The sequence below is a fragment of the Ursus arctos genome, unplaced genomic scaffold, assembly GCF_023065955.2.
Source record: "Ursus arctos isolate Adak ecotype North America unplaced genomic scaffold, UrsArc2.0 scaffold_8, whole genome shotgun sequence".
Taxonomy (NCBI): Eukaryota; Metazoa; Chordata; class Mammalia; order Carnivora; family Ursidae; genus Ursus; species Ursus arctos.
Window position 1 is genome coordinate 83,921,676 of NW_026623100.1, and position 72,089 is coordinate 83,993,764.

Consider the following 72,089-nt stretch of genomic DNA (forward strand, 5'->3'; position numbering starts at 1 on the left):
ATGTCAACAGGCCATGATCTGAAGGAGAGTAATTATACCCCTAAGATAAAAGCAAAGAGAAATCAAAGATGTGACAAAAGGAGCAATCACTTCGTGGAGGTTACGGAGGTTATGCTGTAAGTTCATCTTCTGGCAGGGGGTCAAAGCTTCAAGCATGAAGAGACGGGTCTTATTTATTCCAACGTCAAACTCACTGTAAGCATATAATGATGGTTTGTTGAGAGAATGAGTGGAGAATAAATCAAAAGTTCTGGCAACTGGGTTGTTTTTGGATGGGAGACCATCCAAGGTGAGAGTGTTCCCTTAGCTAAGGTATTACCATGCAACAGTGACCATATACTGCCTATATTCATACAAGTTTATTGCCAAAAATCACTAGAATATGCACCATTAATTTGAATGTGTGTGTCTGATATTGAGAATTCCTCTTGCTAATCATTCTTCCAAATTTACAGGGTACACATGCATACACATATTCTTCTATCCATCCACCTATGCACCCTTCCACCCATCCACACACCCTTCCACGCACCCATCAAACTATCCATCCACCCTTCCACCCATCCACACACCCTTCCACGCATCCATCAAACTATCCATCCACCCTTCCATCCACCCACACACCCTTCCACGCATCCATCCATCCATCCATCCATCCATCCATCCATCCATCCATCCATCCATCCAGTCCATCTACTGATCCATCAGTCTGTTCATTCATCTAGCCAGCCGGCCAGCCATCCACCCACCCATTCACCCTTCCTTTCCTCTCCTTCCTCCCTTCCTTCCTTCCACATATCCGTGCATCCATCCACCATCTACTCATCTATTCATAATCCATCTACTCATTCAATGTTTTTTGAGAGCCTACATGTGCCAAGCTATACAGTAGGTATAAGAGGACACAGCATGAAAAAGTAAGGATGATCCCGGCCCTCCAAAATTCACTTTGCAATTAAATAGACAGATGATGTGAGAAGACAATAATTTTACACATAGATTCTGTTTAGCAAGGAGGTAACTTTCCTGGAAATAGTAGTTGTAATAATCTACTCTAATATTGGCAATAACCTTTTCTTTCCTTCATATTTTTAAATATAAAAATTTCTGAGTCCATAGCTTTGTCTAGCTAGCATTAATTTGTATAATTGTTGGTCAATACTCCCAGGCTGAGAGATGTTTATGATGCTTTTCATACTATTAGAGCAATTTTACACATCCCTAATTGCTTACTGATTGCACAATCTTTCACTCTTAGATCATTTACTTGGAGACATCTCGAGTTATAAAGCTTGGATTTTATCATGCAGGTTAATCATCTTTCTTCATTTCATGTTGGCACTCAAAAAATTATTTGCACAGCCAACTGTTTTTTTCTTTTTCCATCATGGATCAAAAGTGTTCATCCTCTCACAAGATAAACGGTGGGAATGGAGAACAGTGGGACTGCAAGACACAGCCAACCTGTGACATCATTGGGAGTGTGGAGAAATGTGTGTATGTGCTGGAATGGCATGTATTTTGGCAACAATTCGCAGTTTATGGCTGCGTATGGCCATGAACGAAGCTCTGCGTATCTAGTCAGCTGAGGGCACGTTGGAAGGACACCATATGCAGCCTTCCTCATGGCGGCTCCCTGGAGGGGGTGAACGCCGTGCTGGGACATACAGAAGACAGAGGACCAGGACCTCAGTGTTATCTGACAGAGGTGGCATCCTCCTCAAGCGTCAGACACAGGCTTTCTGGGAAAGGACCAGAGAAGGAGCACTCTTGGGAAGAGTGTCGGTGGGGAGAAGTTGGCCACGAGCTATTGCGACAGAGCCCATCAGCCAAGCCCCTGGAGCCTGCAGTGGCCCTTCAGAGCTTGCTCTTGGAGGGACGGGAGCTGGGCCTTTAGAGCCCCGTGATGATGTCATTGATGAGGATGCCCCAGAAGGGGGGTGAGTTTGGATGAGGCAGCTCTCAGCTGGGGGCAGTGCCTGGAGAGGGACGCAGGTAAGAACCACCAGCTACCAGCACTCCTGGCAAGAGGGGTCATGAGTATGCAGCTCTTAGGTGGATGGATGGGTGAGGAGGAACTGGGGGGTTTCCACAACATCTGCTCCATCCAGTATCACCATTCTCAAAATCAGGTGTTCTCCTGTGGCCCACGCCCCCTGCAGCTCTCCTTCCGTCTTCTGCCCTCCTTCAAAGGCTTGCTTCTTGGGAGAGGACAGGGTGCCACCTTCTGTTTCCACTCCCTCCTCAGTGTGTTCCAGTCTGTCTTCTGCCCCCATCAGAAGTTGCTGCCAAAATAAACCATGACCTCCATCTCCCCAGTGCAGCGAAGAGCTCAGTCCTCAGCAGACAAAGCGGATCCCATTCTCTTATCTTCCGGGACCCCAGACTCCCGCCTCACCCCATAACATGGCTGTGCCTCCACAGTCCTCCTGGGCGCCCAGCCTCCTCTGTGGAACCCTTGTCGGGGCTCAGACCTGCGTCCCCATCTGGCCCCGCTCCGTACTCTCTGCTGAGCACACTGCCGCGTAGCGTTTCCTCCCTGCTTTGCTTCTCCAACCCTGAGCTCGTCCCCGTCGTCAGTAGTGTGTCTCAAGTGCACGGCCAGCTCTCCTGCCCACACCTCTTCCAGTGTCCTCTGCTCACTGCAGAGACTGTGGACCACCCACGTCTCCAAGCCAGAAAGCTGAGTCACTTTGCCAGCTTTCCCTTTATTACTTCTCAAATTCAGTTCGCCGCCAAGCTGTGCAGCTTAGGTCCCCCCGCCCCCTGGCCCCCCCGCGTCTCTGCAGCTTCCCGCCACTGCTCTGGCAAAGCCGCCTCACCGCTCGCCTGCACCACGGTTCGCCTGTGCCTCCCCGAGTCTGAGTGATGCACCGCCGGACTACGTAACGTCCTTCAGTGGGCTCCTCTCCCTTTCCCCACGCACACGATGCCCTCATTGTGCCCGTGGAGGCTCTACCTGGTCTGGCCTCCACCTGCTTCGCGGCACACAGAGAGACGACCTTGCTAGGATGCGGGGAGAAGACCGAGAGGGGCCCCCGGGGACCCCCCACGCTCCGTCACCTGGATCTCAGCCTCAGGCCTCCAGAGCTGTGAGAAGATAAGTCTCTGTTGTGTCAGCCCCACCCCCCATCCCATCTCTTGCGTTCTGCTACGCCAGCCTGAGCAGAGTCATACACGGGCCAAGGTGAAACCCGGCATTTGGTGTCAAGTAATTCTGGAGAAGAGATTTTTTAGTAAACAGGAGAGTAATCAATATTTTCACATTGCTAAAAGATTCAGTGAAAGAGGAACTGAAAATCTTCCGTTCAGTATGCCAACAGGGAGTCCATTGTTGTTGTGAGGGGATTTCCAGAGAACTCCTTGGGAAGAACAAACGGGACGTGGGAAAAGCAGATGCCGTGGGAAGTCCAAGTTCTCACGTGGTGAGAGAAGGCGAAGAGAAGGAACCGGGCAGCATGGCAGTGGGAAGTGACCATGGGCCTGAGGGGCTTTGGGGCAGGAGAGCAGGTGCACAGACGGCGCCAGAGAGGGATGGAGACGGAGGGAGCCCAGGAGGTCCCTGGGAGGCCGAGACCCCCGCGCCGGCACGGCTGGGGAGCCACATACAGCAAAAGACAGAGATGGGCAGAAGGAAGGGTGGGGGCCCAGGTAGTCCCTGAGCTTGGAGCTCGGAGACGGAGGGTCGTCTCGCAGAAGCTCCGTGTTTCTCTGCAAATCTGAGGGCTGCATTTGTTCATTCTGGGTGCTCCTAGGGACAGCAGTGTGGGTTTCGGTTCCAACAGGAGCACAGCTGCTTGTCACGATGGCAATAATAGCTAACTTTTACTGGGTCCTCATCCTGGACCAGACAAGACACTAAGCACTCGAACTGGACTCTCACATTCGATTCTCTCCGTAATCCGATGCATTCAGTATTAGGACTGCTATTTTGCAGATAAAACAAATTAAGATGCAGAAATGTGACTTCCTCTAGCGCACCTGACAGGCACGCAGAAAGGGAAAGCTTGACTGGCGGTTGGGTCCCCATCTCCTATGCTGTTTTTGCCTAAAACGTACGGTTGCTGCATAGATGGATAGAAGTGTCTTCTAAAAGTAGAAGATAAAGGGAAGTCTGGTCATTCTAGCCTCCAAGTTCTTAAACTAGCCACTTGTTAGGTATGCAAGAAAGAATAATTCAAGCAGTAGGATGGGATTATAGTAACCTGGCAGTTACACCGCCAGGCACCCCGGAAGCCCAGGCCCGTGAAGATTCTCCGGGCTTCCTCCCCGGCCGCCCCCCACCTCGCCCGATACAACTAGATCACCTGCATCGCCTCTGCTCCAGTGCATATTGGGGTCACATGGAACATTCCATGTAAAAAAAATTTCTATGGCTAAGAACATGGAAAAAAGCCATTGGAGTAAAAAAAAAATTCACTTCTGTTGTAGCCACAGGATTCTGTGGGAAGAATTTTCTGGTGGAAAGGGGTGTCATGGTGACTGGCACGACTGTCTTGTCTGTGCCACCTGGGTCCCTGTCTGCCCTTGAGTCCCCTCCTCTGGCTCCTAGCCAGATGCTCTCCTCCTCTGGGAAGGTCATTCGAGCTTCTCAACCTGGAGCTCCCATCTTAACCCTTGGTGCTCGTGGAGCCCTGCCCCCTCCACGAGTTTCTGACCTTGTGACGGGGAGGAAGGTCTGAGCTGGGGAAGCAGTGGCCGAGGGGAGACGCTGAGGCCGCAGGGCACAGACTGGCTCTGAGCAGCCCTCTCCACCTGGCCTCGCTGGGGTGCTCTCCCCTCCGTCCTGGGAGGATGAGAAGGCAGAAGCAGCAGACACGCTCTGTGCTCACACACAGCGCCTGACTTAGCTGTCCTGCCCATTCCCGCAGCGTCCCCGGGGAAGCAGGGGGCAGCAGGGGCCGTCTCTGCTACAGAGGCGCAGGGCAGGCAGACGCCTGGACGGGCACCTGCCTGTAGCCGGCACTCGGGCGGCTCTGCTCCCAGGGTGGGTCCCACAGAACCCCACACAGACTGGGATCTCACCTCCTCCCGTTCTCCATAACCTCCATTAAGTAGCACAAGAGATGAACACGTGGGAGCCATTAGGGAACTCAGCCGGGGGCACGGCTTCGGTGTTTCCTGCTTTCCAGCAGGGCCCGGACCCGCCATGCAGCTGAGGCCAGGCTCGCCTTGTCCTGGCTCTCCCGTTGTCAGGCACTTCGGGCAGCAAATGCCTGCTCAGACGTCCGCTGGTTTGCAGAGACCCCTTTCTTCACCCCTGCGTGCCTCTGTGCACACCAGGAAGGGAGACACTGGGATAGAAAAGAAGGACTGAATGCCATCTTCCCAAGGGGAAGCCAGCACTGGGGGGGCTGGGCCTGTAGCCTCCCCTCCATTTGGCATGCAGTCACAAAGCCTCCCGTCCCCCACCGGGAGTGGGGGTGATCAGGGGTCCCTGAGCTGGTGGGAGGGTCCGGAGGCTGACGACCAGCCGTCCGCGGAGGCTCTCCTGGGAGCGGTGTGTGAGGTGGGTATCCCCGTCTCCCTGTTTTAGGAGCCCCTCCCTGCTGTCCGCCACCCCCAGCAGTATCTGACTGAGCCAGGCCTGGGCCTTTGTTGTGACTACACTCCTGGCTGCTGTCTCTATCCTTTTTGACCCGCACCTGCCCCACCTGGGGGGGTGAGGTCGTCAGGACGAGGCCACGGCCGCTCACACTGCGGCTGCCGTTGGGAGCTCCTTCATGCACCTTTGTGGCGAAGGCCCCGTTAGACGATTTACAGAGCCTCTTTCCCCAGAATGATCGGGGGCCCTTGAGGGAATTTCTCATCAATGCATAACAGCAATAAAAATAAATAAGCTGTCGTTGGAAGGGGGAAACAGGAGAAGCAGAACACGGGATCTAATTATGAAGGGGAGAAACGGCCAGACTGCAGGGCTCCAGCTAAGGTTCTCAAGCCCTGTTGGGGGCCGCTGCTGGCGGGAAGGGCTCTTGGCGTCCGAAATGCGTGCACACGGGCCGGGTGAATCACACGCTGCTTACACCCGAGCAGACATTCGGGATGAGGGTAGGTGTAGCAGACAAGGAGTTGCCCATTGTTACCTTGTGAAACTCCCCTTCCTTCTCCCTGATCTCACCACTTCGAGGGAGCCCGCCCCCATGCTCCTCCCAGGCGTCCCCTCCCTGCGCTCTGCTGCAGCGTGGGTTTCTCCTCCTGGCCCTTCCGTGGCATCCCCTCTGGGAACACTGACCTGAGGACAGCCGTGGCGGACCCCGTCCACGGGATGAACATCGCTGCTGAGTCAGGAAGGGAGGGCGGAATGTGGGAGACCCGGCCCATCACAAAGAGCCAGTGCTGGGCGGGGCTGTGACCCGCAGAGGAGTCTTGCGGCCTCCCTGACCCACCACCACCGGGCGGCCCCCCACGTCCTGGTCGGTTTGCAGCCTGGCGCTGTGGTGGGGGCGGCAGTGGGAAGCACAGACCGCAGGAGAAAGGGGGTTCTGACACCGGCTCGGGCGGACCGGCCACCTCGGGTCCGCCGGCTGCGGTCCGCCTGCAGGGCTGGGGCGGCTCAGGGAGCAGCGCCTCGTCCTCCGTCTGCAGACCCCGTGCTGGTCAGCCCCGACGGCCCTGTGCGCCTGTGCGCCCCCGTGGGGGCTAGCGGGCCGCTGGGTGTGCGCCACACCCCAAGTCAGGCCTTCCCCGAGAAGAGGGAGCAGGGAGTTGAAGTGCAGCGTCGACATTTCCCCCGCACTTTGAATTAAATCCAGGCATCCCTTCCCAGGACCGCGAGGCAGACGCAGCTCCTCAGCACGCCTGCCCTGAAGTCACCGACCTCGGGATGCTGGATTCCTCTGAGGGCGAAAACGCTTAGTTTTATGTTAGAAGCACAGTTAACATTCAATCTAAATGGAACAAAAGCCAGATTTTTAAAGTTCGTTTCCAGTCAGTTATGGAACTCCAAAGCCATCCAAAGGGGCTCACCTGGCAGGAAGGACAAGGGGCGCCCAGCCGGCCCCGAGGCCCCACTGAGCCGGACACAGGAGCCTCCTGCAGAGCCCGCAGTCCCCTTTGTCAACCATCTCCCCGTGTGGGATCCCCACGCCTCCTCCCGACAGTCTTCAGCTTCCTTTAGGTTAAATCCCATCCTCTCCCAGCCCTGCAGATTTTCTCTTGACCCACACCACCTGCAGGGACTGGGGCCGGGGAGGCCAGGGCCCGGAGACCACCCTCACACCACCAGCCAGCCACGTAGGCGGGCGCACTCCTGAGCTGGCAGGAGGCACCTTCACTCCCTGCACTCTGCCCCCACCCCACCACCGGCCCCAGTGCCTCTTCCTTCCATGGCCTCTGACCTTTCTGCTAAAACCTGACTGCTTGTAAGGCCTGCGAGAGCTTCAAGGGTCACCCCCAGGGCCCAGCCCCTCCCCTTGAAAGAGCACTGTGGGAAAGACAATTATCATATGGTTTCACTCATTCATGGAATGTAAGAAGTAGGAAGATCGGTAGGATAAGAAGGGGAAGAAGAAAGGGGGAGTAAACAGAAGGGGGAATGAACCATTAGAGACTGTGGACTCTGGGAAACAAACTAAGGGCTTCAGAGGGGAGGGGGATGGGGGAATGGGATAGGCTGGTGATGGGTATTAAGGAGGGCACATATTGCATGGTGCACTGGGTATTATATGTAAATAATGAATCATGGAATATTGCATCAAAAACTGGGGATGTACTGTATGGTGACTAACATAATAAAAATTATTATTAAAATAAATAAAAAGAAAGAGCATTGTAGGTGGAATCACAGACGGCAGGCACAGGAGATGGGACCCTGGGGAAAGCTGTCTCCACGGGACTGTCGACTCCTCGCACTGTGTCTGTGTTTCCCCAGTCCTAACTCTGGACCCACATTCTCTGACTGCATTGCTGGCCTTTTGAAGCACCCAACAGTATCCCACAGTGGGGTAGAGACATTAGAATGAATAGAATACAGATTCATGCTGACACTACAGCTTGAGAAGGACCTCCAGGGTAGAGTAGAACAGTGTATCTGTGAAGTCTGTGTACCTGCTGAATCCCAGCTTTGCTGCTTCTTAGCTGAGGGGTGACTGGCGGGAACGACGTCCTTCTGAGCCTGTTCCCGCACCTCGAAATAGGAGGAATCCTACCCCACTCAAGGCTTGCTTGGAGACAATGTAAGTAAAGTACCAGCAAGGGCTGATTTCTGGAGCAGCTGAAATGCACAGCAGTTCTTACAGTTACCACGGCAAAGAGGCTTCCCTCAGCTTCCCGCCCCGGGAAATGGATGTGGATGTAGAGATCTGTGAGCAAAGCTCTGGGCTGTTCTCTGGAGATAGGAGGTGAATGTATCAGACTGGGGGTGGTGAGGGAAAGCACCCCTCGGGGTCGGAGTGAGGGGCGTGGGCTCACGCATCAGCTCTGTTCTTTGCTGGCTGGGGGATTGGGTGACTGGCCCAAGACTCTCAAGCCCACTTCCTCGCGAGCATGGTGGGGCAGTGGTCCCACTGGAGACGGTTGCTGGGAGGCGTTAACTGCCATAATGCGTGACTGGGTTATGTCTTCGTGGCCCTCAGGCGTCCAAGAGCCCGTGCCCCTCGTTCGCGTGAGCTCAGCTCAGGCTACGGTGCAGAAACCTGATGGGAACAGGACCGGCGTGGTCCTGTTGACCAAGGCTTACGGCCTGCGGGGGGACGGAGCGAGCGATTCTCACAGCTCCCATGCTTCCTGGGACTATAGACAAACTGACACTGACTTCTGGATGCGGCTCCACACCTAAGAATCTCCAACAGCAGACAGGTAGTGTGAACTAAAGGCCAGAGGAGGGGCTTTCGTGTCAGACAGACCAGTGGCATTTGGGCCAGTACATGTCTCTGTGCCTTGGTTTCTGCCTCCACAGAACTGAATTTTAAAAACTGACCTCACCGGCCTGTTTTGTGCCTTAGCGATAATGTCTGTATGGGACCTGGCTCCTGAAAGCACTAAGTAAAAAATGACCTATTATTATTGTAACCTGAACAAACCCGAGTCTCAGCTCCAGCCTTAGGGCTTGTCTGGAGCAGAAGGAAGTGGGCAAGTCCGAGAGGCAGAAAACCTGGACCACCCGCTTCCTGGAGGGAGCTGTGAAGGGGGGCGGGTCAGCGTGCAGGGCTCACAGGCTGCATCCCTGCCCCCTCAACCCCCGTTGTCCTCATAGCAGCCGCTCCCACTGTTCATAAAATGCTCCCTGCCCTCATCCCACGTCCCTCCTGTGTCGGTCCTTATAAAGCAGCGTGGTCACTCCCTCTGTCACTCTCCCCATCACTTACCACTCAGCACACCTAGGTTCTGACCGCCTGGGCAAACAACAGACCTCACGTCCTCAGAAGCTGGGAGGGGAGGGTTCGCTGTCCATGCCTGCATGTGTGTAGATGTGTGCACCTGCTTACCTGTGTGTGTACACGTGCACACACTGTATGTACATTTGTGTGTGCATGTGCACGTGTGTATGCTGGTGTGCACACGTTTGTGCATGCATTCACGTGAGCACGTGCATATATGTTTATGCAGGTCCCCTTGTCACATTATCTTTCCTTTGTATTTTCCACCTACTCCCCTGACCTCGACATTTGTCATCAGAATTCTGCATCTCCACCCCTCACTCCAGTATCACTCCCTCTGCTGCTGTTGGGCGCTGTCCTCCCGGCTCTGATGCCCTCCTGTTGTCGCTGCTGGTGCCCTGCTGCTCTTGTAGACGCAGCGCTCACAGCAGCAGATGCCACCGTCTGTCTGTCTGACTCCATGAGTACAGAGTGAGTTTCAAAGGCAGGGACCCGGTCTGAGCCAGTCCTGCGTCTATAGCAACTATTGCAATATCTGGGGCATCGTAGGCTCCCACGTAATGAGTAAAATAAGGAATAAATGAAGTTAATAAAATTAGTATATAAATAATAGATGGGAAAAAGAACATTACTGATAAACCACTAACTCAAGTGTATGTACGTAATTAACTCAAAGAAATAATTACTGTATGTTAGCACAAGATCTCACGTAAGCCGCAGAGCCATGCAGCCCCGTGTCAGATCGGGGTACTTCAGAATTCCTATCATATACGTGCCACAGAAAACGTGCGCTAGACTTGGCCCAGGATCATTGCCAAACATCTCTGGGATGTCGTTGACATAGAAAAAATAGTGAATGGTAAGTGCATAGCTTGGTGGACTTTTATAGATGTGTATACCCACGGAATCACCACCAGATGAGATACCCAACATATCTACCTCCCTACTCACGCCTCCCCCTCCCCCTGCCCCCCCCGCCCCCCCCCCCCCCCCCGCACACCTTGCCTCGTGCTTCTTCCCAAGAGATACCACACCAGAGTAACGTTTCTAGCAATCACGGGCCATGGTTGCAAAGGGAAGCTCCGGCACAGATGGGACCTGTGTGTGGTGCACCCGTCGGTACTCCACACTCATCACTGTGCCCTGAAGACCACACTAGCACCCTGCTATGGGCTGAATTGTTATATTGAAGTCCCACTCCCCAGTACTTGTGAATGTGACCTGATTTGAAAATAGGGTCTTCGCAGATGCAATCAAGCTAAGACGAGGTCCTCAGCATGGCCCTAATTTCAGCACGACTGGTGTCCTCACACAGGGAGAAACCCACGTGGTGATGGTGCAGAGGTCAGAGTGAAGCACCCACAAGCGGGGAATGTCAACAATCACCCCCATCACCAGATGTGTGGAGAGAGGCAGGGACTAGATTCTCTCTCGGAGCCCTCAGAAGGGACCGACCCTGCAGGCACCTCAATTTAAGACTCCAGACTGTGGGAGAATACATCTTTGTTGTGTTAAGTCACCCAATTTGTAGTGAAGGGAGCCCTAGGAGGCTCACATACGTCCATGATCCACACCCATGACAGCTAACATCTCTGCTACTTCTTGCGAAATGTCTCACCAACCTTTCCTTTGCTCAGGCTCATGAATAATGGGTAATTGTGGACACAACTTTGGATGATTGAGGATACAGTACAGTGAAGCTCTCAATACTCGTGGGGCTAAGAGACAAGGTTGCCCTTTTGTTGTCTCCCCAGGGCCTACGAGTTTGGACTCAGGGATGATATCTGTGATGATGATGATACATCATACCAAGTGTTTACTCATAACAAAAGTAATAAAATCATATCCTTTTTCTAGTTCTTAGGTATCTGAAGAAAAGGAGAGGGATGTGAAATTCATATCCCAGGGTCACCTTCTTAGGCCCCTGAGCACCTGTTGCTACAACATACTGTCCAGTTTGCTTCCACTGATCCTTCTCTTCCTCATTAAGCAGACTTGTTTCTCATCTTGAAGGCAGGTAGTCACATTTCAATCACTTTGCATGATCTAGTAACATCATTCATTCTCTCTCTAGGACACATTTGCTAGAGCTCTTTGCCTTAAGCATGAATATGGTTAATTCCTTATTTGATTTAGGAAATATTTACTGAACATCTATCAAGACCCTGGGACACTATTCAGGAGTGGAGAGAATATCAAGAAGTATCTATGACCCTTATTCTGAGAAAGCACATATTGTAGTTGGAATGGGATCAACTATAAAGCACATATGCAGAGAATTTTTAAACAACTATTCCAGAATTTTCTGTGAGTTTCAGAAGTTCATCCTTGAAATCCTCTTCAGATCTTACTGGTACTATTCAATTCATAATACGTTTTCTTCCTTGAAAAGAAATTTCTGCTGGAAAGTCCCATTACCTACTGGAAAGGGCATTTTATGGGGTTGGAATCAGTATCAGCTGAAGAACACAATTCAGGGGGTTGCATTTGGATTTCTTTGTCACCATGATGTGATTATAAACTTCAGGCAGATTTTCATACTTGCAAGGCTATACGTGGCTCTGTGACCATGAAAATGTTGAATCATACTGAGACTCTGAGAGCTTATCAGTCAAGGACAAACATTTATAGAATAGAATTTGCACAACCAGCAAAGCAACTCTTGTTCTTATCTTAACTGTCAAGAAGATCCAGAGCTGTGCCTGTGCCTCCTGGTCAGGCTTATGGTGGGCTCCGCTCTTGACCATTGCTGGCAGTCTTTTTCTCAAGTCAGCACTCTGTCCTTCTTAGGTCATCGAGGGGGCAGGACATGCTACCTCCAGCAGAAGACATTCTGAGTAGCAGAACTTTCCAAACCTTTTCTCCCATGGATCAAAGTCTCAGTTGTGCAGAATTCATAGCTGAGAGTTAAATTGAAAGATGTCAGGTGGGCTACCCTATGTCATGACTGTCTGAAGAATTCAAACTACTTGTAACTTACCTGATGGCAGATGATCTTATGGGGAGCTGAAGTCATTTTGGAAGAGAAGCATGTCACACTGCTCGCAGTACACTCAAGAACGCTAGAAATTATTGCTCTGAAAACACTGACTGGATGTTACGTCTACCTCTCTGGAATATTTTCTCATTTTTAAAAGGTTGCACCAATCAAGTTATTTAGTTTCGGCAATAAGGTTACATCCTTTTCTATGGGTAACCCAGAAAGACTTTAGAAATTATAGGACGTTTCCAAGGGAAGCAGGTGATATGGTTAAGCTTTTGCTCTGTTGTCCTCTCTGCTTGGAAAGACGTCCCTCTCCCCTCATGTCCTCACCGACACCAGATGATGGATTTCACTGACCCTCCTGACTGTCATGCCCTGATTCCTCTATGCTCTTTCCAGCCTACATTGTCTTCTATCCCAGCACCTGGTCATGCATATCTGTTCAGGCATCCATAGTTTTTCTCTGGTGCTCTAAACGCCTTTGCAGCTGGAACTGAGTCTTGGGGCACTGGCGGCTCTGGCATCCATGATGCTATCGGACTCACGGGAGGAGCACATACGTATCTTCTTGGCAAATGAACAAATGCATGAATGGACTGTACAGACTCCCAGAACTGTCTTGCAATGACCGCAGCAACAGCTGGCATTGTATGAATCTTCAAAACCCTTATGGGCTAATCCATCATGACCACCTACTGTGTGCCAGGCACGTGACTGACACTTCAAGGAGCGTGTCTGAACTGTCTTGTGTCTGACTTTAGGAAACAGCTGGGAAGAAAGGGTACTTCGGCTTGCACCTCCCTTCCGTCATTTTCACATAGGTTAATCTCCAGTTTTAATTAATTTGGGGTGTATTTTATACTGTCTCAAGCATCTCTACCTAGAATTAGATGGGGGCGCAGAGGACAGACAAGATTATTTGCTCTGCTTCTGTTCCCACTTACTCTCAAACAACCTCTTCCCTGAGGATGGGACACCGTGGAGAGGAGTTGAGGGAGTTCCTCCTGTGTGCTGTGTTTCTGTGACATGCAGGCCCAGGAGCAATGGGACTACTGCCGTCTCCATGTCAGCGAGCATGACGGGCACCCATTGGGGTGGCTTGAAAACAGCAGGTCTGCAGGAAGCAGATCTTCTGTCATTTTCAGTTACCCAGTGGTGGGATTTCTGCAGGACTACCTACGCACCAATCAGAACAATAGAAGGAAATCAGAAAGTGTTTCTTTTCTGGTTCCCAGGAATTGGTGAAGGGGGATAGCCTTGTATCTCTTGACTTACTAGGAAATCCAGAGAAAGCTGCTCCCCAAAGGATCCTCTTCTGTAGTTAAAGATGATCTTTGCCAAGCGGGAAGCACCCTGAGCTTATGAGCAGGTCCTCGGTCCCAGAGCTCTGGTGACTGATGGTGGAATTGCTCAGGACACCTGTCAGTGGTAAAATATTATCACGTGCAGACCATTCGGGCTCTTGTCTGCTTCTACAGCTACCACAGCTTGCCAAACAAATCCTACCGTCTAGAAATTTCAAATCGGTATACGTTCACAGTGTCTGAGCCAGACCAGACCAGAATTGATACCTCATTAACTTTCTGTCCTTCAGGGTAATAACAAGAACTGGAATGTTGAGGAAAATACTGGTTTTTAAAGTTTCAGGAAATTATGAAGGAAATCGTGTAGATAAAACTTCAGGATCATGACGCCTGACGTAAGCTCATCAATCATCTTTCCTGGGCATATTCTCTCACATTCAAAGCCAAAAGAAACTCAAAAAAAGAACAAAAGAAAGATACTTCATCTCATGTGTTTAGTAAGTGCAGGGCAATACTCCATCACATGCTAATCTTCTTTGAGATGACTATAAAGCTGACTGTTTTTTAAACAATAGGAATTAGGAGGCTTCTAAGCCTAGCAAGACTCTAGAAATGATTGGATTTGTTGCTGACATTAACTAATTATATTGACTCATCAAAATCATCGTAGGAAATTTCCCAGAGAGTCGAAGTCAATCTATCAACGCAGTTTTAATCCCCACCGTGTGCCTCCCACAGTCCGCTGCTGTGGGTGCTGAAGTCTCAGAGCCTCCCTTCCCAGAGGGGCTGCACCTGCCGAGAGAGACGAGGCGTGGAACTTCAATGACAGCTCAGTGCGTTACCGAGCTTTTAGGGGAGATCATTCTAGATTACAGCACCACATTGTCAGTTGTAAACTGTGCACCTACCACAAAATCAAACCAAAGATTTTCTTCCCCAAAAGCTGCCTTTTATTGATTTATTCAAGAAATGCTTGCTGAGTGACTACCACGATCTGAGCCCTGTGCCGGGTAGATGGCCATGAGAGCAGTAACCATGGAGCTGTGATCAGTTTGGGAAGGGCATCAGGACCAGGGTGCTCGGGTGCAGGGAGTGGGGTAGGAATGGGGACCAGAAGGACTTCTCCAGCCGGGGACAGCCTGAGCCAGGCTCTGCAGCCTATCAGGTGCTTGTGGGAAAGGCAGCGGGGACAGGGCAAGGCCCTGTGGCATCTGCAGGGACAAACACACAGTGTGGGTTGGCGGGCATGGGAGGTGCAGAGAGGAGACCTGGGTGAGGCGGCAGGGGAGGCCGCGTGGGGACCAGGCACACCGTGGCGCACACCAGCATTGAGGGGGAGGACGGGACACAGTTGCATGTGTATAGGCTGACTCAGGCTGATCCGTGGAAGACGGAGCTGAGAAAAGTGCGCAAGAGGAGCCACAGACAGGGATACCAATACGGGTCCAGATCCCTGGTGCCTGCAACTTTCAGCTCAAAAAGTTTAAGACTTTTTTAAGGGGGGAGGTGGGGGTGGAAAGAATTGAAAAAGACCAGAATGCCTGAAATTCAGAGTGTTAGGCTATAAAATGATAGAAAGCAAGAACAACTGGTGTGAGAAACATATACAGAAATATACATACCACATATATACAGTCTGTGTGTGTGTGTGTATATATATATATACACACACAAGCCCCTTAAATACAGTATATTTATGTATAAATGCATGTAAGTATTTCTATAAACTTATGTATTGTTAATGTGTAAATATAGGGTATTTATATACATGCATGCAAATAGAAATATACACAGATGCAGTCCTCTGATCCTTCTTAATATCTTAGGGATGTGTAAGACAGTATCTGTGCTTAAATAATGTTGTTTTTGGGGTGCCTGGGGGGGCTCAGTCGGTGAAGCATCTGCTTTCAGCTCAGGTCATGATCCCAGGGTCCTGGAATCAAGTCTGGCATTGGGCTCCTTGCTCAGCGGGAAGCCTGGTTCCCCCTCTGCTTGTGCTCGCTCTCTCTCTCTCTCTGACAAATAAATAAAATCTTTAAAAAAATAAAACTAATGTTGTTTCCGATGACTTCTTTCTTTCTGAACATCCACCCTGTAAGAAAGCACTCCAGTCTTGGTAACTTGTTTACTAGGCGCATACTCTGCTAGACACTGTGATAAGGACTTTGGATTTGTTTTCTTAGTTAACCCACACACGGAATCTGGAAGTAAGTTATCCTCATCTCATAGGTAGAGGTCCATGAGGTTGGTCTGAGATGAAGCAGTTTTCCAAGTGGCATAAAAGTGGAAACCACTGTAGGTAGGGAGCAGGTCCACTTGGACATTGGGAGCCCTCATTCTCAAGCTAGTGGGGACTTGGATCATGAAGTCTTCTGATTTCCCATTTGGGACAAATCTCACAGATCGTTCCTCCAGGCTCGTTCCTCCACAGCCAAGGGAAACTAAGACTGAGAGGCAAGCTCCTTGCCCCTGTTGCTCAGATCGTAAAAGGTTGCACCTGGACGCCAGGCGTCTACCTCCCTGGCCTGCTACTTTATTATAATAGTCTTCAATATGAACAATAATTGAAAGTGAAGACATTGGTTTATACACACTACAAAACAAAAGTTTTAACCAAACTAATGAAGAAGCAAATTCAAATGTTGCTTTATACAAATAAGGTCCCCTTAGAAGTTATATGTAAATCACACCTTTGCAAATCGAATTGTTGGCCCTTCACTTGGGGCTCATTGGGTAGTTCCCAGAGTTCTTAGACTTTAAGGTCCCTTGCTTTTTCCTTATCATCAAAGAATTTATGATTTATTACTTAAACATCCAAAATGCTGGAGCAGAGCTGTGAGCTCCAGATCCACAGGACTTCTGCAGTGTGAGAGCCCTCTGCAATCACGCGGGAAATCGTAGCTGTGTGTGTCTGCACACCCTGAAGTTCCTTGTTTACAGGTGCTGTTTTTCTGGGGAGCTAATCCATAGTTCTCATGAAGTTTTAAGGAAATGCACCCCAATTTACAGGCAACACTAAAATATGGGAACTTTCAGGCCAATAAAGAGTTACTGACGGAATAATACAATTTTCCGTAGTGGTGCTTTTGACAAACATGCTGATTTTTAAGTAGACTACAAGGAAATGCAGAGGTCACTGCAAACAGGTTCTCTTGGCCGCTTAACCATTTATAAGCAGCCCAAGAGTTTCCAGGCTGAGGACAGTAAGAGCCCAGGCTGTCCACCCATGGTGTGCCTGGGTTCTTAGACACTTACTATTCTGCTGTCCGTGTGCTGCCTGCGCTATTATGACAGCTTCACATGTGTCTCTGAGCGCTTCCTCTCCAGGCTGCTCCTTCCACTTTGGGAGGCTGTGATTACTAGATTGTTCCTTTCCGTAGGTGCACGCTGCTACCCTGTGATGGTTAGTTTTACGTGTCAACCTGACTGGGCTAAGGGTTACACAGAGAGCAGGAACAACAGTATTTCCGGATGTGTCTGTGAGGTTGTTTCCAGAAGATATTAACATTTGAATCCATAGACTAGTAAAGGAGATCACTCTTACCAAGGTGGGTGGGCATTAGCCAACCAATTCCCTAAGGGCCTGAACGTAACAAAAGGGCTCTGAGAGAGTGAATTTGCTCTTTTGCTTGAGCTGGGGTGTCTACCTTTTCCTGCGCTGGGATGTCAGCTCTGCTGTTTCTCAGGCCTTCACACTCTGATTGGGACTTTCATTATTGGCTCCCCTGGATCTCAGACCTTTGGGTTTGGCCTGGAACCACACCACCCACTTTCTTGGTTCTCCAGCTGGCAGATGGCAGATCTTGGGACTTCTCAGCCTCCATAACCAACTGTGCCCATTCCCATAATAAATGTATCATCTATCTATCTATCTATCTATCTATCTATCATCTATCTATCCATCCACCCATCTATCTATCCATCCATCCCTCCATTTATTCATCTATCTATCTTTTCATCCATCCATCCATCCATCCATCCATCCATCCATCCATCCATCCATCCAACCTGTTGGTAATGTTTCTCGGCAGAACCCTAATATACACCCTATTTGCCTTTGTCCCCACTTCAGGGTTGGATAGACATGTCTAATGATGTACTGTGCTCCTGACAACCACTGTTGCTCCCTGTGTCTACCGTCCTCCATGCTCCTGTCCTCAGCTTCTTCCCTTGACTCTCAAACCCCACCCTCTCTGGTCTCTGGTACCCAATCAGATGAAGATGAACACCAGAGATGAGCTCTGACCAGCTCGAAGTAGTTAGAGGGACATCACTTCCCCTTTTCCTATCACTACACTTTCCTTAAAAAAAAATCTTAAAAAACAATAACTTCCTGGGGCACCTGGGTAGCGCAGTCGTTAAGCGTCTGCCTTCGGCTCAGGGCGTGATCCTGGCGTTCCAGGATCGAGTCCCACATCGGGCTCCTGGGCTGGGAGCCTGCTTCTTCCTCTCCCTCTCCCCTGCTGTGTTCCCTCTCTCGCTGGCTGTCTGTCACATAAATAAATAAAATCTTTAAAAAAATAAAAAATAAAAAAAATAAAAAACAATAACTTCTTTGGCACTTATATCACACTGAAGGCTCATAAGACAATAAAAAAATCTCTTTTTTTTTCCCACATGCTATCTTTAAACCATGGTTTTTCCCCTATGCCTCAAATGTCCAGTTATTTTTATGAACAAAATATAACATTTTCTATTTGTCCATAATAAATTCTATTATTTAAGACTCACACCCTTCTGTGACAGGCCCCCAGGGGCATCTTTGGAAAACATTATAGAGAACAGTTTACAAGCGGGATGGAGCGGTCTGATGGTGCCTTACTGTTGCCACAAATTTGACTACTTTTTATTACCTACATCTATATGTGATCAAATTATTGTTTTGTTTTCCACTGGCCTTTGCTATCATTTGACACATCATGGTCGGCTGTGGTTTAGGGTATCTTTGAACGTGAAATTGGGAAAACTGTAGAAGAGAAAAACAATGTTCCTCATTCTTTTCAAGTTAGTATGGTTCCATTCACCTTCCTCTAAGAACATGTATTCCTAGCTTTCTCTGGGTGTCCCATCCTGCCTCCATTATTGTATCTCTCCCTCTTCTGCCACCTTCAGCTGCCAGCCTGCCGGGACCACAGGCAGAGTGCAGGAGGTGGGTTTGCCCTGGTCACTGGGCCCCACCTGGAGTGGTCCTGCCCGGGACCCGGCTCACTGTACTAATGTTCTGTGTGTGTGTGTGTGTGTGTGTGTGTGTGTGTGTAAGATTTTATTTATTTATTTAACAGAGAGAGAGCACGAGCAAAGGGAAAGGGCAGAGGGAAAGGGAGAAGCAGATGCCCCACTGAGCAGGGAGCCCTACATGGGGCTTGATCCCAGGACCCTAAAATCATGACCTGAGCCAAAGGCAGACACTTAACCAACTGAGCCACCCAGGCACCTCTGTTCTTGGTAAATGATATTTTTACAGGACACTAGGTGACTTTAATACATATTATGACCCAGAATAACGGAAAGGTATCACCCTACTTAGATATTCTCATTTTATAACAGAAACATGAAGTTTTATAATAACTTGGAAATGGTCATCTTTATTTAAATTGAATATCTTGCGTATACTATAGTCATGGTTCCATAACACATTCCAAAGCTCCAAATATAAGTTATATTGACCCATTTTCTGAGAAAAGTACAAATTAATATTTCCTTTAATTTTAAGTAAAAAACTATTCTTGTGGGTTTTTCTTCACATCACTTTGTCACAAAAAGACAAAAAGGACATTTAATAAATAATAACAAGAAGAAAAATGACTGTAGAGTCATTCACTACTTTGTTCACAAGAAACAGAATAGTTTCCAGTGCAGATAAATCTGTTAAATAATCATTTTTATGGTCATTAAAAGTAATTTACAAATGCACAAATTGATAACATGCTTTGCTCAGTCACACCACATATCATTTATTTCACCTATAAAATCTTACTGCATTTCTAATTAACCATGCTCATAAAAGGTTAACAATAGGAAAGCCACAGCATCATGCTCGCGTGATAAATACTCATCCTCTTTGTCTGCTTGCCGCTACCCCTTCTGCTGTGTGCGCCCACGCACACACCCCGTCCTGACCCCCTTTGTGTGTGCGCGCGCGTGTGTGTGTGTGTGCGCGCGCGTGCTTCTCGAGTGGAGCAAAGATGCTAATAGGAGACAAGCTGAGAGAACAAGGGCACTCTGCACCACGTACGTCTGTGCAGGCGGCACCTAGAATCAAGCCGCTTCCTGTAGGGAGCTAAAACCGCACTGCTCTGCAGATACCTTGACGATGTCTTTAAAAGTTCCAAATATTTCACAGATTAAAAAGTCAGGTTAGCCAGATGACTAGTTGTAAGGTCACATATGCTCACATTGGTCATAGTCCTAGATACCAATAGCAAGAGTAGAGAATTAAATTCATGAAAGCATCAAAACTCCTTACATAAAAAAAACAAATATAAGACCTCTAACCGAAAACTATTCACCATTATTGAGAGAAATTAAAAAACCAAATAGATGGAGAACTATACCATGCTCGAGGCTTGGAAAAATCAGCATTTGCATTAATTTCAATTTGTCTCAAACTGATCTGTTGGAACAAAGTTTTAGCAAAGTTGTTTTTCTTTCGAATATTAAAAAAAACTGTTTTTAAAATTCATTTGGAAATACAACTGGCCGGGGCAATCTTGAAAGAAGAAACCTATAGCTGGGGGATGTAAGCTACCAGATGTAAAGATCTATTATAAAGCTATAGTAATTAAGGCAGAATGGTGGGATAGATTAAAAAAAAAAACAGAACAAAATAGATTACAGAATCAGACCCACACATAAAAGTAACCTGATCTGTTAAAAAATATATTACTATAACATAGTGGGCAAATGAAATTCTTTTGGATTAATTGTGATAGGTCAATTAGCTATAGATATATATGGAAAAATTAATTTTATTTTATTTTATTTTATTTTATTTATTTTTTTTTTTTAAGATTTTATTTATTTATGTGACAGAGAGACAGCCAGCGAGAGAGGGAACACAGCAGGGGAGTGGGAGAGGAAGAAGCAGGCTCCCAGTGGAGGAGCCTGATGTGGGACTCGATCCCGGAACGCCGGGATCCCGCCCTGAGCCGAAGGCAGCCGCCTAACGACTGCGCTACCCAGGCGCCCGGAAAAATTAATTTTAACTCCTACTTTACCAATTCACAAAAATAAATTCTTACACACTGCAGATCTAAAAGTGAAATATTAAAAATAAATTTTTAGATGAAAATGATGGATCATTTTTGTGAGTAAGAGTAGGCAAAGATTTCTTAAAAAGGACAAAAACCTGTAAGCAAAACAGTGATATATTCGACTATAACAAGATTGAGTACTTTTGTTTATCAAAATATACCATTAAAAGTATGGAAAGACAAACCGTACAGAGAAGGAGAATAGATACATCTCTCCAACAGAAGGCTCACACTGAGAATATGTAATGAACTTGAACAAATCAATGGCAACAAAAAAGCCAATCGAAAAATGGGCAAGCCACTTAAATAGGCACTTCATAAAAACATATCAAAATAACCAATGAATATATAAAAAGATGCTCAACTCCATTCATCATCAGGAACATGCAAATTAACTTTACAATTGAGAACTGTCAGAAGAGCTAAAATGAAGAAAGACTTTCTATGCCAAGTTATATTGAAGATTGGAACAGCCAGAACTCCATACATTTCTGGCAGAAGTATAAATTGGTACAACTTTGGAAAACAATTGGACAGTTGTACAAAAACGTTGTTAGTAGCACTATTCACAATGGCTAAACACTGGAAACCCAGCACCTGTGCGAGAGATCCGGCAGTTGCCGCGTCACGCGATGGGGCTCGGGGATGGTGAGGGCGGGCGCACCCAAGCCACGGCAATGTGCGTGTATCTCGCAAGCCCAACAGCAAGAAAAACGAGCTGGACGTGGGAGACTACAGGCTGTGTGGTGCCTTCTACCCACATGAATTCCAGAAGCGGGCAAAATGCATCTATGCTGTGCTGGTCAGGACAGCAGTTACCTCGGAGGGGTAGCTTCTGGGAAGCTGGTTATACCCAATTCTTGATTAAGGTTTAATAAATACAGGTGTGTTCTGCTTGTGAAAATTCTTTGCACCATATGCTGAATATAACTACGATATTATACTTTTGCAAATGGCTGTTATCCTTCAATAAAAAAATCCCCCGAATCATGTCTCTTCATATCAAACAATGTAACTTGATGAAATCGATGATTCTTCCAAACCTTTAATTTCAAAAACTGATTTTTGTGTCTGAGTGGAGTTAAGCATTCTTGACTTTGCACGGTAACCTTGCTCCCACTAGCCAGTCTGGCTCAGCAATATTCATTCAGATTCCTAGAGAGTCTTCAATATAAAATTCACACAAACTCTTTTTTTATACACTACGTTCAAGGTCTCAATAAATTTTGGCATGCCTTATTCTGTGATGAGAGGTGTTTTCCTGTAAAATCTGTGTTCAAGATCATCTCTCAGAGTGGAATGCGTATCATGGTCTATATTAATGTAAGTTTCATTATACTCCGGTCTTTCTGGACTGTGTCTGTGAATATCAATTAAAGAAGAGTTTATCGATGTCATTTTGGAAAGTGTAGCTAATAAAAATGTGAGGCAATATGAATATTTTCTAGTAAAAATTTTTCCTACCCATAGGTTAAGATGTATTTTTGAATGGCTGGCCAAATGCCAAGCCGGCTGTTTCTACCTGCTCCTCCCTCCAGGGTCACAGGAGGGCACAGAGGAGGAGGCAGCACCCCCACCCCCACCCCTTGGTTGTCGGTTATGTCCTCAACGGGGCAAAGGGCCCAGGAGGCGAGCGGGCCGGGAGGTCCTGCCTGCCCTCCACTTGCAGAGCCCTGTGCCCCGGGGTGGGGCTGCCTCTGCTCCAAGCAAGACTTGCATTTTCTGTTTGGCAAAAAGGTCTGGTGAGTGCTAGCCAGATCTTACCTTTTTTAGCCAGATTTCTCCAAAATCTTTTTTCCTCAATCTCTGTTTCTCTGTCTAAACCAGTGATTCTAAGACTTTCAGAATAATGTAAATACCTTGATCTTAAATTTTTAAAGGATTAGGTGGTCTTGGTCTAGAATAGCCTTATTATCTGTGACTATCTAATTCAGATTGTATATCAAAAAAGTGACAGCAAGCCTATAGATACAGTCCATTTTGCCATTCCTTGACATGATTTAATGGCCGAAACAGTAAATAAGTCCCTCAGATCCTTTTTTTTTCTATTTTGTCCTTGTTTCTTCAGTCCAGTGGCTTTCCTTGCCTGCCCCTCCCAAGTCTCCCCAGCCCACCCCATGTATGTGGGTGCACACACACTCACGTGCACTCACATGCACACACTCACGCACAGACACGATTCACACCCACACTCAGCACCCATCCCAAATCACTTCAGAAACATTTCTGACCTAGTCTTTTGAGTTTTCCCGTACTTACAGTTGGCATTTCTCATGGTCTGGTTTGCTGTTAGGTCTTCTGTCCACAAATTTCTGAATGGCCTTTACACTCGGCTCGGCCATGTGCGCGCAAGCCCCCTGGAGAAAGGTAACCGTAGCCAGTCGTGCAGCATCGGGGCAGAGCCACCGATAGCCCCTTGTTCTTGGCATGTATGTTGTTTTAATGCCGTGTAATTATGTGAACTTGAAGCTGTACTTGGGTTTGAGAATTGTCCTTGAGTGTGTGTTCTGCAATAAATTATTTAAGTGAGATGTGGAGGAACTAATTAGTTAATAACCATAATTGGGATTAAAGAGTAATTTTGATTTTTAAAAGATGCTTTAAAGGATAAATATTCAGTTGTCTCATTTTGCTATTAAGAAGAAGCAAACCTCCTTAAGTGACTTCACATAATGGAAAGCACAGGTGGGTTAAATGCTACCCTGGGTGTGAGGTGACGAGTCATTGTCAAACCCCCGCTGGAGGCAGGCTACCAGGAGCAGTCTGCTCGCTTGTGCTCTGCCCGGAGGACGTCGACTATTATTATTTACGTTGTATGTTGCTCGGTGAATGTACCTTGTGCAGAACAATAGATTAAATCGTGCTGAACAAAGAACACGATTCCAGCCCCCAGGAGGAGACTTAAATTTTAGATGCTAAGTGACACAGCTCAGGCCTTGCAGAGTGGGTGTGGGGCATCCTAGGCGCTGTGAATTAGGGAGGGGCTCGAGCTTTATCAGCAAGAGAAGAAAGGCCAGCACTGGGGAGTAAGGAAGGCAGTGCTTGAAAAAGAAAGCACTGTTCAGCTTAGCAGAAAAGGAGGCAGCAGGAAGGAGGAGGAAAAACCCAGACAATGAAGGAGCTACCAGGCCAGAAGATGGGCTCCGCGGGCCAAATTAAGTCAGCCCCTACCTGTCCCATGCTCCCCCTGCTTCAAGCAAGCTCAAATATGTGTCTACGCCCAGAGACATCTTCACACGTGGCCTCCAAGAGAAAACCCAGCTGCTTACCTTGGCATCGCAAGGGCTTTCCCCCTTGGTTCCAATCCACTGTGTGTGTCCAAACCCCTGGGCCCCCAACATCCCTACTCTTCAGGCTTCCAACACCCTGACCCTGCAGTCACTCTCTCCCTCCAGACCAGGTAATTCCTCCACTTCTTCTGCAAGCAAGCGCTGAATGAGTGTGACATTTAGTAAATTCTCCAGGAGTTCAGAGAAAGGGTGATGTTTGGTAAGCCTTATAAAAAAAGATTTGAGCTGAATACTCTTCAAAAAATCTGTATGATTGAATTTATTAGTCAGTAGGTTTCCTTAAATTTCTCTTTCTAAAGTCCTATCAAAATATCAAGGCATTAATGAAGAATATTATTCATGATCTATAATTCATTACCTCAAACAGTTGGTTTTATTTTCTTTTAATCTTCAATTGTATCAATACGTAGATTTACATAGATTTACTAATAGCATATATTTAATTGTATTTGGTTTCATTATTTTTATATCACTATATTATTTTGCCTCCCATAATATAATATTAATATTTATTCTATACCGTAGATTTTCATTGCCACAGACATATAGCCATTCTTTTATTGCTGGATACTTGCATTGTTTCTGAAGTTTTATATATAAGTGATGGTAAAAAAAACATCTTCAGGCATCATAGTATTTTGATTTGTTTTGATTATTTCCTTAAAATAAATGCATTTATTTTAATGTACATGAGAATTTTAGGTCTTATTATTTGACCTATAATTTGCCCAATGATGTGATTATTATATTAATTAATTAATTAGTATTTTGATCTTATTTTTGTTTTTATTCTTTCTTATACTTTTTGTCTTTTTAATTTTTAAAATTTTGGTTGTTTAGCTTTTTTCTCTCCTTTATTCTTTTTCTTTTTTTGATAATGTGATTATTAAACAGGCTTCCTGATATTTAACACTTCATTAGCAAATTTCAATATACATAGCAATTGCCCTGGAAGCTTGCTTAGAAATAGAGGTTGTCTGAGTTTTACCAGGAGATCTATAGACACAGGGTGACTGAGGTTTCTGAATTGGAAACATCATCTCAGGTGATTCTGATAAAGATATTCATGTTATCAAATATAAAATCAGAAACAGACAGATACAAAGAAGTAAGGAAGGCCTAGTTTTATCTTGCCTCAATTGTCCAACTAAAATACTGTTCTAAACATATTGCAAAAATTTAGGTCAGCACATCATCAAGAACGATTACGTTTTTAGTATTTTTTAAATGTTCCTGGATGTTCCTATTAAATGCATTTTCATCCTATGATAAGTTACTTTATTTAAATATTAATTTATTTAAATGAGAGGCTAAAACACTTGAAAGATAATAGTATTATTTAATAGACATTTCATTTGCGAACAGGCGCAAGATACAGGCAGTTCTAAGCATGAAACGTGAGTATGTACAGATACAGTCACTTTTGTAAAGAACGCACCACAAACTTTAGTGTCGTATAGAGCTTTCTCAAAAGCTTAAGAGGATCACACATTCTTTGTATGTTTCTTATTATGCTCATATAACAATGTACAAAACTTACCTCTACGGGTTAGAATAACAAGTCCGAGACATTCTTTCCTTGAGCCATTTTCATCCCCAACTTTTCCAGAAAAAAAAAAAAAAAAAAAAAAAAAAGGACAATTTAACCAGCTAAGGTGGTGTACCTGATTTGGATGGCAGAGAAGGTGGACATTTAAAAGGTAGATTTACAAAGAAAGGGTACAAGACAGAGATGATAAAGTCTCCGTGACCCCTGGGTGATGGCTCTCTCTCCAGAGCCCCGTGCAAGAGCTGGAGGGGCTTGCAGACTTGTTGATATAAAAACGCATCCCTCGATTGGCACAAAGCTGGACCGAACTGCAGAAACCTTGTTGACTTGGGTTCTGTCATCATAACCTCTGACTAAATCATTGGTTAAAAATTAAACTAAAAACAAGACTCCTAAAAAAAAAATTAAACTAAACTATACTGTACACCTGAAACTAATATAACACTTCATGTTAACTAACTGGAATTAAAACGAAAACTTAAAAAAAAAAAAGAAACTAAACAAGAGCCAGGGAGACACCTAGATAGGCAGGCTTAAGAACAAAAACAAACAAACAAAAAAATGAAACAGAAACTTCTGTGACTGCACCCAGAGCCGAGAGGAAGACGGATTCTAGGCCTGTGTGCAAGCTCTGGAATTATCTAGTAAGACAAAACAAACAACCCCGTCCCCCATGAATAAAACCCCACAGCCCTCTGCAGAGAAGAAAGAAACAGAATCCAGAGTTGTTTCAATGTCTTATCTACAATGTTCTATTTCCAACCAAAAATTAGTAGACATACAAATAAGTAGGAGAATATTACCCAAACTAAGGAAATGTTATCCTGAAGTTATGTTACTGTTCAATTTTGTAATCAGTAACTTAGAAGCAGTCATTATAAATATGTTCAAATAGCTAAAGAAAAATATGATCAAATAATTGATTGAAAATATACTATTAATGAGTGCACAGTTAGAAATCTTAATGGAGGAATGAAAACTATGCAAAAAAACAGATGGAAATTCTAGAGCTGGGATGTTCAATACTTGTCATAAAAATTCACTAAGTGGTTTTATCAGCAGCTTTGAGATGGCAGAAGAATCAACTTAAAGAAGATAGACCTATAAAAATATCCAATTTAAAGAGCACAGAGAGAGAAGATTGAATAAAAATGAGGAGAGACTCATCACGCTTTCCAACAGATGTGTAATTGGAGTTCCAAAAGGAGCAAAGAAAATACAGATCACACAGAAAATAGAATGATAACGTCTAAAAATTTGCTAAAATTGATAAAAACTTTGGTTTATATATTTTTAAACTCAAAAAGCCCCAAGTAAGATCCTCACAAAGATAAATGCATCTAAACATTATATTCAAACCTCTAAACACCTAAAGACAAAGCAAAAATCTTGAAAGTAGTGAGAGAAAAATGACAATTCACATATAAAAATACAATGATATAACTAATAATTGACTTCTCATTCAAAACAATGAAATCTATAGAAATTGGAATGTGTTCAAGTACTGGAAGAAAAAAAACATGTCTTCTATCTCTAATGAAACTCTTCTTTAAAAACAAAGGCAAAGGGGCACCTGGGTGGCTCAGTCCTTAAGCGTCTGCCTTTGGCTCAGGGCGTGATCCCGGCATTCTGGGATCGAGCCCCACATCAGGCTCATCCACTGGGAGCCTGCTTCTTCCTCTCCTGCTCCCCCTGCCTGTGTTCCCTCTCTCACTGGCTGTCTCTCTGTCAAATAAATAAAATCTTTTTTAAAAAAATAAAAAATAAAAACAAAGGCAAAACTAAGGCTTTTTTACTTTTTACAGAGAGAGAGAGTACGTGAGTCAGGGGAGGGGCAGAGGGAGGAGAGAGAGAATCCCAAACAGACTCCCCACTGAGCAGGAGCCCAAAGCGGTGCTCCATCTCATGACCCTGAGATCATGACCTGAGCCGATAACAAAAAGTTGGCCATTCAGCTGACTGAGCTACCCAGGGCCCCCAAAACTAAGACATTTTTAATGCACATTGATAGAATTCTATTGCTATCAGATCTGAGTACAGTAAAAAAATACTGAAGGAAGTCTTTCAGACTGAATGTACATGAAAACAGATAAAACTTAAGGTCCCTGGGAAGAATAAAGAGCACAACAAATAATAAATATGTGGGTAGATATGTAAGATCACATTTCTGTGATTTTAAAATGAAATATTGTTTTATTATAAATATATTTATAATATATTTTATTATTTGTTAAAACAATATGTAAATATATTTTTAATGTAAAATATTGTTTTAATATATTAGATATATATATACATCTTCAGTTCTCTTGATTTTATTAAAGACATATGACTGTAAAGCCAAATTTATAAAACTATATTTTGTATTATAATGCAATTATAGTGTATAGTGTTGTAATACATACGATAATAAAAGCACAAAGGTGTGGAAGAGAATGGAGATACACTGGCATAAAGTTTTTACATTATATTGGATGTATATTTGAAACATGTATTAAACATATTTTTAGCTGTTTTTCATTTAAAACATTCAAATACCAGATGCATCAAGTTTGGCCTGGACACTTGCAAGTCCTATCACCAGCCCACTAACTGATCAGAACAACCAAGGCTATATGGGATTGTCAGAGTCATGATCACCTTTTATGAGAAACTTATCATCCAGCAGCAAAAAGATGATCATTCATAGGCTACTTTACAGAGCATGGGGGAGAAGATGAGCCCTTCCAGGGCTTGAACTGGGCACACTGCCGACTGGGTGGATGTTAGTGGTGTGACTGGGGGAGGGTCATGCGTAGGTCTCCCACTTCACCCACTTGTTGCCTCATTAGTACTGCTCCCAAGCTCTTAACACGCCTTCTCCTAGGATACAGGCCAGCTTCAAAGTCTACCCCAGAGGATCCTGTTGATTTAGACAAATACCCAGGTGTCTAATATCCCTCTTGTGAGTACTTCCTGTCTGGGAAAAGCAACTGATCTGGAAGATGATGGAGATGGCGGAAAGTTCCAGGGTCACAGTGAGGTGGGAATGGATCATTTACTAATAAGATAGAAATTCCAAGAAATCCCCAACAGAGAATGGGAGCCATGGGGGAAATGCCCCAGGACCGTATCTCTTAGGGGTTCTTTGGATCACTGACGTGATTTGTTTTGTTTTTTTCCAAGAGTGGAAATAAATCCCCTGAGGCTGCCATGCCAAGCTCCCACTGCTTCTCTGTTCCTTTCTAGAAACAGGTACAGAGAATCCTGTGTGGTCTATCTCAGGAGTGTAGCCTGGGCCTATTAAGTGTTCTACCAGCTCCTGAAATCAGAGTTTCAAGGCATGCATATGTGTATTAGTTCATTCAACAAACTTGCCAAATACTTTCCATTGTCCTGGTTCTAATCTCCTATGGACGTTACACTGATGAATAAACATGGAGATCTTTTCTTGTAGGATCTAACAGAAGAACATCTGCATATAGCAATGCATGCTAAATGCCACATGAACACTTTGTACAAATTGAGCACCTTGTTTGGCCCTGTGTGCTTTGGGCTACAATGTGATCAGGAAAATCTTCCTTGAGAAAGTTAAACTTGAACTGACTTAAGAGATAGAATTTTCTCAGAGAGGAAGGAGACAGCTCTCCAGTTTGAGGTAAGGATTCAGAGTCATGGTTCAGGGGTAGCAATGCCCCAGGAAGAATGAAGCAGCCAGATTCAACTGGAGGAGGTAGGTGGGATGGGATGTTCCAGGAAAGTAGACAAAAACTGGGAGAACACAGCCAGGCTGCAGACCCAAGACTTGCCCTGAACGAAATGATGGATGGTAGATATGGAAAGTGATGGTTTAGGAACCTGATCTGGAAACTCTGCGGACAGAGGATCTGAGTTAAACATAGAAGTAGAGAACTAATTCAGACCCTAAGGCAGATAGTAACAGGAGAAAAGTAGTAGAAATGGAATATAGGGATAGATACAGACATATGAAGATTCTTTGCTTTTCTTTTTAAATAATTAGTAGGTTTGAGTGGCAGATCGAATTGAAGGATGGAGCAGAGAGGGCAAAAGAGTTGGAGGCGCTCTCCCTGGACTGAATCTAGGGGGCTGGGCGAATGCGAGAACCACAGCAGCAAAGGCAAACTAGGAGCCGCAGGGGACTGTGGACAGAGTGGGAGAGCAACGTGTCAGCCTCCCTGAGGCTGAAACATGAAATGCACAACTGGAAATGATAATAGGAAATGGAATGTGAGTGATCAGAACTCCTAGGAAAAGATAGTGAGTTACCTTTTGGGGTGATTGATACAGAAATGATACTGGAAACCCAGGAACTGCTGAGGTCTCTGAGAAGGAACTCATTTACAGAAGATGTCTCATCAAGTACCTTGACATCTGCAAGTCTGTGCTGAGCAAGTTAAACTTGTGTTCGACCCCTGTGCCTGCCGTCCTTCCTCCTGTTCAGAGCTTAGATATTGCATTGATTGCAGTATGGACAAAAACAGCAGTCATGGATGCCAGATCAAACGGACTGTCATTTATTTATGACTTTCTCTACGCATTTGAAAATTCTGTGAGAACTGCCCTAGATGGAAGTTTCTGTTCTTTGCGATTTATTGCCACTTCGCCAATTGGTATCTCATCCTTCGAATGCAGAGGATATCAAAGCAACAATTATTTATTGATTTCTGACCATGTGCCAAGCACTGTGCTAGGCACTGGGGATACAAAATAAATAAGTCATGGTCCATGCTCAGAATTGATTAGAGGGAAGGCCACATAGGCTGTTACCCATTATAAAAGTATATAACGAGTACACTAATAGAGATATAATCAATAAAAGAGCTATAATAGAGCTATAAATCAATAAATTACCATGGAAGTATAGATGACGGGAAGGGAAAGCTGCTCCCCAGATGTGACACTTGATCTGGGCTTTAAAGAATGAATAAGAGTATGGGCAAAGCCTTCCCGGGAGGCAGAACCACAAGAACAAGGAGCGTGAGGGCGTGAAATTACATGCAATGTTTGCGTGTGTGTTGTTATTCATGTTAAAAAATGTCCACGGCTGGCTCCCACAGGAACCAAATACCTTGAAGGATATGTGTGGATCCATGCGATGTGTGCATGGTCATTTCTGAAACCAGGACAGCGGAAGTGTCACCGGAGCCCTGCAAGCTGACAAGGGCATCGATCGATCCAGCATTTCTAGAGTGATCTGTATGTGCGCTAGCATTCAAATCACGCGTCACTCCTAAAAGCCTTTCGACCCAAGTTTCCTTTGTGTGGATGAACATCAGGCAGTGAGAATGCGGGAAGGTGGCAGGGACCTGGACCCCCGCTGGAGCATTCTCCCCCTCTCACGTTCTCTGGACACCCGAGCACCTTCGTTGCCCCCAACGTGGAGGCACCTGAAAGCCAAGCATTGTGTGCTTCCGCTGAATTGAATACCAATGAGAATGAGTGTGTTAATTGTGATCTCTTGATAGCAGAGTAAATGTTGAACCAGCTTTTGTGTCTCTTAATTTCTTGACTTGCCAAAATTTTCCAGTTCATTTCGTGCAAGTAATTGAGGCTACTGAGCCCAGTGCTGGTGTTTTCCCCCAGCACTGTGGCTCTTTGAACGTGAGATCAATCTGTCTTTCTTGACTTCATTGTGGCTACCCTTGCACAAGACATGAAGGCGATTTGGGAGCTGCAGCTGTCAACCTATTGTTTGAACTCATGGCCCACGTGGCTCTTTTAGGGATACAGAGAAGACGGGCTTCTGCTGCAGCTAGCAGCGTAGCTCCCACCTTGACATCTGGCTGAATTCCTGCTCCATTTAAAGCAGCTGCAGTTCTTCCCTGTTCTAATGACTTTCCTTATTACCTGACAATCTATCTGAACTATCGACTCATTTCCGACCTGCCAGTTCTCTCAAAAGTTATGGAAATGGTCTGCAAATTGCAGCTTCAGCACCTCCTCCCCCACGCGCTGTCTGTGCATCAATAGATCCTATCGTAGACAAAGGAGAGAAGCTGAGCGAGTGTGCCAATGGACTCCCAGGTGCTGAGTGCAGGGGGTTGCCGCTGTCACTGGCTGACGTGACTATGTTCTGGCCGCGGGGGCGAAGGTTAAGAGCATTTGTCATTGGCCAGCATTAGTGCTCTCTGGCACTGGATTGGAAAGTGCAGGGAGAACTGGCCTCAATATTTTTTATGCACTATATATGTCCTATCTTCCTTTCTACTCTTGTTTCTCAAGAACCACTTGGGTCACATTTTTGAAAGAGGTTATCAGTGCTTTCAAATTCTTTACTATCTCTTTCCTTCATTCAGAGACATGAGGAAATTTCCCTGAGAGAATGTTGGGCTCAGGATTTATAGACAGCTCCGTCGAGCCAAGGACAGGCTTTTACATGAACCCATTAAAGCCCACCGAGTCTGGACTGCTACAGAAGGGGTGAAGTAGGAGAGAGAGAAGAGCACCAGACTAAGGAGAGGGGACTCGGCGCACCTGACTCTCGGCCCCTCCTTCCCCTGGGCAGGCTAAGAAGTCACTAACATCCCTCTCTCCTTACCTGTAAAAAAGCGTAAGAATGCCTTTCATCCTCCACACCTGTCTTCGGAATTAAAGCAGACAATATAAGTGAAAATGTTTTGAAAATTACAAAATGAATATACTAACTATATATCGTTATAATTATTGTTAATGTGCTATTAAAGGTCCGCTCTTTGCCTTCGGGGAGTTAGCCTAGTTAAGAGAAAAAGCAAGCATAACACAAATAATTTGAGTACAATTAGTTCTCTGCATAGAACCACTGATGAGTACATTAAATTCAGTAAAGGGAGACATAAACATTCAATGTTATATTTAGCTTCTTTTTGAGACCTGGTTTTAAAGTTTGGTCCTTAGATTGCTATCAACACAAAAATGGGAGCTGGTTATAAAGGAGATCAAAGCAATAACTCAAACTTACATCTCTGGGAGCTGGGTTCTAATATGGCAGCTCCTGTTCCTAGACTCACTGTGTTCGTCAGAAAGCCCTCACTCCTGGGAACATCAGCTTCCTGTGGTGGGCAGCCTCTGTCTGGGGTCGTCACAAAGCAGCATACAAAAGTTGGGGAAGAATGCAGGACCCACATTAGCTTCTCCCTCTGAGTGGCCATGGCGACTCGTAGCTTTCCTGATGGTTATTATATTGGATGGTGGCTGTTGACTTGTTCGTTCACAGACCTGGCTCCCCAGTGGAATTTACTCAAGGACAAGAAAAACACGTATTTTCTTCAATCCTCGACACTGCCAAAGACTGTGTTTTGCACATAATGGCACTTAGTAAATACTAGGGAAAAAAAGGAGGGAGGGGGAGAAGGAACGCAAAAGTGAACAATCCTACACAAACAAGAGGAAAGTGTGCATCAAGGAGTCAGGAGTGAAACAGATCAAGGAGCACATTCAGGCCTCAAAGAGTTGGATGACCACTTGGGGTATTTATGGGGAGATCACAGTCTACTGCAGATTATCTACCCAGCCTTAAAATTTAAGTATTTATTTGTTTCCTTATTCATTTATTGGAGTATAGTTGACAACATTACATTAGTTTCAGGTGTACAAAAGTTAATTTTTAACTTTTCATTTCGAAATACTTTCCGACTTCAATATCACCAAACCAGTGTATGGAAATCAGACTTATCCACACTTGATTTTAGAAACAATGGGCTTGAATTTTTCAAAATGTGAGCTCATATCATCAGTTTAGCTTACTTTTATTTATTTCATCAATTAAGCATAAAACTATTGCTAATATATTCTTACTTTCCATGAGTATTTTTCAATCGAGCAAGCAATCAAAATTGTGTACAAATAAATAAAATCTAAATTGCTCCAAAATGGTAATGACCTGCCACAAACTTTCTTGCAGCATCCATGGTTTTCCCCTGCCCATCACCATCATATTTCCCTTACAACGTGCAGCTCAAATGTTTCCTTCTCTTCTTATATTCCTCAAGCGAGCAAGATAATTTAATCAATTCAAGTTTTACCAAGCCAGATTTTGAATAATTTCTGAGAAGAAGCCTTTTAAACATTCCACAAATACTTTAAACTCATGGTATGCAAAATCAAGCACATTGCTTTTTTTCTCCCACTTTCCTCTCCCCGTGTTTCCTACACTAATTCATTCATTCATTTCCAGAAACATTTGAACACATACTAGGTGCTGAGGCCATAGCGTTGTTAGAGAGGGAACATGTCCTGCCCTTGCAGAGCTGACATCCCAATGGAGGGGTAGGAAATTAAATAACAAATTACCATTTTCGTTAGCAATTTAAATAATTAAATTAATAATTGATAATAATAAATTAATCATCATTAATCATCTTAGATATCCTATAAAGAAGGGGTACAGGGCACCACGGGAGTATTTTAACAGTGAGCCTTACCTGGTCTATCAGAAATGGGAAAGCTTCAAAAGTTACGTCTGAGTTGAGCCTGAAGAGCAAGTAGACATTGACTGAGTGGAGGACCGAGGGGAGGGGAGAGCAGGCCAGGCAAGAAGGTGCTGAGTGCGAAGGCCCAGAAGCGAGGCAGGGCCCAGCACATTCAAGGCATAAATTAGATCAGTGAGCAGCTGCCCAACTGTTCTGCAAACTGGTCAAACCACTTCCTACTTCCGCCAGCAACTCTTAAGAAGGGCAGTTGCTGCCCGTACTTGCCTTCGCTCGGTGCTAGCGGGGTTCCTTAGTTTCGGACATTGCAGTAGGTATACAGCAGTCTTTCTTTATGGCTCATCCGCCTTTGTCCAGTGACCAACACGGTTGAGCATCTTCGGTACATTTAGTTGCTATTTGCATATATTGTTTTGGTGCAGTGTCAGTCACTCTGGCATAAGCGGAGTGAGAATGTAGAAATCATCTTGGACCCCTCGCTTGTCTTAGAACTCTCTCTCTCCAGTAGCACTCCCCAAGTCCTGTCCATTTCATCCTCCAACTGTCCTTCAAACCTTGCACATCTCTCGTCCACTCTGCTTCCTGGATCAAGCGATGGTCATCTCCACTCCGGACACTTCACTGCGGTTGCATTTCCTCTCTGCCCGTCAGTACCTTCTCTAACTGCAATGTGAACCATCCGTTTCAGTGAAGAACCTGGTTCATACCACGCCTCCGTCTCAAACTCTCCAAGCTCTTGGCTCCTCCTGGGGTGCAGACTGACATCATCTGTACGCCCCGGGCAGCCAAGCAGAGTGTGCACGCTTCCTTCTGTGCCAGCCTCATCTGGCACCACACGGCACCTTGTCTGTGCAGCCAGCATGCTGGTCTTTCTCTTCTCCAGATGGGCCTCCCCATTGACTCCCCAGGCTCCCATGCACTTCCTCTGTCTGATTTTCTCCTCTCCCTAACCCTTCTCCCTGCTAGTCTTCCATGTCCTCCAGGTGTGAGTCTGCATTATCATTACATCTCAGGCAATTCTTCCTGAAGCTTCTGGAACAAGTCAAATACTCCTGTCTCATTGTTTCATGATTCCACACACTCATCACATGTCAGACTTGTTGCAACCAGAGTCTTACACCGATTGTGTGATTCTTTGATTCATATATATTGTCTCTACTACGTCATGATCTATTCTCTGCCCCACGAGTGCAAAGAGCATGCCTGTTCTGCTCACTGTTATATCAGTAGCACCCAGTAGGGTGTCTGGCTCTCTGTAGGTACTCATTAATTTTTATTGAATGAACAAATGGATAAATAAATGGATATGTATTCAAAGAGAAATCTGGAACTCAGGGTTTTTGGTAGGGAATAGAAAAACCTGGACTGCTTTTACAATAAAGTGGGTTTTTTGAAGCTGCCAAGAGCAGGTGCAGGTGGGAGCAGTGAAGAGGTGTGTAATTGTGGGGGCTGGACCAGGCGTCAGCCAGAAATGTCAAGGGACTTAAAATCTGGGCTATGATCTGTTTGCATTTTTAATGTCAGTTCACTTCACCTTTCTAAGTCTTTATAAAGTCTGCTACCGTGGAAAGGTCTGTGTGTGCGTGCACATTTGTGGATGTGTGTGTGTACATGTGAGTGTGCATGAGTGTGTGCATGTGCTTGAGTGTGAGAGTGCATGGGTATGAGAGTGTGTGAGTACGTGTGAGTGTGCGAGTGCTTGAGTGTGCATGTGTGAGAGTGAGTGCGCGTGAGCGAGTGTGCATATGAATGTGCATATGTTTGAGTGTGTGGGGTGAGTGTGTGTAAGTGAGGGTGCAGGTGTGCGTGCATGGGAGAGGACTGAGAAGGGGAAAATGGGTTCCACACATCCATGGTCAAGAAGAGCTCAGTAACCAGACGTGAACGTGTAAATATAAACCCCTTCTTCTCCTCTCCATTATGGATGTGTAAAAATGTGGAGGGGACATTAGATTTGCTTACTGAAGTGGAACTGAGATTCCAGACAACTTTACGTACCATCAAAGGGTAGGGCATCCCCCGGTGACAGCTCCCACTAGACTGCGGACTCCCAGGGAGCAGAGACCAGCCCTCATTCACGCTCGTCCGCTGCCTGTAACGTACGCAGTACTTTGCATGTCCATGTGTCCAACTGAATTGAATCCTTTAATTTATTTCCTTGATATAGTTGGCATCGAGGATTTCTGGTTTTGCCTTTTCAAAATGGAAATAAGGGAGAAATGGGTATTACTTTTTGATTAGTTTTCTGTGGGGAAATACCAGGTTTAATTTTGAAATTGCCAGAAGCTAACTTTCCAGACATGAAAGCAGTTTCCGTACAGTGAGGAGGAATTATGGCTTCTCGCACATGGCCCCACAGTACCCAAGGGGCGGTGGGCTCGGGACAATGAAGCACCCTCTCTGGTTCCAGCCTCAGCCTCCCTTTTCGCAGGGTGACCCCATGACAGAGTTGGGGCCAACGAGGCCTGACGGAAGCTGCCTGGGAGCTGTGCGTGTTTGGGGGTTTGCAGACTCACGGCCACCCGTGGCCACTTGCCCCTGTCTGCCCGCGTAGGAAGGAACCGCTGGTGTGGCAGGTGGCTGCATGCAGAGCGAAAGCCACGTGCCGGGAATGACGAGAGGAGACTGCCAGCCTGGCCGCGTGGAGACGTGGTGGGTCCTGCACCGGACGGGGCTCCTCTCTGGCAGGACCTGGGGAGAAAAACATTGAGCACCTTAATTAGTTACGCTTCTGAGGCTATGATGCACTTTCAACATACAGCCAAAAGAAAATCTACATGAAAAATAATCCTGGATATTTCCCAAGTATCCCAGGCACTCCCCAAGGCCTCCCATGCTTTGGGAGGACCCCCAGCACCAGCAATGAGCTGTCTGTGTTCAGGAATGGGAATCAAACAGCCCAACTGAGGGAAGTTCAGGACCGTGCTTGGCTAGAAGCTGGGAAGAAGGTCTCTGTGGTGGTCTCTTGCGGTCTCTGTGCTGAGCAGGACAAAGGCGCATGCGAGCCTGACTGGGACACCAGCCTGTCCGTCTGCCTGTGGGAGGGTCGCCACCTTCTGAACCGGGATGACCCTGGGGAGGTGCCCAGGGGGCTGCATTCTTCAAAACATTATGCCTGCCAGCAATGCAACCCCAAAGACCTCCACTATTTGTTTGATTTTCAATTGTGTGGGACAAAAAATCAAATTAAAGTTGGATTCCGTTATGTGCTGTGTGGGTGATGAAGGGAGGAGGCTGCCTTCACCGATCTCACACCAAACACACGGTGTGGTGTGTGCTGAGACAGCCGTCCTGAGTGCATATGGGAGGGGTGGCCCGGACTTACTAGACTCAGCTCTGAAACAAAGAAGAAGTAAAATAAGTGAGATGCTTGAGAATTCGGTGACATCATCGGGTAATTTGGTTCCACGCAGGACACAGGAGACGATAGGGCAAGGAGTTTTTGTTTTGCCTTTGTTACTGGGAGAGCTGATGGACTATATGATATTAATTTTTCACACAGGAAAAGGATTACTCTGGTGCCAGTGTGGGAAGGAAACGCTGGGAGTTCAAGAGTGACCCTGGACAGGTATGAGGGCGGCAAACGGGCTTGACACCCTCCTCCTGCTCCAGGCGGGAGACAGAAGAGAGAACTCCAGGGAAATCCCTCCCTGGGCAGGAGTTAGCACAGGTCTCCACCTGGCTGGGAGAGCAGCCCGGACGAGGGGAAGCCTCCCACCTGAGCCCTGGGGGATGCCGAAGTTGGGAGGACACACAGATCTTAAGCTGAGCAGGTATGCTTTGGTTCACCATGGAGGAGAGTCCCCCTGGGTTTCAGACCAGAGAGACCAGAGGCACAGATCAGAGGGAAGCCCAGCCTGGTGATCGCGGAGCAGGATGGCGGCCATGGAGGGTAGGGGCCGCGTAGGGCAGGGAGCACTGTCCACAGCTACACTGTTATACAGGAGGTGAGCTGTGCCAGGCTTGGACTTAAGGCTGAGAACTCTAATTCTAGATGCCAGGAGCTGGTGACGTTACTAAACACACAAATACTGGAATTTTGAGATGGGGTGTGAACACATGTGATTTGGATCACAAAGAATTGCAGGTGCCTTTGAGAAGCTCTGGTCAATAATCTGCTCTGGAGAGCAGTCATCTGTAGACTTGGATATCAGACTCATTGCCAGGTAGATCTAACCGGAGTTATGATACAAAATGAAGCTGTTCATTCAGCATTTATCTAGCAGTTACGATGTGTTAGGCATCAGAGCTATGTATGGTAGCCAGAGGTGTAAAATGATCAGACTCCAAGTGAGTAAGCACCACCCATATCCTGAAGGGGCTCACAGTCTAGCGGAGTCCTGGGGATGAAGCGCCGGGGGCCATCCTTAAACTGGCAGGTAAAGGAAGAGGTCATGAGTTGCAGAGTGAGTTGGTCCAGGAAGAATGAAGATGGGGTTATCAGTCACTGATGAGTCAAGCAAACAAAAACCAGGAGTGTGGAAAGGGAGGGAGGGGGCTGCGGGGAGAAGTGAGGAGCCACGGCTGGGTCATGGATGGCTACCCTGGGGTGAACCTGGGCTCAGGGGACTGAGAAGTCACTGGGTGGTGTCTTGCTGAGACTGCACTCTCCTGTGGGGGGAGCTCTGGAGCTCCTACTGGCTGCTGTCCGGTGGGGAGTCCAGTGGGCTGCTGATGGGGCTGCCAAATAGCCTGCATCCAGCAGAGCAAGAAAAGAAAACATGTCTACCCTCCACATTCTCGTGCTCATCCCAGACTCCCACTCTAGGACCCGAGGAGAAGCCATCTGGGGAGGGGCTGAACATCAGCGGAACCGTAGCTGGCCCATGGTTGTCCTGGCTTGTCACCCCCAGTAAACAACCCCTTCCTGTGGAGACACTGCCAGGCCCTGCCAGGGGGGCACCTGCTGCTTTTGCCTGCCCTGCTCCCGGAGGCTCGTCGTGCTCCCTAACTGGGACCCTGACTCCCACCTGCCGCCATCGCCATCCCGCGCGGCATGAATTCCAGGACAACAGATAATAATGACACACAGACTGGGGGAGCAAACTTTGGAGGCAATGGAGGGTTTAATGGGGACGTTTTCACAGGCGTGTGCATATCTCCAACCCCACCACACTGCACTGGTCAAATACACACGGCTCCTTGCAGATCGGTGATACCTAGATAAAGTGGTTTACAAGAAAGAAAACAAAGACACAAAAATCCCACCTGTGCATTCTCTATCCTACAGGCTAACTTTACAAGTTAGCCAAATACAAGCTCCTCAGATAAAAGTACATATATATAAATACGTATTATGTGTATTACCTACTTCTGTATATAAAACCAAGAACATTAGCATGATGCTACCGTCTCATTTCTTTAACCAGTCTTGCAGCTGGAGTTTGCAGTCATGTATTTACAACTTGTCCATTCTTCGTGCAGTTATCCTGCTGGGGGAGCAGGGCTTATTATTGAATGGTCTGGGTCCTTAGCATGCTTACTGTTGTTGAATTGGGGTATTTATCTATTCATGTTTACGGAACGTGGTCGAGGCTCTCCCAAGCATGTCTTGTGGTCTAGATCCCAGTCCCCCTGCAGAGCAGCAGCCCTATTTCCCCTCTGTGGCTGGAATAACTCATCCCCAACGGTGCCGTGACTCCTTTTGCTGACAGATGATTGATGGCATGAGGAGCCCCAAGTGACGATGGCGCCGAGTCAGCTTCCACTTCAAAGAACCCATTGTTGTTTCCACCAAGTTTCACTTTAGCAGACTCAAAATTCCAGACCAGGAGGAGCTGGAGATCCAGAGACACAACAAAATGTTTCCAGTGGGTTGGTAGCTGCTGTCGGTAGAGGAATCAGTCCCTCCTGCTTCACGTCCTCGACTCCAGGATCCCTGCTTTCGGGATGCTGTTGGTTGCTGGTTCCAGGCACGTGCACCCCAGCCTGCAGGACAGGATCTAGTCTCACAGACAGTGGTCTCCTCGTGGTGTGTGTTTCAGTCCTGAGCGAGAGCTTCTGGATGGCAGAGTGTATGGCGGGGCCAGGAAGGGGCACGTGCCCACTGCCTCCCTACCGTGCAGACCGCTGCTTCCTTGGTCGGAGGCGGCATCGAGCAGGAGAGCACGCAGTCGTGAAGCATCCCCGAGACCCATGAATGGCGGTGCTGGCAAAATGATTTCAGGAGAATCCAATTGCAGAGTGTGTGCCGCCTTTCAGCGAGGAGATAATTCTCACTCCTGTTGGAAATGCTGTTGTGTGACCGGCCTGCCCACAGGTGGCTGCTTGGATCCCCGCCCCATCAGAAGCGGTGCTGCATCAGGGGCTCAGCACTGACTTGTTCCGTGCGAAGAGTGGGGTGCTCCGCAGTGACAGTGCTACGGGTTCGATCATGTCCCCCAAAACGACTGTTCAAGTCTTAACCCTGGGTACCTGTGTTCAAATAAGAGGTACCAGAGTCAAGATGAGGTGGCCCCTACTCCAGTGACTGGGTCCTTATAATATGAGGGAAGTTTGGGCGCGGAGATGTGCCCAGAGGGAAGGACGCCACTGGACGGTGCAGGCAGCCATCTGTGCGATGCAGCTGCAGCCGAGGCATGCCTGGACGGCCAGCCTGCCCCGGAAGCTGGACGAGGCAAGGAAGGACCCCCTTCCAGAGGGAGGGAACATGGCTTTGCTGCCCACACCTTGCATTCATTCTTCTGGCCTCTGGATCTCTGAGAAAATAGCTTCCTCTTGTGTTAAGCCTAAGCCACCCAGTTTGTGCTACTTTGTTCCGGGGGCCTGGCAGGTAATGCAGGCAGCAGCCAGGTCAACCGTGGATGGAAGAGTCCACTCTGTGGAGCCCGCACACAGCCTCGTCCCTGCTGCGGTGGTCAGTGTGCAAGTGTGCGCACCTCATAAGTGCCAGGGGCTTGGGGAAGGTGGAGAACTCACCAGAGAGCCCCCTCGTCCCTGGTTCATGGTGAGTCTTCTCCTCAGCGAGTCTTCATCAAGCCCTCACGTGGACTGGGACCCCCTCCACACTCTCCCCGCCTGGATGGGTCACCTGCACACTTTTCTACAGACCTTGTCACCTGCCCTCCACGTGTGTTCTGCCCACACTCTGGGCACAAGGCTGAATGGTAGCCACTGCCTGTAAGTCCCCGTACATCCATACTTCTCCTGGACATGTCTCCTGAAAAAGTAGGTGAGCAGGGGACGGTTTCAGTTCCTGCCCTTGGTAGGACTTCCTCCCCCCGTGCTCAGCGGGAACACCCCTGCAAGGGTGTGCAGGATCACCTCTGTCTGCTGTGAGCTCATCACACAGGTGCTCCTGTGAGCCAGGCCCACATGTTCTTACTGAATCAGCTTGTTACAGGGGCCCCTAGCCCCATGTAGCCATGGCTGTGGGGGAGGAGAAGGAACAACGTGCCTTGATTCTGCTGCCATCTAGGCCATGAGTTAATGACCCAACTGGAACTCCCCCACATTCACACACATAGTACATAATGCGTTGTTTTCAGGGGCTACTTGGGGCCTCGTGGTTAGCTGTGCTGTCTACGTCATGGCCCTGAAGCAAGCCAGACTCTCACAGGAAAGTATTTGTAGGAAAAATCACGGTTTTGCTCACACTGCAGAGGTCTGCGATGTGATTTCCTGTGGGGGAGTGTCAGAAGCTCCACACTGAGTCCCTGTCTGCCCCAGCTAATTGGAGGTCTGCTAGGCCCATGCGGCCTGTAAATCCGAACAACATGGCAGCCGGCATTATGACTTGGGTCTGCTACATCCTGACGTGAGTCCGACTGGGAAGGGATAGCTCTATGGTTACTCAGCAAATGGACCGGGCACACACTCAAAGGTGGCGTATTTGTGTCCAGAATCTGTAGAGGCCCTAAAAACGTCATCTTCCTTTGTGGTGAGTGGTAGTGTGCTTTCATCAGTCAGGGGATATGCTGGCATGTCCCCAACCACTAGAACCTAGAAACATTTGTAAGGTCCAAGCCTGTTTCATGGGCTTATCTCCCATCCCCTGACTTGGTCTGTTTGGGTAACCTGTAAGTAATTCAGTATGGCTGAAGGGTACACTTTGCACGGGATACAGAGAGGGTAATTTACACCTCTAGCTATATATATAGCTACACAGATAAGCAGAGTATAAACCATACAAAGTATTGCATACATCCTAAAGGGTTTGGGATATATTTTGAGTGTAGTGGGGGGAGCTATTAGAAATCTTAACATCAGAATTTGCATGATCAGACTTGTGCCTGGTTGGACCTCTCTGGCTGCAGTGTTAAGGGACGGCGGTCTCAAGGCTGGGAGGTTGGCTAGTGGCTGGTTTTGGTCACCTCTTTGAGCGTGAAGAGCCAGTGTTAGCGGGAGCAAAAGACATGGCCCCATTCAGGAGATACCAAATGTCATTAATTACGTGCCATGACCCTAAGTGCTTAGGTAGTATGATGAGGGAGGGGAGGACACCGTGTGAAGCTTACAGTAGTGAGAGAGACATGGGTAAAATAATCGCATTGATTACTGCAATATTACAAATATGGAAAGAGCTGGGAAGGAGGGAACATCATTCTTTAGAAGCATAAGAAGGAACAGGTCTCTCTCACGGAGGTGGTGGGAGGCTCGCCAGGGCTGGGACCCCCAGACGAGGGTCTGGGAGAGGGAGGTGTCGGCAGCTGGGAGGGGGCGGGAGCCAAGTCACTGAGGCTGGGAGGGCGGGCATGCCAGGGCACCTCACACATTTGTACTTTTAGAGCCAACCGTTAAGTAGAGACATGTCTTGGTTTGCGCTGGAGCAGGCTAGGTTTACTCTCACAGCAGAGTGGACGCTGTGGCAGCATGAGGGTGGACACCAGGAGACCAGCTGGTTGGTCAGGGTCCCGGAGGTGGTGGCCATCACCTGGGGGACGGCGTGAGGTGCCAGACCCAGGGAAGAGTGCATGCTCAGGGCAGAGGGGCAGAGCTACTTTACAAGGAACGGAGAAACAACAGTGGCCAATGTGAACAAGTAGGGGTAACGTACTTGCAGGGCTCAGTCCCCAGAATGCAGCCTTCCAGCCTTCCCTGGCAGGGAGACAGTGTAGATACCTGCCCAGCACTATGGAAGAGCAGTCCTGGGACGTCCTTTTTGGGTGGACAGAGACAAATCCTTCTAGGCTTTCCATTTAAGCAGGTTTTATTTAGAAACTAGTTTGTCAATTCTTTTTTTTTTTTTTTTTAAGATTTATTTGGGAGAGAGCAAGAGCGCGTGAGCACAGAGGAGCAGGGACAGAGAGAGAGGGAGAAGTAGACTCCCCACTGAGCATGGAGCCTGATGTGGGGCTTGATCCCAGGACCCGAGATCATGACCTGAGCCGAAGGCAGATGCTTCATTGACTGAGCCACCCAGGCACCCCTGTCAACTCTTTAATGATATTAACAGCGGCCATGATAATCTCCAGGTGAATAAATTGTACTGTGTGGGAAACGTTAGCGAATGAAGGTCATACATACCATAGAGGAGTGATAAAGCCACTGGAACAACCTCATGAGAATAAATATATTCCATATTTCTTCACCCTGTGTTATGAGAAAGAACATCACAGGATTGAGACAGTTGTGATATTTTGAAGGATTAGCTCTAATTCTAATGTGCTGGTGTTTAAGACAAATTAATAAGAGTTTTTGACATTATAATTATATTGTTTATTTCATTTTTAATTAATATGCTTTATTTTTAGAGCCTTTTTAAGTTTACAGAAAAATGAGCAGAAAGTATAGAGGATTCCCATCTAACCCCTCTCCCCACCTCCACAGGTTCCCTGGTTATTAACATTCTGAATTAGTATGGCACATTGCTAAAACTGAGGAACTAATATTGAAACATTACTGTTAACTCAAGTCCATACTTTATGTTAGGTACTCTGCATTGTGCAGTTCTGTGGGTCCAGACAAATGTATAATGTCATGTATCCACCATTAAAATGTCACACAGAACAATTTCACTGACCTAAAATCCCCCCGTGCTCCACCTGTTCATCCCTTCCGCCCTTCCCCTGCCCAAAACCCTGGAAACCACCCATCTGTTGACTGTCTCCGTAGTTCTGCCTTTTCCAGAATGTCAGAGAGCTAGAATCACACAGAATGGAGACTTTACAGACTGGCTGGCTTTTTTTACTTAGTAGTATGCATTTGAGTTCCTCCATGTCTTTTTATGGCTTGTTAACTCATTGCTTTTTAGTGCTCAGTAATATTCTGCTGTCTGGATGGACCACAGTTCATTTATCAACTCACCGACTGAAGGACATCTTGGTTGCTTCCAAGTGGTAGGCGTTATGAATGAGGCTGTTCTAAATATCCATGTGCAGGTTTTTGTGTGGACCTAAGTTTTTAACTCAGCTCATTTGGGTAAACACCAAGGAACACGATTGCTGGTTCATAAGGTAAGAGTAGTTTCATTTTGAAAGAAACCACCAAACTGTCCTCCAAGGTAGCATCACTGTTTTGTGTTCCCAGCAGCAATGAGTGAGCACTCCTGCTGCCCCACGTCTTTGGCAGCACCTGATGATGTCAGTGTTTCGGATCATGGCCATTCTCACAGTGGTGCAGTGGCATCTCAGGGTTGTGCTAATTGGCATCTCCCTGATGGCATAGGCTGTTGGGCATTTTCCCACCTGCGGTATGTCATCTTCCGGGAGGAGCACGTTCAGATCTTTTACCCACTTTTTAATTGAGTTGTTTTACTTTTGAGTTTTAGAAGTTCTTTGTATATTTGGGATACTAGTATTCTATCAGATATGTGTTTGGCAAGGATTTTCTCCCTGTCTGTGGCTTGACTTCTCATTCTCTTAAGTGTCTTTAGCAGAAATGTTTGATTATAATGAAGTCCAGCTGCCAATTTTTTTCTTCTACAGATCATGCATTCTGTGTCATAACTACTTTTAAATGTGTGTGGGTTTTGTTTTTGTTTTTAACTTGAAGCAAGAATTACTACCAAACTCCACTCACTGGGCCAGAGACCCTTGTGGTGGTGGTGACAGATCTGGGCCTCCTGTAGTGCACCGCCTGCCCTTGTGAACTCATTGACCAGCCATAAATGTATTTTAAATTGCTTGGTTTGAAAAATGTTCCACTGTTATTATCTTAATTTACATTAATTTTGGCAGCAAACAATTTTGCGTGTGATTGTTAAAGATTTATTTATTTATTTTGGGGAGGGAGAGAGAATCTCAAGCAGACTCCCCACTGAGCATGGAGCTCGATGTGGGGCTGGATCCCACGACTGAGATCATGACCTGAGCTGAAACCGAGTCTGACGCTCAACTGACTGAACCACCCAGGTGCCCCTTGTGTGGTTTTTATTTATTTTTTATTAATTTTAAAAATTTTATTAAATTATATAAAAATATAAAAATATTTTTATTAAATTATTTATAAAATCTTTTTTAAAAGATTTTTATTCATTTATTTGACAGAGAGAAAGACAGCCAGCAAGAAGGAACACAAGCAGGGGGAGTGTGAGAGGAAGAAGCAGGCTCCCAGTGGAGGAGCCTGATGTGGGGCTTGATCCCAGGACCCTGAGATCACACCCTGAGCCGAAGGCAGATGCTTAATGACTGAGCCACCCAGGTGCCTCTTATGTGGTTTTTCTAAAGTGATGAAGCCAACACTAGTTGTGACTGTCATGGTTGTGAGTTGGTGAATTCCTTGTGTGTTTATTTTTGTTTTGTTGATATTGAACAGGTCTTTTGACAGAGGTGTGAATCATAATCTCCTTTACTTTTGTTGTTCCATGCCTCAAATCCTTGTATGCTAAAGGGAAACAATTTATGTATACAAACTATTGATTTGCATCAGTTTTCTGCATTAGCTCAGCCCATCGGTAAAGGACTTCCTCAGTAATAATGTCAGCCATAAAGCCATCATGAAAACTGATATTTTTCCCTTCTCAGTTTAAACTTGGATTATATTGCTATCTTATGTCTCGAGCTAGACCCATTGCATATTAGGCATTACTTAATTTTGTTTTATTAATAGTCCTTTGTGGCTTCAAGGCTGTTGCAATTGCCAGTTTCCCCACGTAGAGGTTGGCATGCTCTGCACTTAGCGTGGGGCTCCTCATTCCGGTTCTGCTAGGACTTCATAAGATGCTATTTCCTCAAAGGTTTCCTGGACAATCATAAAATGCCTCATGTACTCGGTCACTCCTATCCTTTCCCTTCTTACATATTTCTTGCTGCCTGTGAGACTCAGAATCATGTTATTCTTCTGCCTGCTTGCTGTCTGCCTCCCCCAGGAAGGCTGGGTGTTCTCTGCCTCGCAGCACTTGACCACCGTTTGTCCAATAAATCCAAGTAAGCTAGGGACAAAATACTTCGTCAAATTCCTTCTACTGATTTACCAAACATTTGTGGGACACAGGCCATCTCTGCATGCTTTCTTTGGAGATGATTATGGTAATAATGACACTTAAACTTGGCATTAGATTCTGCCATCAACTTTGTGCAACTGGTCAGGGCAGAGACTTTGTCCATTTCATGGAAAAAGAAAGTGTAGCTCGGAAGGACTTTTTGGGGGGGAGGGTGGCTTAGAATAGTTTCCTAATACTATGTTACCTTTGTTTGAGCTGATGTGAATGTGAAAAAAAAAAAGAAAAAGAAAGCAGTCAAGGAAAACCTACACCCATTTGCTACAATGCATGATGTGCCCGGAGCACAAAGTGCTATTCCTAGCTCCAAGAAGCCTGGGCACGCCGGCTAAGGCAGGTCAGTTCCTGGGCTGACCCAGGTCAGTTCCAAAGCAGCTGCTAGCATAACCACTCTGAAAGGCCCAGTAGAGGGAAAACACAGAACAAAACAACAACAAAGCAAAAAGCCAAAAACAGTTTAACTTTGTATAAACCCCTTTTTCATGCGTTTTTGTGATCTCTGTTTTACCTAAAACATATCATTCCTTGGATCTAGTGTTCCAAAGAATACCCTATGGAAAATGTTGCTTTTTGCATCTTTTGTTAATTTGTTTGGAGAAGAAATGGAAGAAGTCAATATCAGTTCAAATCGTTTTTCTAGCCTGAATGCAATTAAAGGTATAGGTAGACAACTCCTTTGTTACTTCATGTTAGCGAGAGTTGACTGTAAAATTTCTGGTTATAGCTCATTGACAAGAAAGTTTCTTTATTAGCACATTTAACAAAAGCCAAAAGGTATAGAACATAATATAAATTATTAACTATCCTTGTGATTTCCCCCATCAAAATGTGCATAGCAGTGCATCTTAATTAGCTGCAGTATTAACTGGAAATCTATTCTGGAAAACACGCAGAATGACTAAATAGCTTTATCTATCATGTAAAAATATCACCTATTCAGAGAGGCCTCCTCTGATCTCTGGGTCTTAAATAAACCCCTCCAAGGCACTTGCTAAAAAACTTAATTAATTAATTAATTAATTAATTAATGTAGTATTGGTAGAATTTGACAGTATCTCCTATAATCCTATCTAGTTATTTACTTGTTTACTGTTTTTCTGAGCCCTTCCACTTCCACAAAATTTAATGAGGATGGTCTTGTCTGATGCAGCACCTGGAAAATGGCCCAGAGCATACAGCAGAGGCCCTGATATATACCTGTGCATAAGCGCCAACACTGGGTTAACCTCCAGATCACAATTGTCATCCAATGAACTAACAGATCCCAACAACCATCCTCTTGTTGGACTTACACTGAGGTGATTAGTTTTGAATATGTTCATTTAGGGAAACTTAGATTATTTCAAAGAACTTCAGAGATGGTTCCCCTTTTCAAGCAGACTCTTTTTAAAAATTAAGTTGTCCCTCATCTGGGGCGCCTGGGTAGCGCAGTCGTTAAGCGTCTGCCTTCGGCTCAGGGCGTGATCCCGGCGTTCCGGGATCAAGTCCCACATCAGGCTCCTCCGCTGGGAGCCTGCTTCTTCCTCTCCCACTCCCCCTGCTGTGCTCCCTCTCTCGCTGGCTGTCTCTGTCAAATAAATAAATAAAATCTTAAAAAAAAAACTGTCCCTCATCTAGCTTATCTATTTAATAAAAACGATTAAAACAAAAGCTTACCAAAAACTACTTAGAATTAATTAGTTCTAAATACACTTACCAGACTGTTCAAATTTTATATATTTTTAATTAGTCAGAGATGTCAAAAATCAAGAAGAATGTTCTCCTTCTCCTTATTTCAAGTAGGAACTGGTTTGACTCAACAGGAAGACCTAAGCTGTATCTCTGTGTGTGATAGGGACTCTGGAGCGTGAGCATGTCTGTAAGGATGGGGCGTGTGTCAGGCAGTAGGTTTGTGGAGTATTCTTTTTTTTTTTTTTAATCAGCATTATTGAGATATAATTCACAAACCAAAGAATTTACCCATTTAGAGTGTTCAGTCTACAGTTTTTTAGTGTATTCACAGACATGTGCAGCCAGTACAGTCCATTTTAGAACACTCCCAGCCCCCCCATTAGGTGTCACTTGCCCACCCACCCATCTCAACTACCCCCCCAGCCCTGAGCGACCATGAACCTGCTGCATCCACTTTCCATCTCTGGATTCCCTGCTCTAGACATTTCTGATCTACAGCCACACAACACTTGTTATGACTGGCTGCTTTCACTTAGCATAACTATTCAAGGTCCATCCATGCTGAAGCATGTACTACTCCCTCACTGCTTTTTATGGCCAAGTAATATTCCATTGTATAGGTATACTGTGTTTTGTCAATTGATGAGCTTTGGGGCTGTTTGCACTTCTTGACTATTGTGAACAATGCTGGTATAAATATTTGTGAATAAACGTATGTGTGGACACAAGTTTTCATTTCTCTTGGGTATATACCTAGGAGTAGAAATGCTGGGTCATGTGGAAACTGTGTATTTCATACTTTGAAGAACCGCCAAACTGTTTTCCGAGTAGCGACACCGTTTTCCATTCCCACTGGTGGTGTATGACTGTTTTGATTTTCCACATACTTGTCAAATTACTTGTTATCTGACTTTGGTTCTTGCCATCCTACTGGATAGAGGTGGTATCTCATTATGGTTTTGATTTAATTTGTTGTCTAAAAATGTGGAAGATCTTTGTATGTGCATATTGGTCATTTGTATGTCTTCTTTGGAGAAATGTCTATTCAGATCCTTTGCCAATGTTTTATTTGGATTATTAGTCTTTTTATCATTGAGTTACAAGTGTTCTTCATGTATTTTTTGTAGAAGTTCTTTATCTGATATATGATTTTTCTCCCATCCTGTTGTGCATCTTTTTACTTCCTTGATGATGTTCTTTCCAGCACAGGTTTTAATTTTGATAAAGTCCAATGAATCTTTTTTTTTCTTATTATTGTTTGTACTTTTGGTGTCCTATGTAAGAATCATTTGTCAAATCCAAAGTCATGAAGATTTACTCCTACGTTTTCTTCTAAGAGTTTTATTGTTATTGCATTTAGGTCTTTGATCCATTTTGAGTTAACTTTTATGCATGGTGTGAGGTAAGTGTTCAGATTCATTCTTTTGCATGTGGCCGTCCAATTGTCCCAGCACCATTTGTTGAAAAGACTATTCTTTCCAAATTGGATGGTCTTGGCATGCTGGTTGAAGATCATTTGAGTGTTGATGTACGGGTTTATTTCTGGACTCTCTATTCTCTTCCATTGATCTATAATGGCTATTCTTCTGTAGGAGAGCATTTTCTTGACTACTATTGCTCTATAGTAAGTTCACACCATGAAGAGTGAGACTTCCCACTTTATTCTTCTTTTAAAGATTGTTTGGACTATACTGGGTCTCTTGCAAATTCGAATGATTGTAGATTCAGTGTGTCAATTTCTACAAAGAAGTCAACTGTGATTCAGATGGGGATTGTGTTTCATTCTCCAGCTCAGAGATTCCTTCCTCAAGTTGTGTCCAAGCTACTACTGAGTCCATCAGTGGCATTCCTCATTTTATTGCATTGTTTTTGATTGTTATTACTTGTTTTTTATTCTTTCTCAGAATCCCATCTCTGTTTACATTGCCCTTCTGTTCTTGCATGTCGTCTACTTTTTCCATTAAGGAATTTTAATCATAGTGACTCTAAGTTGGTGGTCTGATCATTTCGACTTTCCTACCATATCTGTCTTGGTTCTGATGCTTGCTCTATCTCTTCCAACTGCATTTTTTTGGGGTCCTTTTATTTATTTATTTATTTATTTTTATTTTTTTTAAAGATTTTATTTATTTGACAGAGATAGAGACAGCCAGTGAGAGAGGGAACACAAGCAGGGGGAGTGGGAGAGGAAGAAGCAGGCTCATAGCAGAGGAGCCTGATGTGGGGCTCGATCCCATAATGCCGGGATCACGCCCTGAGCCGAAGGCAGACGCTTAACCGCTGTGCCACCCAGGCGCCCCTTTTGGGGTCCTTTTAGAACGCGTTACAATTCTGTGTTGAAAGCTGGGCATGACATCCTGGGTAAAAGGAGGCATAGTAAATAAGCCTGTGGAGGTGAGGCATGTGGGAAGAGGTGCCCTGTAGTTCTGATCCTGTTGCAGAGCCCTGGAAGGTAATCTTCAGGAGTGCTTCTAAGTTCTGCCTCCACCCTTTAGGGAGGACAGAATAGGGGTGGGGTGGGGAGCGTGCTGGTTTTTTATATTTCCCTTTCCCCAGGTCAGCTAGACTCTGATAAAACCCCCACAGGTTAGGCTCAGATAAAATAGTTTCTCTACAGGAAGGCTTTGTCAGGAGCAGAATGTGCTGGGGCTTTTCAAAAGGGCTTCTTCTCCCCTCCCCCCTGCCAGAAGCCCCAGGGGTATTTCCTCCTGTTTTCTTGAGCACCTGGTAGAGCTTCTGTAGGCAAAATCCACAAAGATGTGGGCACCCCCATTGGAGTCTTTGTCTCTCAGAGCTGTCCACATGGAGCCTCCAACTATTTGCTATTTCTGTTTAATTATAGGTTGGGCTTTCCTACTGGGCTCTGGCCCCTGGAACTTTTCTGCTCCAGTAAGTTGTGATTTCCTGTATTTTCCTGTCTGTCTAATTTTGGGGGTGATGACCTCAGAATTTTTGCCTGTAATCTCAGCGTTTTTATTTTGTTAACCACTGACTAAAATAATGGGTACAAAAAAAGAGTATGGTCCGTGTTTAAGCCAAAGAGAGTTACAGGAATGGACGTGAATGTTGAAGTAGGTTATACGCGATCACACACCTCAGCTTCCCTCAGAACAGGTAAGTCCACATCAAACTCTGTGGAATTTTCAGAATGCAGGGAAAAAAAAATCATTCCACTATAGTGTGCTCACTTGCTCTTTCTCTCAGTCGGCTCAGTCACATAGGCTTATGGAGAGCAAAGTTTTCCACTAAGGGCTCTGAGACTCTGGTGATGACTACACTAAGCTGCCTTCCTCCTCCTCATGAATGGATCCCATTAAACCCTTCCACGCAAATTGTAACTATAATCATAATTATCTTAATTATAACCCTGGACTTGACTACTTGGAGGACCACACCTGCAAAGGCAAGGACCTCTAGCTAGCCCGGCTCCAATGGCTCAGTTGGCAGTTGACCCCCAGGGCTGATGTGTGCAACCTACCCTCAGCCCTAGGTTAGCTTTTTCTCATTTGAAGGTTATGATCATAAGAACTAGGAAAAGATTACAGTTTGAGAAAATCATGGGGAAAAGTAAGGGCAAATGCTATTTCAGTGAGAGGTTGTGGATGGTCTTGGGCAATCAGAAGCCAGAAAATGTTTAAATGGTCTGTGCGAAGCTAGCCACTAATAAAGGGCTTAACGAGAGATGTGAAAGTTGAAAACTCAAATTGTGTGGAAATGTACATTCTGACCCCAATTTGGAAGGCCAGAGGCAGAAAGCACTTTTCCCGGGAGTAATGAGCCCGCTGAGCGGACAGGCCGGCGTCGCCCTGAGACCTCAGGAAGCCAGCGGCCGAGGTGGGTGGCTGAGCGCTAAGCCTGCTGCTCTTTTCTTAAGATAGATAGATATACAGTACAACCGTAATTAGTAATAACCTCTTGGTGCTTATGTTTATCAACTTTTCCAGTTAAATTAAAATTATTGAGAAATTTTTGTTTTTAACTATTCTAAATGTTTTGTTTTGAATCATAAAACATTAAAACATAGGAAATATGAACCATTTTTTTCTTGAAAACTGAGGATATGTCAATTATTTTTATACAATGTTATTACAATATTATTGAGTATATTCCCTATGCTGTACTTTTCATCTCCGTTACTTAATTTTATAACTGGAAGTTTGTACCTCTTAACCCTCTTTATCAGCTTCACCCGCCCCCACCCCCTCCCTCTGGCAACCACCACTTTGTTCTCTGTATTTAAGAGTGTTTTATTTTATTTTATTTTATTTTTTAAGATTCCACATATGAGTGAAATCATATGGTTTTTGTCTTTCTCTGACTGACTTATTTCACTTAGCGTAATACCTTCTAGTTCTATCCACATTGTTGCAAATGGCAAGATTTCATTCTTTTTGATGGCTGAGTAATATTTCACTGTGTATATAGACCACATCTTCTTTATCCATTCATCAGTCTATGGACACTTCGGTTGATTCATATCTTGGCTATTGTAGATAATACTGCAACAAACATAAAGGTTCATATATTAATTTCCATTTTTATACAACTATTTGGGAAAAAATTACAGTAACTGGAACACTCATACAGTACTGGTGGGAGTGCAACCACATTGAAAATAAATTCAGCATTGTGCACAGTTGTTCATAGGTAGATGTCATCCCCTAGGTCTATACTCAAAAGTGCACTGAAAAAAGTGCACTGAAGACACATGCAGAAATGTCCACAGATCCATCATTATAACCCAAACTGGAAATAATTCTAGTGCCCATCAACTCTAAAATGGGGAAGTCCCTCAACATATGACGTGACCTGATATGACATGATGTGACCTGGTTTGATATTATGTGATATGACATGGCCTGACATGGTGGGACCTGACATGCATGATGTGCTGTGATATGACAACGTGTTCTGAACTGACATGACACAATGCGAACTGATGGTGGATGATAAGTGATACCTTAATGCAGGAAGGACAGGCAAACTACAGCTCCCCAGAACATGAAAGAATCTCACAAACATACTGTTGAGTAAGAGAAGCCAGACACTATGGAGTGCATATTGTTCTATTCATACAAAGCTCAGGAACAGGCTCTATGAACCTGTGTGATGAGAAGTCAGCACAGTAATTTCCTGGCCAGTGGCTGGGCAGGGATGCAGAGGCACCTGGTGTTGCTGGTCGTTTTCAACTTCATGATTTGGGTGGTGGTTATATGTAGTGTTTATTTGGGGATTAATCATGTAATTCATCACTATAAATTATATGATCTGTTCACTTTTATTTATACTTTGGGTTTCCAAAAAATATTTGATAAATGATTGAGAGACTCTGACAAGTATGAGGAAGTCTCTTAGCAGTGAAGTCACAGGAATCCAGAAGGGATCTGGATCATGATGAGCCATTTGAAGAACTTTGGTTTTGCTCTGAGAGGAATGAGAACCACTGGAGATGGTTGAGCATAGGAGCGGTCTGCTGTCTCATATTTTGGAGTGAGCATTCTGGCTGCTGTGAGAAAAGTATACAGTGGGCTGGGAGCCAGAGGAATAAGGTCAAGAGTGTGCATTTCAGGTTGGGATGCACTTCAGTAAGTCGTTGTCCATAGAATCTGCTCAATTCATTAACAATCACACTGGCACTTTCCCGATTCATCCCTGCACAGTGGGTATTTGTACATTTGATGGGGAAATGGTGTATCTTAGAATAGTTGGAATTTCCATGTCTTGTATTATGGGTGAGGTTGATCTTTTTGCAATTTTGAGAGCCACTTGCAGCTCCTTCTGTATCAAGTGTTTGCATGATGCTCCCATTTTCCTCCCACCTCGACATCATTCTTGCACTCTGCCCATGTCTACAGCATATCAAAAAATTAAATGCTGTCTGTGATTTGAGCTCCAGCTGCATATTTTACCTGTGTCATAAGTTTTTAAATTAAAAGCCCTTTTTTATTCAAAAATCATTATTAAATATGATAGTAACAAAAACTTAAAATTCACGTTTTCTTCCAGTATTTTTGTGATTTTTTTTCTTTTCTTTTCTTTTCAAGCTGAGATCATCATTCCATTTAGAATTTATTTTGGTATACAGTATGAGAAAATAATCTGTTTTTTCTAAAGTGTGAGAACAGCAGAGTGTTAAGGGCACATATCATGGATCATAGATTGTTCGGTTTGAATTCTGTCTCTGCCAATTACTAGTCCTATGTCTCTGTGCAGCCACAACTCCATCACACCACCACTAAAATGTCCACCCGGAGTGGAAAACAAGATCATCTAGGGTGAGCCATTCAGGCTCATCACTATCTTTCAAGGCTACCCGTGAGTGAGCTACATCCCAAGCTGACTCATCTATAAACCAAGCCTGGGCTTTTGCTTCTGCCATCAGTTGCTCCCACAACCACTGGATAAGAGTTGAGGAGAGCTGATGCCATGATACTGAGGGATCACATGAGAGTCAAGGACACCTGCTCATACAGCTTGCTTGTGTCTAATAGCCCCACTTATGCTTGTTCCCATCAAACTACTTCATCACACACTGGGCTAGTGTGTTTTTCTATATGGCCTAGTGACTCTTTCAGAATGCAGGTCATGATGGGCAATTCCAGATCCATGGCCACTTGGAGCTCTGTGATCAGGCGTCCTGTCTCTATCAATAGTGTACCATGTATTATTTTTCAATAGGTGGCAATGGTCCACTGCAGATGAGCTGAACTTGCTTTGGAAATCTGGAGGCTTACATTTGTCATTTTGACTGTGGTGTTGGTCCACATCGCATCTGTTCCCACTACATCATACGATCTGCTGGGTCATATGGCCTGAGTCTTGGCTATACCATAGCCTTGACTTGCTACAGTGCCATTCCTGATTTGGGCTCCACTAGAATCCTTTTGTATTACTGTGTATGGACTGAAGTAGTATTCTCAAGGATGGAACATGCTGCTCCAAAATCCAAAGAGCACTACCAAGAGCTGTGCTTTCTTGTGGTGGGGCCAAGATGCAGTAACGTGTCCTGTATTCTGGATAAGATGCCCTGACTTCTGGACCCCTAAAAGTTTCACTAAGGTGCACGCTCCTGAATTTACTAAGGTTTATCTGCAACACTCTGGAGTGTGTCAATTACCAGAGCCTCCAACAGTCCAGATGCTTCTTGTTGGTCAGGTCAGGATGATGTCACAGAGAGTTGGTCAATGTAACATTCAGATGCTCCAGACCTTTTGGACCACTTCATGGCAGAGGATGGAAGAGAACACAGCTCAGGAAGAAAATCTAAATATATGCTATTGCCAGTTTTATGTGAACGGAACTTTCTGGTCTGCTTTCCTGATAGCGGTGGGGAAGAGCATGTTCATTACATCAACGGCCTAGTGTGCTGTACTGCCTTCATGTTAACTTGCTCTGCTGCTGGCCCCGGGCTGTCAGTGCAGCTCATACTTCATTAAGCTTGTGAAGGACTCTGTCCTCTTCCAGGATCAATCTCATCTCTCCAGAGGGCCAGAGGGTAGAATTAAATGGAGACCTGCGCTAGTGGGACCGCTACCCTGGCCTACTTGAGCTCCCTGAGTGTGGCACTAATCTTTCCCATTACCTCTGAGATGAGATATTGGTTTTTATTTTCTATCTTGCCTGTGATGGGGGTAGGACACAGTTTCAGAGGCTTCCGTTTGGCGCTCCTGCTACTATGTCTCCAACCCTACATGCCAAAGCCCCAATGTGGAGTTTGCTCCATCTGCCCAGTATATCTTTCCCAAATGACAGCTTGGTGCATCTGCAGAGCTGAAGGATCCACTGCAAGCTGAACAGTGGCCTAGGTTTCATTTATAACCTGACCCATACACTCAATTCTAACAGAGGGGTAGTAATGACCCTGCAGGTCTCCAGGTATCACCATCAACTCTGAACCCATGCCCAACGACTCTGAAAGTGTTTGTGTATTCCTCTTTGCCTGGTGTACACTTACCCAAGAAAATGACATGCGTCCCTTCGTGGGGCGCTGGGGGTATCATTGCCATGTAGACTTACCGTGGTGCTTCAAGATCATTCCTCCTGGGAACATGGCCTTCTCTTCAATCACTGGGTCTTGGGTCCAAAAACTGGCTCAGGTCTGGAGACTGCACAAAGGGGCACTGCTCTCAGTTTCCCATTCATTCATCCTTGATTTCTTCTGATGAATCAAGAAGTAGTCTGACTGGCTATCTGTCTGTTTTGTCCTCAGGGGTGCTGTGTTCTATAACCCATCTTCATAATTCTGAAGGTCAGGCCTCATTGGCTGCCACTCCAACGTTGCCAGTCATGATGATAATTGCATCCACCTGGCTTCTGATCTTGACGCACTGCCACCTGGCCTCTATTGCTGCAGAGTCCTGCCATCCCTGTTGTTAGAGTGAGCCTAACTCCATGACAGCATCACCCACCCTTGGTCCTGGCCCACACAGGACAACACTGTTGAGAGCCTTTGTGGTGCTGGTGCCTCTCTTCCTGTGCATTCCTTCTTGCTTTGGTAAAGAGTGAAACTTCCATCTGGTGGGTGATCTGGCCATCCAGAGTACATCCATCTCAGCAGGCCTACTTCCTTGCCTTTCAATCCCTCTTTCCAGTCTGCCATGCAATTCTGGCATTTCAGCTCACTTAGCATGGCCCATTGATTTTTCCATGATCTCAGGAAATATCCCAGTAGCTATTTCACACCATCTCTTGAGGCTTTGCCAGGATGCTGAATCCCGTATCTCAAAACCGCTTCCACATCAATACACTCTCCCTATGAAAGCTTTTGTCCAGGACTCTTGCTCAAACATTCCTCAGAATCCAGTCCTGTGCATTCTCCTACCAGTACACGTTATCTGAATCTTAAAACTCTTTATCCGACCCAGGTCATTCCAGCCATGGCATAACCCTAATTATGATCTAATGACCAGAAAAGGTGGGGCAAGTCTTACCAGGGAGCAGCTCTGCATTCTCTTTAGGAGAGAGTCTTTGCTCTTAATAGGAAGGAGTGGGCAGCTGTGCAGGACAAGCCTTCAGGGGAACGTGGGAATTCACCAGCCCAGACGTCCAACAACCACGTGTCAGGGTCGCATTCTTTCCCAACCAGAATCCTAAACTGCCTTGGTTGGGAGCTCCACCTGATCTTCTTTGGGATTCAGCTACTCTAAAGATTAAGTGCAGCACCTGGGTATACTGAAAAATACCCCTCCTTTCTGTCCCGATCTCAGAATCTCTGAACATGCTGGGCTCCACGTGGGCTCCATGGCAAAGGAAAATTAGGGCTGAGATGGAATTAATGTCGCCAGTCAGCTGACGTCAAAATAAGGAGATTATCTAGATTTTCTGGGTGGTCCCGATGTCATCCTTCCTGGTCCCTACCCTATCCCCATGGCACTGACCTTGGTCAGCATTGATTTCTGCAGCTGAGGTAGGGAATGGCCAGGGCAAACTGGTCTGGAGGGGACATCTACTGCTAGTATTTATAGCAGGGATATAGGGAACACATCTGTGTGTCCATTACACTGTGAGAAGGATGTTTACTGTTTCCCCTACAGAACCATAATGGACTTTCTATCAATTCTTTTTTACCTCATCTGCAGAAAATACATACCTGAATAGAGTGCAATAATTTCTTCAAAATACTGAGGAAAATCACTGTTGTTCAGAAGTGCAGATGCATTAAAGACTTCACATAAAAACTAACAGAAAGATCTTCTTGAGAATATACTCAGATGGGAAGGAAATTTCGAGCCCACAAGGAAGGAAGCACAAGGAGTAAGGAACAGATAAATCACAAAGTAGTGAATTATCCTAAAGGAGAAGAAAAGTACTTGGAAGTCTGAAAATATTCTGAAAGTTAAGGAATAACATGGATGACGCACACAAACAGGATTACATTCTAATCATTAAAAAGTACTTTTGCTCTTTAATAAAAGGAGAGAAAAAGGGGCACTCGGGTGGCTCAGTTGGTTGGGTGTCTGCCTTTGGCTCAGGTCATGATCTCAGGGTCCTGGGATCAAGCCCGGAGTCAGGCTTCTTGCTCAGCGGGGAGTCTGCTTCTCTCTCTGCTCCTTCTCCTGCTCGTTCTTTCTCTCTCTCTCTCAAATAAATAAATAAATAAAATCTTAAAAAAGAAATTAAAAATAAAATAGATAGAAATGTTTATTACATTTTGACACTCTTAAGTATGTAATTAATATTTAATGGGAATAACCAAAAAGTATAGAAATAGAATGTTTAACAAACCAGTAACATTAAAATAAGTTGGTGAAAATAAATCAAAACATAATAATAACCACTATAAATGTAAATATTTTAGAGTTTTCTGTTAACCACGGAGGCCAGAATAAATTTTTAAAATAATGTTTGCCATATGCATTTTGTAAGAGACACACATAAACCATGACAGAAATGTTAAAGGACACAGATAAAGATATGCCATGCAAATACAAATAAGAAGAAAAGAAACAGTAATATTAATATCAGAAACATAGACTCGAAGAGATAAAGCCAAAGATCTCTCTTAGGTGTGAGGTAATCATAAAAAGTCACAAAAAGCTCAATCCTGTATGTTTCTAACAATATAATCTCAAAAATATAAAATAAAAATTGACAAAATTACATAAATACATGGAAAACCTAGAACCTTACTTAAATATTTTAAACATAATATTCTCAGAAATGAATAGATTATTAAACTAGAAAAAAAATTTACACAAACTTGACATGCTTGATCTGATATTGATCTACACCCAACAATGAAAGGATACGCATTTTTTTAAAGCATACATGGAAATTTCATTTAAAAGAAAATACAGGGGGCACCTGGGTGGCTCAGTCCTTTAAGTGTCTGCCTCCAGCTCAGGTCATGATCTCAGGGTCCTGGGATAGAGCCCTGCTGAGCAGGGAGCCTACTTCTCCCACTCCCTCTCCCTCTGCCGCTCCCCCTGCTTGGGCTCTTTCTCTCTCTCTATGCCAAATAAATAAATAAAATCTTAATAAAATAAAATGAAATGAAAATATATTTAATCACAAAAGAAGTTTCAAGATACCAAAAAAAAAAAATTATCATTCCGACTATATACTTGGAGTACAATTTAATAAAATAAAAAATCAACTACAAAAAAATAGTAAAAATAAAATTCCTCCCATAAATTTGTAAATGTCAAAACACATGTCAAAGTATTCCTGAATCAAAGAAGAAATTACAATGGAAATAAGAAAATGTTATACATTAGGTAGGGTTGTACAGAGAAACCACATTCAGGGAAGGAGACCTGGTGGTGAGGACTAGCTTGCTGATGGCGGAGATTCCAGTCTGGGTGTGAAGGCTGAGAACCAGGAGTGCAGAGGCCAGGAGACCCATGTCCAGCTCAAGCGGTCAGGACGAATTCACCTTCCTCCACTTTGTGGTCCTTTCAGGTCCTCACTGGATTAGATGAGGCCCATCCACATCAGGGATGGTGGATCTTCTTTACAGAGCCCACCATTCACATGCTTATCTCTTCACTGATTTGATATCTGTACATATATTTATATCTCTCATCTCCTGGAGTGGAAACCTTTGTCAACTGAGGTGTCAGGGCACTTCTGGTCCTCACTGATAGCTAAATGTAACTTCTTGAACAAGGGTGTGTTCAACCATATATCTTAGGTTGCTGTTTGACTTGTGGAGAAACACTTGGTGTTACCTTGGGGAAATCACGGTATAAGGTTTTTCCTATTTATAAATATTTACTTAGCACCTATTATGTTCCAGTCCTTGGAGGATTGACAGATCATCTCATCATCATAACAAAGGCATTTGTTACTGAGATATTCATCTGTTCACAGAGAAGTGCTCATGAGAAAAGTCTAGGTGACCTGTGTCTCCTTCCTCCCTCCCACTTCCCTCCTATGTCCCGAGTCTTCCCTGCCCAGTACTCCACCCATACTTTCTTGATGAGTCTCCGGTGATATTCACATCTCCAACCTTAATGGTCATGTCTGTTTTCATCTTGCTCCACCTTTTAGTCTCATCTGAGAGCTGAAATGTCTTGAAACACTTTTTGTTTTTTTTGACACCAAATTCTCTTGGATGTCTTTTACCTAACTGGCTAGTTTTTTTTTTTTTTTCTTTTCTTCGTTGATGGTTCTTCCTCTCTGCCCAAATCTGCATCTTAAAATCACTCGAAGTCCAAACTTGAGGTCTACTTTCACCTCTACATATACTCTTCTCCTAGGTATTTCATCCATTCCAAGAACTTTCTGACACCATTTTTATGCTGATAACTTGCATATTCATATGGCCCACCCAGATGTCTCCTTTGAGAATCAGATTTATATACATCCAAATGCTTACCTGACACTTCACCTTTAATTCCCCACATATGTCTCAATTTAAACGTGCTCAAAATGGATTTCCTGATGTGCTCTGAAAATCTGCGCCTTTCTCGGCTTCTTCCTGACACCATCATCTACCAAGTTGCTCAGACCAGAGCCTGTGCACTTCACCTGCTTAGGCACCAATTAGCACTTTCCGCCAATCCCCCTTTAAAATATATCTTAAACTCTCACTGCCATCGACTCAATGTTCTATCACCTCTTCTTCAAACTTCTACATCAGGCTTCTATTAGCTCTTCATACTTTCCATCTTTATTGGTAACATTTACAAGCCATGAACCCATTCACCCAACACCAGACCTAATAAGTGCGGACACACCAGGTGACCCTGCCCTAAACTCCTGCCATGCCCCAGCCCTGCAGAATTAGCACCATCCTCAGTCATGTCCTTCCTATACTTTTAAACAGTTTTATGACATCTGTAATATGCCTAAACTATATATAGTTTAATCTTCATTGATTTTGTAGACAGTTGATGGAATCATGACATGCATCAGAAAAGAGTGTTAGAATCTTGAATGGACAGCAGAAATCAGAGGTGTGCTGCTCAGTAAACTTTAACAAATGAGAACAGCTGTGTAATGAGAACACGATCAAATCAACAAGCAAAGCATTGGTAGCTTTCAGAAGACCCTGCCAGCCTCTCTTCCTCCCCTACTCCCCAGACTAACCACTACCTGGACTTGTAACACGACAAATTTGCTTCTTTTGCTTTTCAGTTTTATATAAATGAAATCATGCAGTGTGTATGCTTTGTGCCTCATCTGCGCCACTCCACACTGTTCGTGAGATGTTTCCACGTAGTTCTACGTGGTGTGGTTCAGACTCTCATTGTCGTACAGGATTCCACTGCAGGATGCGCCACCCTGTGCTGGTCTGGTCTGTGGTGGCAGTCGTTGGGATAGCTTCAGGGTGGGGCTGTGGGGAATAGTTCTGCTATGAACATATTTGTGCATGTCTTTGGTGAGCACACAGGTGCACGTTGCTCTTGGGTATGTACCTGGAGAGGAATTCTGGGTTGTGAATTTCTGCAAAATAAATGTTTATCTTTGGGGAATACTACTGGTGTCTGCATACATCATTCCCACCAGCAGAGTGGAGGAGCTCAGCTCCTCCACATCAGCACAGATGCTTCGAATGTCAGCCTCCCTCTCTTTAACCAATTCAAGGAAGGAACAGCAGTGTTACAAAAGTTTTGGTTTAGTTTGCATTTCCCCAATGAAAAACTACATTGAAAATCTTTTAAAATGTACCTAGTCGTCTTCTGTCCATATTCTCAATTGAATTATTAGGTTTTTAAATTTTATTTATTGATTGATGTTTTGGAATTCTTTTATGTGTTACAGAAGAGCTTCCAGTCAGAACAAAAATCAAAAACTGTATGTCTATATATATATATACATACATACATACATATATATATACACATACATAGCATTTGATGATCAGAAGCTCTTTGTAAATTTCAACTGACCTATTTTCTCTTTATGGTTTGCACTTGTGAATTTGTCTGTTTTTCTCACTTTTATTTCTCTTAGTATTTATTTCTCTCTTTTAAAGTGTTATGTATACATACATATATGCACTTTTATGTATACATATATGTAAAATATGTGATCTACTTCACATACTATCCAGTTCACTCATTTAAATTGTACAATTCAGTGTTTTTTAGCACATACACAGAAATGTGCAACCACCACACAGTTAATGTCAGATCATTTCCATCACCCCCAGATTCCTGTGTCTTACCTATTTCCCTGCAGCCCTCTAAGGCCTCGTTGGTTACTAGTCTTTTGTGACTTGGTTCTTTCTTTTTGCATAATGTCTCCAAGGCACATCCATGTTGTACAATATATCATATAATTTTATTATTTGGCCAACTTTTTATTGCCAAGTAATATTCCATTTGGAATGAAATGGATACACCACAATTTACCTATCCATCCAATAATCAATGAACATTGGGGTTGTTTCCATTTATTGGTTTTTGTGATGAACTAACCTGCTATAGACCTTCACGTACAGTTATTATGTGTGCTTGTATTTCTCTTAGGTGTGTACTGAAAGTGAAATTGCTGGTTCATGTGGTAACTCTGTGTTTAGTGCTTTGAGAAACTGCCAGGTAGTTTTGTAAAGTGACTGTAACATTTTATATTCCTACCAACAGCGTATACAGGTTCCAAACTCTCCCCTTTTTTTTTTTTTAACATTTCTTATTGTCTGTCTTTTTTATCATGGTTACAGATGTGAGGTTGTATCTTATTGTGGTTTTGATTTGTATTTCCCAGATGACTAACAATGTTAAGCATCTTTTCATGTGCTTGTTGACTATTTATATATCTTCTTTGTAAAAAATGTCTATTCCAATCTGTTGTCCATTTTTAATTGGGTTATTTTTATTTGTATTATTGAGTTCTTAGAGTTCTTTATATATTAGTCCTTCATAAGGTAGGTGATTTGTTTAAATTTTCTTCCATTCTGTGGACTTTCACTTTTTTAATGATAGCTCTGACACACAAAGTTTTTAGTTTTGAGGAAATCCACTTTATCTACTCTTTTGTTGTTGTGTTTCTGATGTCATATTTAAGAAAACAAATGCCTAATCCAAGGTCAAAAGATACATACTTGTTTTCTTCTAAGACTTTCATAGTTTTAGCTCAGTCTTTTGATACATTTTTAGCTAATTTTTAAAAAAATTTATTTTTGGTGGGGAGGGGCAAAGGGAGAGGGAGAGAATCTTCAGTAGGCTCCATGCCCAGAGCAGAACCCGATGTGGGGCTCGATCTCAGGACCCTGAGATCAGGACTTGAGCCAAAATCAACAGTTGGACGCTTAACTGACTGACCACCCAGGCACCCCAGTTAAAGTTTTACATATAGTTTCAGGTGGTTGTCCAGTTGTTCCAGCATCATTTGTTGAAAGGACTGTCCTTCCCCTCATGTAATTGTTTTGGCTTCATGTCAAAATCAACTGAGCTTAAATGTGAGAATTTATTTCTAGACCCTCAGTTCTATTCCATTAATCTGTATGTCTATTCCTATGCTGGTGCTTCATGTCAGTATCACACTTACTAATTTCTGAAGCTGAGTAGTAAGTTTAGAAATCAGGACATGATGGGGCACCTGGGTGGCTCAGTTGTTAAGCAACTGCCTTCAGCTCAGGTCATGATCCCAGGGTCCTGGGATCAAGCCCTGCATTCGGGCTCCCTGCTCCACTGGGAGCCTGCTTCTTTCTCTCCCACTCCCTTTGTTTGTGTTCCCTCTCTCGCTGGCTGTCTCTCTCTCTGTCAAATAAATAAATAAAATCTTTAAAAAAAAAAGAAAAAGAAATCAGGACATGAGTCCCCCAACTATTCTTCTGTTTAGGGATTGTTTTGGGTATTCTGGTTCTCTTGCATTTCCATGTGAATGGTAGGATCAGCTTGTCAGGTTCTGACAAAAATGGCACCTGCGATTATCATGGATACTGTGTTGAGTCTGCAGATTAATTTGGGAAATACTCAATTTTACCAACATAAAATCTTCTGATCCATGGTCTTGAGCTATTTTTTCACTTATTCAGATCTCTTTCATTTTCTTTCAACAATGGTTTACAATTTTCAGAGTATAAGTTTTGCATTTCTTTTGTTCCTTTTATTTCTAATTGTCTTTTTGATGCTATTATAAATGAAATTGTTTTCTTGATTTCATTTTTGGATTTTTCATTACTAGTATATAGAAATAAAATTGATTCTGTATACTGAAGTTGTTGAATTTATTTATTAGTTCTTATACTTTGCAGTGGGTTTCCTGGGGTCTTGTATATTTGCAAGATCATGCTGTCTGCAAACTGAGGTGATTTTACTTCTTCCTTTCCAATCAGAATGCCTTTTATTTCTGTATCTTGCCTTGTTGCCTCAGCCAGAACTTCCAGTGCAATGTCAACTATAAGCGGTGAGAGCACACATGACAGCTTGGTTCCTTATGTTAGTGGTATAGTACTCAGTCTTTTACAACCAAGTTCCATGGCAGCTGTGGGGTTCTATAGATTTTCTTTATCAAGTTGAATAGCCCCCTTCTGCTTTTGGTTTAGTGTCTTTTTACTATGAAGGTGTCATGGATTTTGACTTTGTTTAATCTGTTGAGATAATTGTGTTTTGTTTTCCATTCTAGCAACACAATATTGTATCACTTGATTTTCACATGTCAAACTAACCTTGCATTCCTGGAATAGACCACACTTGGTCATTGTGTATAGTCTTTTTTGTATGTCACTAGATTTAGTTTGCTATTATTCTGTTGAGGATTTTCACATCTAGAGCGTGGCTAGTATTTTAATTTTATAAATGAGAAAAGTAAGATTGCTAGCAGTTCAGCACATACTCCACAGTCACACAGCTGGGACACAGGAGAGTTAAGACTGAAGCCTGGGATCTGCCTCATTTCAAAGTCATGTTTTTTGGAATTTTAATGAAGACTTCAAGTTTAAGTGACATTCTTGACTTTTACAACAGATTATTCTGAATCAGGACAAGTATATTCTCTATCGTCATGAGCTCATGGGGACTTACTTTACCTCTAAGAAAGACCACTTTCTCTACTACTTTCTTTTTTAAAAGATGTCATACTGTCTGAAAAAAATATGCTAAAAATATCAATCAAGCTATCTGACTAGTTCTCCAAGGATAGAAATACAAAAGATATATATAGATAAGGATATATAAAACAATTTCTATACTGTGATGAAGAGAAATACACTATGTTGCATTGTAGTTAATTCTCCTAGTATTTTCCAGATATAAATTCAGTTTCAAATGGAAAATTAATACATACATTTTTTAAATCCTTATCCCTTATTTCCACCATCTCCCCACCCACCTCCCCTCTGGTAACTATCAGTTTGTTCTCTATAGTCAAGAATCTGTTTCTTGGTTTGTCTCTCTCCTTTTTCCCCCTCAATTGTTTGTTTCTTGAATTCTACATATGAGTGAAATAGTATGGTATTTGTCTTTTTCTGGTTGACTTATTTCACTTAGCATTATGCTCTCCAGCTCCATCCATGTTGTTGCAAACAGCAAGTTTTCATTCTTTCTTATGGCTGAACAATATTCCATTGACTATATATATACCACGTCTTCTTTATCCATTCATCTATCAGTGGACACTTGGGCTGCTTCCATAGTCTGCCTATTATAAACAATGCTCCAATAAACATAGGGGTGCATGTATCACTTTGAATTAGTGTTTTTTTTATTTTGGGGGTAAATACCCAGGAATGCAATTCCTGGATAATAGGATAGTTCTATTTTTCATTTTTTGAGAAACCTCCATACTGTTTTCAAGTGGCTGTATCGGTTTGCATTCCCACTAACAGTGCAAGAAGGTTTCCCTTTCTCCACATCATTATCAATACCTGTTGTTTCCTGTGTTGTTGATTTTAGCCATTCTGATAGGTGTGAGGCAATCTCTCATTGTAATTTTGATTTGCATTTCCCTGATGATGAGTGATATTGAGCATCTTTTCCTGTGTCTGCTGGTTATCTGGATGTGTTCTTTGGAGAAATGTCTGTTCATGTCTTCTGCCCATTTTAATTGTATTATTATTATTATTATTATTATTATTATTATTATTTTGGTATTGAGTTGTATCAGTTCTTTATATGTTTTGGATACTAACCCTTTATTGATATGTCATTTGCAAATATCTTCTCCCATTCAGTAGGTTGCTTTTTAGTTTTGTTGATTGTTTCCTCCGCTGTGCAGAAACTTTTTATTTTGATGTAGTCCCAATAGTTTATTTTTGCTTTTATTTCCCTTACCTCAGGAGACTTCTCTAGAAAGATGTCACTATGGCCAATGTCAGAGAGATTACTGCCTGTGCTTTCTTCAAGGATTTTTATGGTTTCAGGTCTCATATTTAGGTCTTTAATCCATTTTGAGTTTATTTTTTGTGGATGGTGAAAGTAAATGGTCCAGTTTCATTCTTTTGTACATTGCTGTCCAGTTTCCCCAGCACTATTTGTTGAAGAGACTATCTTTTTCCCATTGCATTCTTGCCTCCTTTGTTAAAAGTTAATTGACCATATAATTGTGAGTTTATTTCTGGGTTTTCTGTTCTGTTCTATTGATCTATGTGTCTATTTTTATGCTAGTACCATACTGTTTTAATTACTACCACTTTGTAATATGACTTGAAATCTGGAATTGTGATACCTCCAGTTTTTTTTTTCCTTTTAAGATTACTTTGGTTACTTGAGGTCTTTTGTGATTCCATATACATTTTAAGATTGTTCCAGTTCTGGAAAATTAGTTTTTTAAGATGTGCAATTTCCATAGGAATGGCATTCTTCCTTAAGACAGACTGATTGATAGATGATAGATGGATAGATTTTTAAATGATTTTTTCTATCTATCACTTTTGGGCTTAGAATTGTGCCATGGAGTCACTAATCAAAATATTTTTTGTCATATTACTGTCACATACCTACATTTCTGGTGGCTACCATCATGTCACTGAAATAATTTCTTTGGAGTTCCTATGATTCATTGCAAAATTCTAGATCAAATACCTCTTTTCAAATTCACTAATACTTGGCTTTAAGTAAAACTTTTCAATAAAGCTTTTGTTTGGTTTTCTTTCAATTAGTCAAATCAGTTTTGTATTTTTCTTAAATTCCCTCATCATCTGGTACAGTTTTGGGTGTGTGTTAATATAATTAAAATAAAAACATATAAAATTACTTTATAATTTCCAAAACACTATACAAATATGTCAATAACGATGAAAATAGTAGTAGCCACTCACTAAATATGTGTCATATTTGATGTCTTTCTTTGTAAAGCTCTTTCACTTTGCCAGCTCTTACAATCTCAGAGTCATGTTTGTACACATAACAGAATGTATGATTGGGTCCTTAATCATTTATTGAATACCATGAAGGATTTTAAAGAGGACATCTAGATGCCCATTGACCTGGAAATACCACGTTACATGGAAAAAAAATAAGGTTTATAAAGAATAGTAGGGGCAATGGTGACTGACATTTACCATGATATATTTCATGTATGTGTTTTGAGGATGAAAATAGACACAGTAGGTCTACTCATGAAAGCTCTGGAATGAACTGTTAAATGGGCACATAATAATGCTTATGTGAAATACATAGAACAATGCACCTGCAGCTCACAGACTTGATGAGAGTGAGGCAAGTTGTTCAAGGACACCAGTTAGAAAATGTGAAGATAAAACCAAAGTCTGGTGGCCTTCTCTCAAATGAAATGTTCCTTCTGGTGTACAAAGAATGATGGCTCACTGATTTTTCTGACTCACTAATACACAGCTGGTAAAGCTAATATTTCTTTTGAAAAAGAGGATGATACACTTTCTGTGGCAAATATAAAGTTATTTTTTTGAAAGCAAGTAAGTGGAAAGCCCAACTCAAACATCTTAAATGTTATTCTCATAAGCTAGAAGTCCAGCGGCAGGTTGGCTTAGTAGTTGGTTAGTGAAAAGTTGCAACCATACAACTGAGAACCCAGTTTCTTCCTCAAGACTTCTCAGTCTTCCTCAGGCTGCTAGCTTATCACTCAGCTTAACCATGTTCATGGTTATAAGACATCTATCATTCCAGACATTACATCCAGACAGGAAAGTATTCTCTAGAGGAATAAGAGCCAGCTCTCCCTTGTGTCTCTTAGCTAAAGCAAAGCCAGATTTCCTTTTAGAAACCCATCAGGCTCCTCTCAGATCTGATTGGCCGGAATTGTGTCAGGTGCTCACACCGAAGCTCCTCACTGGCTAGGAGACTGCGAATGCCATGACTGCCTCATGTGAAGGAGGTAGCTAGATACCAAGCAAAATCAGGGCTCTCTCTACCATCAAGAAAAAACGAGGAAGGATGTTGGGTAGACAACCAACAGTAACTATTAGTAACAGTTCTCTACTTGTATGCAGTCTCATACAGTGAGGGCTATGTATCTCTTTCCCCCCAGATAAATACTGGTGTAATATTTTAAATGTATTTGCTTCTTACCGGAAGTTTAACCTTGATTTATGCTTCTTCTGACCCTTAAAAATAAAGGTAATGAAAATCTTTGGGGAAAATAATGCAAGTGCCATAACAGACTGGAGCTTTGTAATAAGAGTGATTTCATCTGTGGGGTAGATCCTCAGTTAACACATACGATTGCTATCTAAAATCCTCTTTTCACATGTCTCTCCCTGGGGGTTTTTCTGATTGCAGCAGTTGTTTTTCATATTATGTCTGCATTAAACATGAAATTTCAGCTGCCAGAATTGAGCCTTCCTTCTCCTGACAAGATTGCAAACAGCTTAGCTGCAACCATTAGGATCAACATAAACAGTTTCCTGAAATGAGTAAATGAGTTCAAGTGCACAGGGCAGAAACCTCATAAAATCTGGAGGCCACTAAAAGAGGCGAAATTACAAGAGTGTCATTGTCAGATACAAAAAACAATGAAGAGAAAGGTCTAGATCCTCCACAGAAGGGCCAGGGAAGTCCATTGGAAATGGGTCATATCACTAGGTCCCCGTGGGCTCCTCAAGGGTTAAGAAGGGCTATTACAGAGTGTCAAGAAGCAGAAATCGCGTGGGTGACCCCACAAATGAAGCCTTCCTGATCTTCTCTGGAAGCTTATCTCAAATGGTGTCACACCCAAAAGAAAATCAAATTTGACTCCAAAATCTTGAAAGTAAGATGTCTTAACTAGTGAAGAATTGGCAGAGAAAATAACATTGAATAACATGAGGAGCTTCTTCAAGATTCTCTTTTGACACCTCTGTCTGTTCCTTTCTACTTGGCAGTGACTCCAACCCTGTTCTTCTGGCAATTAAAACCTAAAGACCTGTCCAGCCACCTGCTTTCTTTCTAAAAGCTCACAATTTCCCCGCTATTCCCTCCCCCAACTGGAAGTTTCCGTCAGGGTTTCTCAACCTTAGCACCGTGGACATTTGAGGCCAGATAATTCCTCACTGTTGGAGGCTCTCCTGTGTGCTGTAAATATCCATCGGCATCTATGACCTCTACTGACCTGAAGCCAGTAGCACTGTCCTCCTATGAGCACCAAAAGTGAGCGCAAACATTGCCACATTTCCCTGGGGGGACGCAATTGCCCCTGTTAAGCACCACAGCTGTATGTAATTCATACCTTTCTTGGGTTTCTGGACCTATCCTTCCCCTAACATATCCCCATTCACATTCCAATCTCCCACTCCTCTGAGCAAAACACAAAACTTGTGTCAGAACCCATGCTTCTAAGAAGGTCAGGGATGGGGGATCATTTTTCTCCCCATCACATGGACAGCCAGGTGGAAACTAAGACTAATAGAAAGCCCAGGATTAGGGGCGCCTGGGCGGCTCAGTTGTTGAGCATCTGCCTTTGGCTCAGGGCGTGATCCCAGCGTTCTGGGATTTAGCCCCGCATCAGGCTCCTCCGCTGGGAGCCTGCTTCTTCCTCTCCCACTCCCCCTGCTTGTGTTCCCTCTCGCTGGCTGTTTCTCTCTGTCAAATAAATAAATAAAATCTTAAAAAAAAAAAAAAAAGAAAAAGAAAGCCCAGGATTGATGCTAGAGGACCGGAATGTTTGCACACTCAAAACATAGGGCTAGAATAGGAGCATCAGATGTAAAGCAAGAGGTAAAAAGTTCGAGAAACTAAGAAAAATGGGAGTAGAGAGCAAGATGGAATTAACCCAAAAGATCTGGGTCTAGGTTCTGAGAAAGAAATAAACAGAGCGAGTTGCTTACTCTTTTTGAGCACCAACCGTAAACAACAGACATCAGTTGGTCACTGTGCAGGATACCGGAGGGGACCACAAGGAGAAATAACAAAAAAAGGAGAGGGTAAGGAGCATAGCCTCAGGAAAGGAGCCAGAAGAAAGACAGACAGGCTGGACTGGACACCTAGGTAGGGTTTGCATCAGGTGCCATCAAAGTACTAGATATTCATGCTAATAGTCCTTTATATTTGGGATGCCTCACACCTAGAGAGTATAATATGGTTAAAACTGCTGGTATTAATCTCATTTTAGAGAGAAAGAAAACTTACAGTCATAGGGGTAGCACACCTTCTAGCCTCCAGGAGCTTAACTGCTAATTCAGTTGGAAAAAGCAAGTGAAAAGTCTAAGAAAAACATTTTAAAAATCAAGTCAAGTATAGAATATCACAAAACAATGAATGTCTTCTACAGCAATTGCATAGGAAGAGGGGCATCATTTTGAAGAGGGAAATAAATGGTGGCCACCACTTGCCTTGAAATAGAGGTTGCCTGGAGAAGAAGGGAGACACCAGTTGGTATCTCATTCAATACCTACAAAACCCTGATGAGTTGTTACCTTCCCCCCAACACACACACTGCAGATGAGATTAATCATGTAACTGGGATGAAACAAATACGATGCAGCTGAGCCATGGCAAAGATCTCTGTCCCTGCCTCTGTCCTTTACCAGGCTTACTCATCTCAAAAGGTTTTGTTGTTTACAGTTTTATCTGTATTCCTACATTGGGTAAAACTCTACTCTTGAAGGTCGCAGGGAAGATGTATTTGCTAAGCTATAATTTAAAATTTCAGTTGAACATACATATACAATGTACACAAAACATAAATACACAGTTCAATGAATAATACTCATGTGATTACACTCAGGTGGGTACCAACCAGATAAAGACATGGATCCTACTGACACATCTGACCCCAACTCTGCCCCCTTTTTCCTATTATGTCCCTTTTCCTGGAAGGTAGCCACCAGTCTGACTCTTAAAATCATGGAAAGGTTTTTAAAAAATTTACACAAAACTGACCATTAAGCATCTGTTCTTTTTGCCTGGCTTCATTTGCTCAATATTTTGTGTGTGAGATTCATCCATGCTGGAGTTATATGACTCCACAGTATTCTGTTGTATGAACACACCTTAAGTTATATGTCTATTCTATTTTGGGAGGACATTTGGAGAATGCAGTTTGGGGCTAACACAGTTCTATGAGCATTCTTAATCCTTCTTTTTTGGGGGTGAACATCTGTCCCCATCTGTTGGGAAGTGGAATTGCTGAGTGTATGTGTGCACAGTTTAAGGTAGATTCTACTAGTTTTCCAAAGAATTGCCCTCATGACTGTGGTTCACTTATTTTATTTGCTGTATAGTTTTTCATTATGTGATATGCCACAATAGATTTATCCATTCCACTCCTCACGTCTTTTGGTGCCGAGGCATGAAATTTCTATCACATATGTGTGTATGCATATTTATATAGATGTGACTAGAATTGCATTAGGAAATCTAATTGACATGCCACCAGTAGCCTTGCCGCCATCAACAGATGAGGGTTGACTTGTATCCTCATCCACCATCTTGGAGGCAATTTATTTCCACTTACTGCTTTATTTCCTCACCAACTGTTTTAGAGGCAATCTATTGTGGTTACCAGCATAGATTCTGATCCTAGAGGGTTTGGGTTGAATCTGTGTTTTATCACTTACTTAGTTTTTTAATGCTTCTTGGTTTCTCCACATAAAAAATGAAATGATACTAAAAATGCCTCATAGAGTTACCGAAGTGACAAATGAATTCATATATGT